The 69,572-nt window shown below is 39.3% G+C and overlaps 6 protein-coding genes and 2 long non-coding RNA genes across 21 annotated transcripts; 3 read left to right on the top strand and 5 right to left on the bottom strand.

Annotated features, from left to right (window-relative positions):
* The first annotated feature begins 14,364 nt into the window (after nt 1–14,364).
* LOC135623206 (uncharacterized) lies at nt 14,365–21,432 on the top strand. 3 transcript variants are annotated; one of them, XM_065125882.1, is made up of 4 exons: nt 14,365–14,432; nt 16,402–18,939; nt 19,420–19,473; nt 19,621–21,432. In XM_065125882.1, exons 2-4 carry the CDS (start codon nt 16,467–16,469, stop codon nt 19,674–19,676), a joined length of 2,583 nt encoding a protein of 860 aa, XP_064981954.1. In that variant the 5' UTR covers nt 14,365–14,432; nt 16,402–16,466; the 3' UTR covers nt 19,677–21,432. The 3 variants fall into 3 exon arrangements, with proteins under 3 accessions (XP_064981954.1, XP_064981953.1, XP_064981952.1); XM_065125881.1 differs by having other exon boundaries at nt 19,590–21,432; XM_065125880.1 differs by having other exon boundaries at nt 19,587–21,432.
* Nucleotides 21,433–21,580: 148 nt separating this feature from the next.
* On the bottom strand, nt 21,581–23,211 carry LOC103998179 (protein LURP-one-related 8). 2 transcript variants are annotated; one of them, XM_009419572.3, is made up of 2 exons: nt 22,867–23,211; nt 21,581–22,257 (listed from the first exon to the last, which is right to left on the bottom strand). In XM_009419572.3, exons 1-2 carry the CDS (start codon nt 23,125–23,127, stop codon nt 21,838–21,840), a joined length of 681 nt encoding a protein of 226 aa, XP_009417847.2. In that variant the 5' UTR covers nt 23,128–23,211; the 3' UTR covers nt 21,581–21,837. The 2 variants fall into 2 exon arrangements, with proteins under 2 accessions (XP_009417847.2, XP_009417848.2); XM_009419573.3 differs by having other exon boundaries at nt 21,581–22,239.
* A 13,248-nt stretch (nt 23,212–36,459) lies between these two features.
* On the bottom strand, nt 36,460–39,160 carry LOC103998252 (L-ascorbate oxidase homolog). The gene is made up of 3 exons (XM_009419675.3): nt 38,680–39,160; nt 37,179–38,276; nt 36,460–37,101 (listed from the first exon to the last, which is right to left on the bottom strand). Exons 1-3 carry the CDS (start codon nt 38,949–38,951, stop codon nt 36,804–36,806), a joined length of 1,668 nt encoding a protein of 555 aa, XP_009417950.2. The 5' UTR covers nt 38,952–39,160; the 3' UTR covers nt 36,460–36,803.
* Nucleotides 39,161–39,584: 424 nt separating this feature from the next.
* On the top strand, nt 39,585–48,060 carry LOC108951263 (uncharacterized). 4 transcript variants are annotated; one of them, XR_010491306.1, is made up of 4 exons: nt 39,585–39,797; nt 42,926–45,575; nt 45,827–47,002; nt 47,200–48,060. It is a non-coding gene; the product is annotated as an uncharacterized LOC108951263 (long non-coding RNA). The 4 variants fall into 4 exon arrangements; XR_010491308.1 differs by lacking the exon at nt 39,585–39,797 and having other exon boundaries at nt 45,174–45,575; nt 45,827–46,261; nt 46,505–47,002; XR_001975658.2 differs by lacking the exon at nt 39,585–39,797 and having other exon boundaries at nt 45,174–45,575; nt 45,827–46,261; nt 46,369–47,002.
* LOC135583916 (leucine-rich repeat receptor protein kinase HPCA1-like) lies at nt 41,125–46,804 on the bottom strand. Of its 3 annotated transcripts, none has more exons than XM_065125877.1 (19): nt 46,665–46,804; nt 46,101–46,224; nt 45,873–45,944; nt 45,486–45,560; nt 45,307–45,378; nt 45,019–45,180; nt 44,810–44,884; nt 44,649–44,720; nt 44,505–44,576; nt 44,352–44,420; nt 44,176–44,250; nt 44,009–44,080; nt 43,767–43,901; nt 43,213–43,682; nt 42,985–43,137; nt 42,599–42,738; nt 42,301–42,520; nt 41,991–42,226; nt 41,125–41,753 (listed from the first exon to the last, which is right to left on the bottom strand). In XM_065125877.1, the coding sequence occupies exons 1-19, from the start codon at nt 46,741–46,743 to the stop codon at nt 41,250–41,252; spliced, it is 2,877 nt and encodes a 958-aa protein (XP_064981949.1). In that variant the 5' UTR covers nt 46,744–46,804; the 3' UTR covers nt 41,125–41,249. The 3 variants fall into 3 exon arrangements, with proteins under 3 accessions (XP_064981949.1, XP_064981950.1, XP_018674031.2); XM_065125878.1 differs by having other exon boundaries at nt 42,985–43,047; XM_018818486.2 differs by lacking the exon at nt 44,810–44,884.
* Nucleotides 48,061–49,122: 1,062 nt separating the features above from the next.
* LOC103998181 (leucine-rich repeat receptor protein kinase HPCA1) lies at nt 49,123–54,055 on the bottom strand. Of its 3 annotated transcripts, none has more exons than XM_009419579.3 (20): nt 53,934–54,055; nt 53,753–53,855; nt 53,337–53,469; nt 53,198–53,269; nt 52,976–53,050; nt 52,824–52,895; nt 52,570–52,731; nt 52,409–52,483; nt 52,254–52,325; nt 52,108–52,179; nt 51,951–52,019; nt 51,798–51,872; nt 51,626–51,697; nt 51,389–51,523; nt 50,883–51,304; nt 50,662–50,793; nt 50,450–50,589; nt 50,159–50,378; nt 49,855–50,090; nt 49,123–49,743 (listed from the first exon to the last, which is right to left on the bottom strand). In XM_009419579.3, exons 2-20 carry the CDS (start codon nt 53,835–53,837, stop codon nt 49,288–49,290), a joined length of 2,775 nt encoding a protein of 924 aa, XP_009417854.2. In that variant the 5' UTR covers nt 53,838–53,855; nt 53,934–54,055; the 3' UTR covers nt 49,123–49,287. The 3 variants fall into 3 exon arrangements, with proteins under 3 accessions (XP_009417854.2, XP_064981947.1, XP_064981948.1); XM_065125875.1 differs by having other exon boundaries at nt 52,824–52,892; XM_065125876.1 differs by lacking the exons at nt 53,753–53,855; nt 53,934–54,055 and having other exon boundaries at nt 53,198–53,243; nt 53,337–53,465.
* Nucleotides 54,056–55,376: 1,321 nt separating this feature from the next.
* LOC135623204 (uncharacterized) lies at nt 55,377–58,529 on the bottom strand. Of its 4 annotated transcripts, none has more exons than XR_010491304.1 (4): nt 58,391–58,529; nt 56,936–57,047; nt 55,841–56,361; nt 55,377–55,540 (listed from the first exon to the last, which is right to left on the bottom strand). It is a non-coding gene; the product is annotated as an uncharacterized LOC135623204 (long non-coding RNA). The 4 variants fall into 4 exon arrangements; XR_010491305.1 differs by lacking the exon at nt 55,377–55,540 and having other exon boundaries at nt 55,551–56,064; nt 56,164–56,361; XR_010491303.1 differs by lacking the exon at nt 55,377–55,540 and having other exon boundaries at nt 55,552–56,057; nt 56,164–56,361.
* A 1,825-nt stretch (nt 58,530–60,354) lies between these two features.
* LOC135623203 (endoglucanase 9-like) lies at nt 60,355–64,055 on the top strand. The gene is made up of 6 exons (XM_065125874.1): nt 60,355–61,230; nt 61,362–61,669; nt 61,752–62,210; nt 62,912–63,047; nt 63,124–63,296; nt 63,374–64,055. The coding sequence occupies exons 1-6, from the start codon at nt 60,843–60,845 to the stop codon at nt 63,770–63,772; spliced, it is 1,863 nt and encodes a 620-aa protein (XP_064981946.1). The 5' UTR covers nt 60,355–60,842; the 3' UTR covers nt 63,773–64,055.
* Nucleotides 64,056–69,572: the final 5,517 nt, after the last annotated feature.

The raw sequence follows: 69,572 nt of genomic DNA, 5'->3' as shown, positions 1-69,572 counted from the left end.
GTTTTTAAATTATTGTAAGATTTCCGCTGCACTAATTCACCCCCCCCCCCCTCTTAGTGCTCTCGATCCTAACATAAGATTCATTACAATACAAATAAGGATAAGTGAGACTTGAATGAGTTAACTAATGTGTTCAAGAAGAATTAAGATTAAGATAGGAAAGTTCATATAATGTCGGGACTACTACTTAAGGAGTTGGTAATAAGAAAAGAAAATTGAAGCATCATCCATCCAAGAAATTTGTCATGTCTGAAAATATTAAACAAACTAATGAAAGAAAGCTTCTATAATAAAATATTTCTTTTATAGCAAGAAAAGATACGTGAACAAGGAATGCATTAAGCACAAAACTTGGTTTGAAAATAAAGGTATAAACTCGACCTTTGTATGTTTCGAATTAAACATTACATAAGTTTCTTCTAATACTTGGTAGATTGGTTTTAGTGCTTTAACTTATGTTATCAATAATATGTAGGGATTTCTTTTAATACAGAAACCAAAAGAACATGAAAGATTCATCATTATAGGAAATCGTCTCAAAGTGAAAGTGATGTCAGTTGGGACTTACCGTCTATGCCTAAAGATGGGTCATTTGATGGATCTTATTGACATATGTTATATTCTTACTATTTCTAGAAATTTAGTTTCTCTATCTAGAATTAATGAGTTAGGATAGTATCTTTCTTTTGGTAATGCTAAACTCAGTATATTTTATGATTCAATAAAAATTGGTTCTAAAATTTTATGTGATGGTTTATATAAAATTAATTTAAATCTTGAGTTTGCAAAGATATTATTGACCCTGTAATTTAATACTAGTCATAGGTGCCTTGCAAGCCAATCACGTGAGTGATGACACGTGTTATATAACATGCACTCTTTTTATTTATTATATTATTTGATATTTTATCACTTTATATTGCTTATTGCATGAATATATTATGATGTCAATAGATCTATACAATGAGAATCAGATCGTGATATATTCACGATAATAAAACCAATTCGCCTTTAAACACAAACCCTAAATAATCCCGATCATAGGTTATTCAAGAGGGACATCGAGATAACATGACAGACTGGTGTACTATATACTCGTCCATATGATGAAGCCAGGTAGTCTCATAGCTACTCATGTTAGGATATTAGGGATATAATGTAAATGCTCATTGGATAATGAGTTTACTGATTGATCCGCTCATGGAATGTTGGATGATTGATGATGCCTCATTGTTAGACAGTGATTTTGCCATCCCAATAATATATTTGGTCCTTAGACTTGAGACACCAAGGATATCTTATATGAGTACTCCACCTTTTGATACCATATTTGTAGGCCTAAAAGTTCTAGATCTAGCACAACCAATTATCGGGAGTGGCAACTAATCTTACAAAGACTATTGAATGTCTATAAAGGATCATACACTCTCGGTGTCATAAGAGGAATATCTCATATGTTCTTGCTCAGATAAATCCCTGGGTAGGATCATTCAGATTGAGAGAGAAAGATTCTTCGAGAGAATCTGATTAGAACAAGACTCGAGTAGAAACTATATGGGCTTAATAGTACCATACTCGGTGTACGGTCTCTATAGAATTAGATGGATGAGAGACTATATATATATGATAACTGAGGATAGATAGGTCCAATGGATTGAATTCCCCTATATCATTTAGGGACTACAGCGTAGTGGCCTAGTACGTTCGTAGTCGATGAGTCGAGTAAATTATTATGAAGATAATAATTCACTGAGCCAGAAGGAGTTCTGACAGGTATGACTCATGACCAACTCAATATTGGGCTTAAAGAGTCACACATATAGATAAGTGTTATGATGAGTAGAGATTCATATATGAGATATCTGTTAGAGCCCTTATCTTATTGGATATCCAATAAGCTCCTGAATTATTAGATCATATGGGTGAAATCCAATAAGAGCTAATAAGAGATTGTTGAATCTCGGATTTTGATGATGAAGTCAATTGTCATTTGTTGTCTAATCTATGTGTTGAGATAAGTGTGCAGGATTAACTACAATGAAAGTTAGACAAGCAGCAGGAGTTGCGCCGGAGTCAAGTTTATGATCACGTTGGGAGTTCGAGAGTTCGACGGAAGTTCGGACGGTCGTCGGAGGTTCTGCGGGAACAAATCCGAGAAGTCCAGAAGCTTGCCAAGCGAAGCTCGTCGGAACTCACCAAGTGGATCGTCGCAAGTCCAAGAGTTTGCCGGAAGTCCGCAGGAGCATCACCGAGGGTTCATCGGATGATCGATGGAAGTTCGCTGGAAACTCGCCGAAAGAAGCGAGTGACGCACCGAAGCAAAGCTGCAGAAATTGTCTTAGATTTAATCGTAGTTAGCATGTTGATTAAGTTGGAAATGGGAGGTGATCCCATTAGCTTAATCTTGGGGCAATTGGGCCCTTGAAAAACCGAAAGTAGGCCGAATGGAGCTACCCATTCGGACCCTGATTGCACCAGGAGGTGCAACCGCCCAAGCCAGGAGGTGGCACCGCCTGGGCTAAGTCTCCCAGCGAGACTGGGCGGTGCAACCGCCCTAGCTAGGAGGTGGCACCGCTTGAGCTCAGTCTTCGAGTAAGACTGGGCGGTGCAACCTCCCCTGACAAAGAGGTAGCACCGCCTGAGCTCAGTCTTCGAGCAAGACTGGGCGGTGCAACCTCCCCTGACAGAGAGGTAGCACCGCCTGAGCTCGGTCTTCGAGCTCTGGCAAAGAGGTGCAACCGCCTCAGTCAGGAGGTGGCACCGCCTGGGGCTCAGTCTCCGAGCCAGACTCAAGCGGTGCAACCGCCCCTAATAGAGAGGTGCAACCGCCTGGGCTCAGTCTTCGAGCTCTGCCAGGCGGTGCAACCGCTCCAGTCAGGAGGTGCAACCGCTCCAGTCAGGTGGTGCAACTGCCTGATCCCGGAATTCCGGGATTTGATCGTTTTGAGCTCCAAATTTGAATTGGGTTGGGGCCTATAAATACCCCACCCATTCAGCACTGAAGAGATACAGACCTACACCGAATTCTAGATCTTTTTTGTAATTCTAAGAGCTCAAATTTGTGTTAAGTCCAAAAGTTCTCCTCTTTCTGTTCTTCAAGTCTTGAGTTGTAAAGAGAGGAGAGAAAGGTTCTGTAAGGGTTGTCTCCTGAGCCCATCAAAAGGAGTGAAACTGTAAAAGGGCAGTTGGCCTTTGCCTATTGAAGGAAGGCCTCTAGTTGACGTCAGTGACCTCGTCGGTGGAGGAAGCCAAAAGTGGAGTAGGTCAAGGCTGACCGAACCACTCTAATTCTCTGGTTTGCTTTTGTTTTGAGCACTTTATCATTACTGCAAACCTCCTACATAGCTACTGCTCTCTACGCTTTTACGAACAAGTTTCTAAGTTTTGATCTTTCCGAATCTGCATTCAGACGTAAATCGGTGTTTTCGTACGATCTTTACATTGCAGTTTACGTTTACATTTTGATTCTATTTATAACTGCAAACTGTCTTCTGCGATTTTACGAATGAGTTTCTAAGTTCAGATCTTTTCAAACTGTGTTTAGACGTAAAACTGTGTTTTAGACGTAAACTACTTTTAAACGTAAAACTACGTTTAGACGTAAAACTGCGTTTAGACGCAAACTGCGTTTAGACGTAAAACTGCGTTTTAGACGTAAACTGAGTTTAGACGTAAACTGAGTTTAGACGTAAACTGAGTTTAGACGCAAACTACGTTTAGACGTAAAACTGCGTTTAGACGCAAACTGCATTTAGACGCAAATTGCGTTTAGACGTAAACTGTGTTTAGACGTAAACTGTGCTCAATCTTAAGTAATATTAGAATCGGCTTTTACATCGAAATTGTTTTTATCGAACGAACGCAGCTTTCGTTTTTAATCGCTGAAAGATTTCCGCTGCACTAATTCACCCCCCCCCCCCCCCCCCCCCCTCTTAGTGCTCTTGATCCTAACAATTGGTATCAGAGCCCGGTTAACTCTCAAACGGATTAAAACCCAAGAGAGATGGCTTACGACGGAAACCAAGAGGGCCATTCCATTACACGTCCACCCATGTTTAATAGGACGGACTACACCTATTGGAAGACCCGAATGAGGATCTTTCTTATTTAAGATCTTATTTCTATGGACGTTGAACTCTGGAATCTTGTCGAGAATGGTTTTTCAAAGTCTTCTCTTCCAATGATCGATTGGAACGATTCGGAGAAGAAGGCTTTCGCTCTTAATGCAAAGGCTATGAATGCCTTATTTTGCGCACTTGATAAAAACGAGTTTAATCGTGTTTCGATTTGTGAAACTGCATTTGATATTTGGCACACACTCGAAGTGACTCATGAAGGCACAAGTAGAGTGAAAGAGTCAAAAATCAATCTTTTGTTACACTCTTTCGAACTTTTTCGGATGAAACCGAGTGAGACTATTGGCGACATGTTTACCCGTTTCACGGATGTTGTCAACGGTCTAAAAGGACTCGGAAAAGGTTTTTCGGATTTTGAGCTCGTAAATAAGATTCTAAGATCCCTTCCTAAGAGTTGGGATCCTAAAGTCACTGCTATTCAAGAGGCAAAAGATCTAAACAACTTCCCTCTTGAAGAACTAATTGGGTCATTAATGACCTACGAGATGACTTGCAAAGCTCATGAAGAGCAAGAAGACATCCTTCCAAAGAACAGGAAGGATATGGCACTTAGAACTTTGGAAGATCACTTGAAAGAAAACTCAAGTGATGAGGACTGTGATGATGACTTGGCACTTCTTACAAAAAAATTTAAAAAATTCATTAAAAGAAACAAGTTTAAGAATGACACTAAAAGTAAACTTGAACCTAAGAAAGACCAAATTATTTGCTATGAGTGCAAAAAGTCGGGACACTACAAGAGTGATTGTCCCCAAGCCAAAAAGAGAACAACAAAAAAGAAGGCGCTCAAAGCAACATGGGATGATTCAAGCGCGTCTGAAGAAGAGGAGTCCAACACCGAGCAAGTTGCTCATTACGCCTTAATGGCCACCAGAGAGGAGGTAACAAATTTATTAGATGCTGATTTATCTTTCGATGAATTATTAAATGCCTTCCATGACTTATTTGATGAATGCAAGATTATCAATAGAAAATACAAATTGCTGAAAAAGGAGCATGATAGTCTTACCTGTGATTTTGATAAGTTAAAAATTGAATATCATGATAGTTTAAATTCATGTATCAAATGTCATGATCTAGAAACTCTCCAAAAGGAAAACGTACTACTTAAGGACACCTTGAAGAAATTCGAGGTTGGTAGCAAGTCATTGAACATGATCCTTACGAACAAGGGTCACATTCAAAAAAGAAGTGGAATTGGATTTGTGAGAAGTCCTCACCTAAATCCAACCACCTTTATAAAAGGCCCCATCTTACATATTCAACACCAAGCAAAATGTAACTTTTGTTGCAAATTTGGACACAAGACACATTGTTGTCCATTCAAGAAAATAAGTCCAAACAAATTGATTTGGGTTCCTAAAGGAACCATAATAAATTCTATGCAACATGATAGACAATTTCGATCTATTTGTGAGGGACCCAAAAGCAAATGGGTACCTAAAAATCATCCCTTCCTATAAAAACATTAAAATTTTAGGCTGGAGCAAGAAATAATATTCTGCTCCTTGACTCTCGATAGTCATAACCCAAGAGTCAAAAAGGAACTCGCAACGCTTAAATAACAAGTGGAAGTTATGAAATCACAAATGCGATTTGGATACAACCTTATTTGACTTTTCAGAATTAGAATCATATGATTCCCAAATTCACATATCCCCTTGATCTTCGAACCCATCAATTTTATCATCTACGAATCAATTCTTGTATCATGAAGAAACTAAATATGTTATGAACTTAAAGGGGATACCAAACAAACTATCAACATGTGTACGACATGAGGAGTACGCATGTTAAAAGATCTATCTTGATCGTACAAGAGCTTCTTCCTTAAAATAAAAACTCATACGAAATCACGTAAGAAACATAAATTGCTCTGAATGAAAAACTCTCCTCAAAGCAAAGGCTCCCTGATCAAATCATGTTAAGTGCTCATTGGGTGCAGGCGGTGGCACCTCTCCAGCTGGCGGTGGCACCTCCAGCTACCACGGGTTGCCAGCGGTTGCACCGCTCCAGCCAGAGGTGCAACCGCCCGCAACTCTGCCTTTTTAACCCACGCTAGGGCCGGCGGTGGAACCGACCCCAACTCACTCCCATTCCCTCCTCTACTCTTCCAAGTCTCCTCCATTCTCATTTCACTCCTCCAAGCTTCCCAAATACCTCCGATTTCGGAGCAAAAACATCAAAAATCCTTCCCTCTCCTGAAGATCTCATTAAGGTACTCTCTAAGAAGCCCTTAAACTCTGTTTCTTGATTCATTTACTTTTGCTCATCACTATTATTCTAAACAGCAGTAGTTATGGGATCTAGAAGATCCTCAAGGGACAAAGGAAAGAGAAGATTAGTAGAAGACTTTGATTCCACCCTTTTCGATTCAAAATACCATGCTGAAAAATTTTCCTCCTTCAAACTTAGAAGTATCAATAAGGGAAAATACGTAGATCTGAATGAACTAAGAGACTTAGAGACTATCCAATGGTTTGCAAACCTAGATCTACTTCCTATCTTACAAATTAATGAACCCATCTATCCAAGACTAGTAAGATTGTTTTACAACAACATACTAGTAGATGAAGAAGAAAGGATGTCCACCTATCTCTTAGGACAACATATTTCAATTATGGATAGATTCATTTGCGACATGATAGGCATTCCCATGAAAAGTAGAGGACTTTACTTTAGAGGATCATGGGATGATGAAAATATTGGAACAACATATGTTGAAGCCCTACAAACAATTTTTGCCAATCCAAACTTAGAATTTGTTCCTAAAAGTTGTGAACATTTACTGCCTCTAAACACTAAGGTACTTCATCACATCCTAATTAGCTTCATTCTTCCTAAACAATATCATCATGATGAAATAAGCCAATTAGAATTAGGAACTATGTATATGATCATGAAAGGAAATGACATCTGTCTTGGTTATCTTATCCAACAAAACATGTTGGAACTATCTAAGAAAGACATGATGCTCCCATATGGTGATATAATAACTAGAATAATGAAAGCCTATGACATTCTAATACCACCAGAAGAAGAAGTAATGAAAGTAGATAGATTTAGCATAATAAACAAAAATCTACTTCACCGACTAAGATGTAATTATAGAAACGGTAACTGGGTTAGAATGCCAAGAAGAACTGATCCCCCTCAACCTGAACCAGAACCGGAAACACCTATATTTAGGGGTACCCAATCTCCTCCGATCTGTCCCTTTGAGGAAATACATCCAATTGAGCAAACTCATACATCATCCGTCGAAGACATTGGGATTCGGATGGACCTATTCGAACATAGACAAGAACGGATTGAACAACGACAAGATCAAATCCTATCTGAGCTGCAGCAAATTCATAGCCAATTTGACTCCTTGTTTAGGCACTTCAATTTTCCACCTCATGAATGAACTTGTATGAATGGTTGTTGTTGTTGTAAACTCCTTATGTTACTCACCATAATGTGCTTTGTCATGATCTCTGATATGGTTGTATACATCTATCATGGTAAACTTATGTTTTGTGCCCTGTGATTGAAAGGTTATCTCGGATTTTTATGGTATAATTTTTTAAGTGATATGGAATGTTGTGCTAAAAGTTTTGAATACCTTGTAATTTCATAAGAAGAGAATTAGGAATGTTGATGTGTCCGAATACTTAAACTAATTCAAATTATTTTTCGGACTTTATTGAATGATCAACTCACTTGATTACCATTACATAACATGTGTTGAAATGTTTTGTCTTCATGATAATATCTTGTCCGAATGCATCTCATTATTCGAATGCTATAAAACAGATTTTCTCGTACACTTTCATGAAAAATAAGTTTCTGAAATAGATTTGATGAAGTGATTCCTGTGTATGTATTCCATCTTGCAATATCTTTACGTATACAATGGATTATAACAAAAAGGGGAAGAAGTATTCAAAGCAAAATTACTCTATAAGCTTGCTAATATTATTTTCCTGGTATCACAATTACCATGCTTTTTATTGATGACAAAGGGGGAGAAATATATGAATTGATAAACACTGCCATGATTATGCCTATGTCATACTTGCATCACAGAGAAATACTTGAGTGATGCTATAAACACTGCTATGATTATGCCATCCTTGCATCACCAAAAGATATATGAACATGTGCTATAGTTTGCATTATGCCTTGAGTTGACATCTTACCATGTGAAAAAAATGCAAAACTTGCTAGAATATTTGAAGTGTGTACATCATGTAATAATGCTTCACAGCTTTATATGATAATGTTCAACTGCATGATGAATAGTTACAAACACAATCATACAAACTTGATGATGTATGTCAAGCCTTCACATCATCCTTGAAGAGATACATCATGATAGGTATCATGATGGGAGTATTGATAAGTTTAACTGATCTAACTTATCAATACGTCACTTGAATTCTTAGGTCTTGAACTCAAGGTTGACTTATCTCAACTATGGCATATAGACAGGGGGAGTTAAGGATAACTCCATTATCAATTGATTGTCATCATCAAAAAGGGGGAGATTGTTGAATCTCGGATTTTGATGATGAAGTCAATTGTCATTTGTTGTCTAATCTATGTGTTGAGATAAGTGTGCAGGATTAACTATGATAAAAGTTAGACAAGCAGCAGGAGTTGCGCCGAAGTCAAGTTTATGATCACGTTGGGAGTTCGAGAGTTCGACGGAAGTTCGGATGGTCGTCGGAGGTTCTGCGGGAACAAATCCGAGAAGTCCAGAAGCTTGCCAAGCGAAGCTCATTGGAACTCGCCAAGTGGATCGTCGCAAGTCCAAGAGTTTGCCGGAAGTCCGTAGGAGCATCACCGAGGGTTCATCGGATGATCAACAGAAGTTCGTCGGAAACTCGCCGGAAGAAGCGAGTGACGCACCGAAGCAAAGCTGCAGAAATTGTCTTAGATTTAATCATAGTTAGCACGTTGATTAAGTTGGAAATGGGAGGTGATCCCATTAGCTTAATCTTGGGGCAATTGGGCCCCTGAAAAACTGAAATTGGGCCGAATGGAGCTACCCATTCGAACCCTGATTGCACCAGGAGGTGCAACCGCCCAGCCAGGAGGTGGCACCGCCTGAGCTCAGTCTTCGAGCAAGACTGGGTGGTGCAACCTCCCCTAACAGAGAGGTAGCACCGCCTGAGCTCAGTCTTCGAGCAAGACTGGGCGGTGTAACCTCCCCTGATAGAGAGGTAGCACCGCCTGAGCTCGGTCTTCGAGCTCTGGCAGAGAGGTGCAACCGCCTCAGTCAGGAGGTGGCACCGCTTGGGGCTTAGTCTCCGAGCCAGACTCAGGCGGTGCAACCGCCCCTGACAGAGAGGTGCAACCGCCTGGGCTCAGTCTTCGAGCTCTGCCAGGCGGTGCAACCGCTCCAGTCAGGAGGTGCAATCGCCTGATCCCGGAATTCCGGGATTTGATCGTTTTGAGCTCCAAATTTGAACTGGGTTGGGGCCTATAAATACCCCACCCATTCAGCACTGAAGAGATATAGACCTACACCGAATTCTAGATCTTTTCTGTGATTCTAAGAGCTCAAATTTGTGTTAAGTCCAAAAGTTCTCCTCTTTCTATTCTTCAAGTCTTGAGTTGTAAAGAGAGGAGAGAAAGGTTCTGTAAGGGTTGTCTCCTGAGCCCGTCAAAAGGAGTGAAACTGTAAAAGGGCAGTTGGCCTTCGCCTATTGAAGGAAGGCCTCTAGTTGACGTCGGTGACCTCGTCGGTGGAGGAAGCCAAAAGTGGAGTAGGTCAAGGCTGACCGAACCACTCTAAATCTCTGGTTTGCTTTTGTTTTGAGCACTTTATCATTACTGCAAACCTCCTACATAGCTACTGCTCTCTACGTTTTTACGAACAAGTTTCTAAGTTCTGATCTTTCCGAATTTGCATTCAGACGTAAATCGATGTTTTCGTACGATCTTTACATTGCAGTTTACGTTTACATTTTGATTCTATTTATAACTGCAAACTGTCTTCTGCGATTTTATGAACGAGTTTCTAAGTTCAGATCTTTTCAAACTGTGTTTAGACGTAAAACTGTGTTTTAGACGTAAACTACTTTTAAACGTAAAACTACGTTTAGACGTAAAACTACGTTTAGACGCAAACTGCGTTTAGACGTAAAACTGCATTTTAGACGTAAACTGAGTTTAGACATAAACTGAGTTTAGACGCAAACTACGTTTAGACGTAAAACTGCGTTTAGACGCAAATTGCATTTAGACGCAAATTGCGTTTAGACGTAAACTGTGTTTAGACGTAAACTGCGCTCAATCTTAAGTAATATTAGAATCGGCTTTTACATCGAAATCATTTTTATCGAACGAACGCAGCTTTCGTTTTTAATTGCTGAAAGATTTCCGCTGCACTAATTCACCCCCCCCCCCCCCCCCCCCCCCCCTCTTAGTGCTCTCGATCCTAACAGAGATTACTGGGTAGAGACCCACTAATCTAAGAGACTTGGATATTTGAATGGATATCCAATACCAAATGTGACAAGATTCATTATGGTTAAGTTAATATGGAGCCTCTATAAATAAGAGAAAACCAAATGGTCATATTTACATATAGAAATTCATGTTCTCCAATAAAAATTAGATAAAATGACCTAATCAAGTTTATTGTCAAAGAGTCCCCGATAGTCGTATTTACATATAGCATATAATCCATTGGTCTAAGTTGAATGCGCAAGTGATAAGTAAAATATTACGAAACAAACATAGATTGGAACCATGGTTAAACAAAAATTTTATATTCTATCAAAAACAGAAACAATACCTTCGACCATTGATTCAGAAGCTTTAGAATCATATTCAGTAGTAATATACACTCTGTCGGGCTGATGATTTAGGAGGTAGTGGCTCTTTCTTCTTGTTCAAAGGGTAGTCTTGATTGAGTTAATTATACTTTTAATGAAGTTCAGTCAAGTTAAGACAAGTATCTCAAAGAGTGACAAAAATACTATAAGAACTTCACTTATATATACTTAGAAGTGGTGCCACTTCGATCGAGAGTTGGAGTTTCTCTCATAAAAGTTCATGAACTTGGATGAGCCTAAGGCTATATTAGGGCTGAGCAATAATTTATGAGGAATATAAGGATATTATATTTATGTATATGATGTCACTAGTGTTATCATTAGGAATAACAAATTCAAAACTTTTATGCTATTTGGGATTTCGACTTAACTTTGTGATACTTATACTAAGGTAATATTCAAATAGAAAGATATATTACTTTATTCATTAATACTATTTAATCAATTTGAGAAAATTTTAAATTTAAACAAGTGGGGATTGTTATAAATTGCTTAAATTAAAAAAAAAGATTTCTTTTCGAAAGATTTATTTGAAAATGTGATTTCCATTATAGTTATTTTGATAATTATTTTTGTGTCTTTTATGAAAATATATATAAATAAGTATTTGAGAATAAATTATGAATATATCTCTTTCATATTCTTTTTTTTTTCTCGATAACTCTCCAAGTGATTGAATTAGACATTCTCTAATTCTTCTTTGAAGATTTTTTTATTGTTTACTTAATACATATTTTCTAAATATTTTTCATATCCATTGATACTATTTGTATCAAACCCAAAGTAATTTTGTTGAGAAGATGATGTATATATTTCCTATAATATTCTTCATCTTGTGTTTATTATTTGTTTTCATCCTCTTCTTTGTTATATTTTCCAACGTTAACATATAAATCTGTTTACTTCAAAGGAAAGTGAAAGGCTGTTCTTATTCTGATCCATAAAGGCAGGAAATACTTTATGATCGAAACATTCTCTAGTGAGTATAAGTATGTGTAGGATAAATAAAAGGAAGCAAATAAATAAGTGACAGAAAAAGTAAACCTCTTATTTGGACAAAGAAAAAGAAACGACGGCACCTTTCCTCAAGTCTTGTCCTAGTTTCTCTGCTAATCTTCTAAAATAATCAAAGACTATGGTTGTCTCTCCTCTTTCCTCTTCCAGCCAATTCTCTCGATCCTAAAAAATATTGTCAACAAGCTGTGGGCTTTTTGTTCTTATAGCCTATGCTCATATCCAATTATCTCAATTGTACATAGTTTTATCAATACATACAGCCTAGTTGCAAAAATTTGTTCGAAAAGGAATAATGATAAAATATTTGGTGTCGCAATAGTGTTGTTCAGCTGGATGACCAGAGTTTGAGCTGCAAAAACAATTTCTTCACTTACTGGGATAAAATTGCATACGTTAACCTTTCTCGAGCTTGGCATTGAGAGGAGCTTTGTACACTATATATATATATATAGCTTATAGTTTCTTGGGCTTATAGTGTTAGTATTTGATAAACAAGAAACCAACGAAACAAGACACCTTTTGAGTCTATTCTCGTACTTGACTAGTATGAATTTTAGCAAACATCAGCAGCCTACTGAGCTATCACTAAATTGTCATTGCTGTTCCAATCGGTGTGTGGCTTGTCCTTGCCAACACCAGGTATCAATATCAACTCTATTTTATTTGTTTGTCACTTGTCCTTGCCAACACTAAGAATCCACATCCACTTTTAAACAGAGGACAGTTGACTAATGAATAGAATCCGGTTGTGACCTGAGATTTATCATCAACTCCCTCAAATTTTGCTTATTATGATGACAATTGCTGCATGAGTATATAGCAAACCATTCTCTTGATAAACATATAATTGTTGACAGATGATAAGATCATTTGAAAGAATAAAATCGTGCAGTCGTTTAGTCTCACATTAATTGAGGAGCATGAGAACAAACGGATCGTTCCTCCGTCGGATCTTTTTTTCATACCCTCAAAAGTGTTTTTTAAAGTTCATGAGTCTCGAAAAAATAAAATAGTGTGATAGGAGAACCTACCACATCATTAATCGACTAATCAAATAGTCCATTATCAGATTGGTGCTAGAAGGAGAGCCCAAGACCTATACCTCGATCGAGCAAACTTGCTCATGAGCCATGTATCTTGGCTATGAGCCCGTAGGGGTGCTAGGAGGGCCCAAAACTTTCACTTTGGGTATAAGTCTTTGGCTCCCGATAAGACCATTTAGCTCTATATTAGTTAAAGAGTATATGAACTAAGTGCTATAATTTCATAAAGTCTCTCTTATCTTCAAACGTGCTTTTTAAAGCTCACAAGCAATCATGCGGGCATACCCATTACCCAAAGCAAATAATTTCTCATGAGCCTACAGGCCACACTAATAGTTGGCTGACCAAATTGGGCCCTTATCATCGAGCACCATCTTTTCTTCGATGAGATTGTCACATTCTCACCAAAATTAAAAAATTAACCTTATTTCATCAAAAAAAAAATGATTTATGGTCCAGGTACACCCACAACCTAAAGTAGACAATTCTTTCTTCAGGAGCGCACTAATAACCAATCGCCCAAATTATCCCTTATCAGATTGGTGTTATAGGGAGGGCCCAAGACCTGCACCTTGGTTATGAGTCATTGACTCCCATACGGAAAGAGCACTAATAAAACCATTTGGTCCAACATTAGTTAAGGAATATGAGAATCAATAGCTCATAAGTTCGTCGGATCTTCCTTATCCTTAAAGGTGCCTTTTAGAGCTCATGAAAGAGTAAAACCATATCGAAACACCTATTGTACCTATCGTTCAAAACATATAATTTCTCATGAATTTACGAGCCATGACCAAAATGGCCCCTTATCACCGGGCATCATTTTTTCTTGGATGAGATTTTCACATCCTCACCAAAGTTCAAAATTTGATCTTATTTGTATAAAAAAAAATTTCAAATTTTCATGATTTATGGTAGTTATCTTTCTCTATAGTTCTATGCATTGCACATGTTTTTTTTTCTCAAAAAACAAAATCTAATATTAATATTACATTGGATTCAATTTTTTCTCAAAAAAAATTCTAATTGGTCAATATTTTCTCCTTCGTTCTACCTGGTGGCCCGGTGGTCCCACGCAAGATGGCAGGTTTCTCGTGGAGTCCTTAACACTGTTCTTATTGTTTCAGAACAATCATGTGTCATTTTTATACAAACAGCTAGCGGCCACCGGTACGGGATACCCTCCGTAACGGTCGCTTTCGCGTGACGGCGACGTGTCGGTGAACACAATAATTCCCGTTATACAATGGTGAGAAAACAGCGTTTCTAATGTTAGTGGCACTTCTGTAAATATTGGCAATTTGATTTGTACAAATGTCGCGCTCGTAGTGCCTTTGGGGCTCCCTCGACCTCACTCCGTCACAGAAAGCGACCGGCGAGGGGGGGGGTTTCTCCGGTAGGATCTGGTAATCTGGGATCGTGTGGTTTCTTTCTCGCTCTTGTTGGAGTGCGCTTTGATGGATGTGATTGCATTTTGATCGGTATTCGGATTCGTTTTCGGCCAAAGATTCCATCTTGGTCCTTGCTCTTGGCAGAATTCGGCAATGTGTTCTGCAATTAGGGCTTTGCTTTTGTCTTATATGATATTTTCATTGGAGATGTAGTTTATTAGTTTAGATAGTGCGGCGTTTCGGTTGTGCATGCGTTGGCGTTGATGGGCTTGAATTAAACATTTGTGCAGTTTAAAGTTGCTTGAGCTTGAATCGGTTCCTTTTGCAATGAAAGAACTTATGCTATACAGATATCTTTTGGTCGTGCATGCTTGAGCTGGAATCAAGTTTCTTGTTCGTGAATCAGATATATTTCATTTTTCTTCTCTTGTCTGGAAGTTTATGTACTTGAGGTGATCGATGATCCCATGCACTTGGAAGTTCAGCGCATCCGATGACTTATTTGGCTTGATGAAAAACGTTGACTTCTTTTTCTAATCTGAAGCAGTTCTGCTTTTTGTAGATGGTGGGTTTAGTATATTGCTTCTTGTGTAGTATCGGGAGTGTCTCAATTAGTTTAGGGTGCATTTGTTTGATTAAATACTTCCTTGAGAAGTGTGCTTGCTGTGATATTTTGGCAGAAAACAAGAAACTTTCTTACACTGCTTTGTTTTCTTTTTTTTCATACTGCAAAGACATTATTTTTGACATATACAAGAAAAGATTATTGCAGAGACGAGAATGATGTGATAGATGTGTAGAATTTGCAGGAAAGATTTTTTTTTTATTTCGTGAATAATTATGTGTGTGACTTTGACTGAGAATAAAATGAGAAAAAATTGTTTAAGATGATATGCACATATGTTAATAAGACTTGTAGATTGTAGTATGAGTAGAGACACATGGAGGTCTATGAAAAATTTACGAAAAGCTGTAAATAAAGATTTAAATATTGTTAATTTAACTAAGGATATTAATTTTTATAGAGTTCAGTGGTAGCAAAAGATCCATATGTAGACGCCGTATAGTTGGTGGAATACAACAGTTTATTGTTGTTGCAAAGAGATTACCTTATTTATTTTCCAAATCCTGCTGACTTCTAACCAAAAATGTTTTGTTTCTCTTTTCTCATTCTTTCTCTTTTTAGAAATTTTGTGGCCCAGTTGATGACCATATGGCTTGGATATCTCAGTCTTATGGGGCTCAATGAATATCTCATTTGACATCTCAGTTGGAAATGCAAAATTAATGAGCCCCTTCTCATCGTAACAACCGATTAGCTGCTCCATTTGCTTCTCAATATGTGTGTAAATGGTAATGCCTTTGGTTGATCCTGTTAACAACCTTCTTGCTTTGCAAACAATTTTTTTTCCTAATGTTAAGGACTGTAATAATGTGGATAAAGATTAAAGAAATCTGTCTGCTGTCTCTCTTCTTTCCTTCTCATCACCTTTTCCTACTTCCATAGAACAATCCTTTTTTTCCTTGTTTTCTCCCTCTGTTTTCAAACTCTGAATACTGAACAGCCATTCTGCTTGCTGTTTCCAACCTGCAATCTGCCTAGATGGTTGTCTAGGCTGCTTACATCTGAATTTTTTGATAAGTAATAATCTATTCTGCTATCAAATACAGGAGGTACATCAGAGTTCTTCTATGGGCACTTAAGCTCTTGCTGGTCTTGTCTACTATGTGCATTCTTTTAAGAAATTTACCATAAGTTGATGACATCAGCATTTTGTATTCCTTTGATGTTTGCATCTATGTTTTTTAATCTGGTAGATTCAAGAAGCACTAGTTCTGCAAGTTCAAGTCTTTGGTTCCTTTTTTTCTATGAATTATCAATGTGTTCTGGACTTCATACATAATTCCTGTTCCATTTGCAACTTAATTATTTTTTTTTTGTCACTCTGGATTTTTAATCATCCCGTTTGTTTCCCGAGTCCAGGGATTCTGTCAAAGTACCTATCGTAGATCCCAGAAGGCCAACTGGTTGAATGGTCATTTGAAAAAATGATCTTAGATGATACAAGGAACACCTCCGAGGACATTACAGAGGAGGTATATTCCTTAAGTCCAGAGTTCAGTGAAGCAAAATCTGAGAACCTTTTAATCTCCCCAGTCAAAATTGCACAAGATGAGTGGCAGAGCTCAACAGAAAGTGAGAACTCCACTGAGTGTAGTGATGAAGATCAGACTTTTACTGAAAGAAGCCAACCTGTTATAAGAACTGTCACTGCTAGAAGGTCTTCTTCTCCTATGCGACGAATACAAATAGGAAGGCCTGGGTCTCGGAGGTCTACTGCACCGACCATTAAAAGCCTCAATTACTTTCCCGCTAGGGAAAGAATTACATCCATCAGAGATTCTGATGATAACAACAGTGGAGATGAAGAACCAGACAAGCCAGCAAAGAAGCCTGAGAATATAATGATTAGGATGAGCATCCAAGAGGCGATTTGCCTTTTTGAAAGCAAACAGAAAGATCAAATTCTCGATATTCAGAAAAGGGGAACTTCAGGTGAAGTCTCTCTGAGTACCAATAGAACTGTACTAAGAAGATGGAGTGCTGGTATGGGCGATTCTCTGACTCCTCAGGAAAATGCTTCTCAGTCCATATCTCAGAGCAACCACACCAATTTGGTTCCTGAGGCAGGAAATAACAAATTGGCTGATGTGAAGGTTGAGTCTGATATTCCTCCATGCAGTTTGGATGCAATTGGATCGGATACTGCTCGGGTCTTTACGTCAACAAAGATGGAGATGATGATTACCCCATCAAAGGATAGTACTGCTGAGTTGGTAACATCCAAAGCTGAAGAAATTGATGATATACCAGCTACATCAGCTGAGGAGAGCAGGCAGAAAGAACCTATGCTCAATCAAATGTCAATGAAAATGATGGAGAGCAGTCCTGCCAAATACCAAGGTCCTAAGGCTGGTTCTGGTGGATCTCTGTCTAGCTTGAGTGAGCAGACATGTGGTTTCTACAGTCAATATAAGGAGAAAAGGGATAAGAAAATTCGAGCAGAAAATGCCAAGAAACATTCAGAAATTCAAGCACAACTTAAAGTGTTACAGGAAACCCTGAAACCAAGCAAAGCAGACACAGCCTTGAAATATGGAGTCACTACCAAAAAGCTTGACTGGTCCAGCAATTCTCGACAACCCCGAAGAAATTCATCTCCACCAGTGTTACACAAGAAAGAAGTTTCAAAAACAGCATCATTAAAAATGGCTTCACCAAAATCATCACCATTGCCAACTACACGTCGTTCATGGTCATCAGGACCATTGCAAAAAGCAAGTGGAGCTCAACCAGTTAGTAGTTCTCCTAGAGTGTCTACCGCTAATACAACCCTGCGCCACTGGAAGTCCCAGCCTACTTCTACAACTCCACCCAGCCCCATACCTGAAAGGTCATTGCATCAACCTAAAGGTAAGCGCGAAGCCAAAACCGATGTTAAGACAACTGTTAGAAGTGAAGGAGCAATGAAGCAGAAAACAGCTACAATCACCAACAAAACTGTGAAAAAAAAAGTTCCATCAGCTTCTGTAGATGCTTCTGGTTCGCTGATGGCAAAGACAGGTTTCAACAATAAGGTCACGAAGAAGAATAGTGTTGTTCCTTTGGAGGCCAAACCCTTCTTGAAGAAAGGCACTGGGTTTGAGGCCAGTGTTAGCCATGTAATAACCAAGTTTAGAGTTACTCAGTCTGTTGCTTCATCAAACAGAAGTGACATTACTATTCAAGCCGAAGAAGAGGAGCCTACACTGGAGACAACTGAATCAACTGCCAAGGTGCTGGAGGTTGATCTTGCTGAACAAGCAAATTATGTTGATACGAATTCAGTTACTTCACTGGATAACAATTTAAATATTGAAAACACAGAAAATGTAAATCAAAGTTTAGCTGAGGTGGATAACAGCCCCAAAAGCTCTGTAGAGCTTGTTGTTTCTGAGATTCAACCTGATGAGGATATGGGCATCTCATCAGCTGCATGGGTGGAAGTAGAACATCAGGAAGTTTCCACTGCATATGACACTGGCCTGTCCAAAGCCAAGGTCTCCACTGCACATGAACCGACTCTTCTGTCAAGTCCTCATTTCCGACATCCATTCAATCAAATGCTTCAAGCTGATGGTACTGAACCAGTTATTATTGAATGGGGGAATGCTGAGAACCCTCCTGCATTGATCTATCACAGAGTTGCTCGCAAGGGATTGAAGAGGCTTTTGATGTTTGCCCGTAAGAGTAAGGGAGAGGCGGACGTGACTGGTTTGGCGAGCCCATCAGTATTCTCAGGAGAGGATAACACGGAAGATTCCAAAGCTGTGAATAAAAAGAATTGGGATGCATCGAGAAAAACTGCTCTCCATGCCAAGGGCTATAGTCAGCAGAAAACCATGCTTGGTGAAAGTTGTTGTGATGGAAATTTAAGCAAGGCGACAGTGGATTATCATGGAGTTTATGATGTCTTGCCAGGTACAAAAATGATAACATACTCTTGATTCTCATGATACTCATGTTCCTTTTATTTGCCCTTCCCAGAGTTCAACACATGTTGTTTATTTAAATTGGCATATTGACTTATTCCTCAAGATGTTAAAAAAAAAAGAACAAATTGAAGTGTGCAGCACGAAAGCATAGTGAACTACTGGTCAGTAGTACAACCTATATATTTCTATTTTAAAAAAAGGTACCTAGAATATGTAGCTTTATAAATGATTATGGAAGCAACTAGTAAGCAAATATTTACCCTATTTTGCTATGAAGCATGTGTCTGATCAGTCTGGTGAGTTGGTAGGCAGCCAAAACTTAGAAACTTGGTTATGTTGACTGAATTAAGATAGCCTAATGAATTATCCCAATTGAAGTGCATTCATGTAGTACTGTGCTATTTTGCCTTTACTTGTGCTTTGTGGATTCTTGTGCTGCTCAACTAAACTCTAGCAGTATCTCCAGGTTCTGACAAATTTCAGGAAGGTCATGTTTCATCAACAGCTACATCAACAAAAGGTAATTGTCAATGCAACAAATCTCCGTTACTTTTGTTGATGGTCGATTTATAAGTCCCGCATATTCCTTCTATCACACACTCTTCCCTATATTTGTTCCATCTCTACTTTCAGCAGCTAGGTCATTCTTCTCTCTCTCAACATTTAGGAGCAGCAGATCATATGAGACAAGGCCTTGATAGTTTGCAGAATGACAAGTCATAGTGCTGGTAAGTGGTAAGTTCCTTCCACTAGTGCCTGTAAGTGACTTGCCTTGACCAGGTATAGAGAGTCCAGCACTGATTTGTGGTATGTATGGTTCTCCACTTGTTCTTTTCCAGTTGTGTGTATTTCCTTTTTGCCTTTTTGTGGGTATTTCATATAAGGCGAGCATTGACATGATATATAATCGATGTGACTGGTGTAGTGGCATGCTGCAATTAAATCTTTCTTGTATATCTGGATATTTGATGCTTTTCTTTTTACACTGCATGTTCTTTCTCTCTTTTGTGGCTCTCCAGGTACATAATATGATGACTGCATGAACAATGTTCATCAGAGAATTAACTTGATTTCATGTAAGGCGAACATTGACAAGTTCGATATTGATGTAACAAATGTGATGATATCTCTGTCTTGTGCATCTTGATGTTTAATGCTTTGTTTTCGTCTACTCTTTTTGTGGTTCTTCGGACATCTAATATCATGACCATATGAACAATTTTCAGTAGATTAACTTGATATATATGAGCTGAGGATTGTTGCTATCAGAATTGATGTTGACAATGAAACCTATTCTTGCATATGTGATGTTTAATGCTCTTTTTTCTTCAATTACTATTCTTTTGGTGGGTTCTTCGGGTATGTAATGTCATGACCATATGAACAATTCTCATCATCGTACTACATGTAATGACATACTGCAACGGAGTCTATCTTGTACATCTAGATATGATTCTTATGAGGTGAGCATTAAAATTACATAATTGATTTGAACAATCAATCTTGTATATTTAACTCCGAGCATATTGATACGAACAGATTTGGCCTGACTAATGTAGTAATAAAATGCTGCGATGGACTCTATCTTCTAATTTAGATGTTTTATCAGATAAGTGAAATTAATTTACTGTCATGTTCTTTGAGTTCTTAACAATCTACTATGAGAAGTCCTTTTTCATATTTAGACTGGAGAAGTTATTGCATTAGTCAACTTCAAATAATTATGGTGACAATAGTCATTTGCTGGTGCCAAAATAAGACGTATATCACCTATAATATCCTTTGCTAGTATATGTGGCATTATCTATTTTTGTTCTTTCTTGTAGGATTAATGCCAATTGTGGAGATGGTTTACAGATTTCTCATCTCCCACTAGACTTGTATATATACACATGAACACATGCACTTTGTTATAATTTCTTAAATTAGCTTGTTTGCTTTAAATATATTGCTTCTATGTGAGTTAGGCTAATTATTCTGATGGTTGACTATTTATCCTTATGGTTTAAATTAGTGAAATTTCCTATAATTATTCTGTTGTTGGGACACGAGGTCATAACACATAATCTATTATAGGTTTATGTATAAATTATAGATTATTTTTTTTGAATTTATTAATTGATGTTGATGGTATACTTTTAGTTTATGTTTTTTGTAAATTAATGAGCATGACAATTTCTTCTATCACCAAATCATATTTTGTCAATTATGAATTCAAATTAATCAAATTATGCTTATACTTCAGAATTTAACCATCACGTTGAATTTATTAATTGATGTTGATAGTATATTATTAATCTATGTTTATGTTTTTGTGTTTTTTCTTTTCTTTTTCAAAGGATCAGTAGTTGACATCTTTGTATGCTGACCTGTATGAACAACAGAAACAAAGCACTGGTCATTATTTGTCTATTAGATCTGCAAACCAATAGACAATTTGGGTTCGGCTGGCATTCTAATCATCTTATATTAAGACCTTTTTGACCTACATAACTAAAGTTTAATGATAACAACAACGACAACAACAACAAGATTGTAAAGTTCCATAAAGTTCCAGATAGTTAAGATAAAGTTACATAGATCTTTTGTCGTCATTGAATAATTTATATACTTAAATATTACTGTCAAGAGATAACAAAGCATATCATATTTCAATTTTGTTTGCTTTGAATGAAAACTACAACTGTTTTTGAGGTGTACCCACCAAAATCTCAAACATGCTTCCATGCATCATCAGCTCTTGAGGAAGCACAAAAAAGAGATATATCTTCTTCTTCTTCTTCTCTCGTTGTTTTTGGTCATCTTGTCACATTGTTGTTCCAATATATAGCACAAATAAATTCCCATGAGATGGATGGATGGATGGATGCCCCGGAGACAACTCTCACAACCTCATAAAAACACAGGCTTCTCCGAGAAGTGACCGTCTGGATCCAAACATCTGTTCAAGGAGTATCACCATGGCCATCGCAAACGCTGCATCGAGCTCTGGCTCCACGATAAGGCGGAAGACGTCAAGGCCAAGGGCGATGCCTTGGGCAGACTCCTTCTTCTTGATCTCCGCCAGCTGCCTTCGCCTGTCGTCGTAGACCACACAGCATCGCCGCGAGTAGGAGCCCTCGACGTCGTATACGAGGCGCGACTTGGAGCCGGAGGTGCATGGAGCCGTCACTCGTGCCAGCGCCTTGGTGGAGTGGAGGAGGACCTTGTGCTTCTTGACTGCAAACCGTGGATTGACGGCCTCCTCACGATCATAGACCAGCCACTGGTCTCCTAGGCTCAGCTTCTGCATCATGAACACCCGCTAAAAGAGTTGACTTCAGCATACCAACAAGCTCATGATACTTGAGCATCAGCTCTGTTAGCTTTTGTTCAGGAAAACACAACTGCAGTGTGTTCTGTGGAAATAAAAGGTGTTTGGTGGATAATATTCCACCGTGATCGTTGCATCCTCTCATTTTAGAACAATCTCACGAACATTTTCTCATTATAATAACGAATAATTGCAATCTCACAGCCAACAAAATCATTTTAGTTCCAAGAAGCTCAAAAAAAGTCTCTTGCTTGAAGTAGAATTAGTTGCTACAACAGAGATTTGGGGCTCCTCTTATTCCGTTCTCTCTTCCAATTTTTCTTTTATAAAGATCAAAACATTACCAATAGGAATCCCATTTAATGCAAAGAGGGAACTAAAAAATTGAGAAATAACATTAAAACTAGGCTAATGTTAGAAGCTTTTTGATCAAAAATCATATTTTGAGCCCCAAAGTTCCAATTTTGTGTCCCGCGAAAAGAACAAGACCCATAAATATTGGCTAGATTGCAATTAGGGTCAAATCCAACAAGGAAGAAACGGCTAGAAATGCTCCATGGAGAGAAAACCCCGTTTAGATCGATCGAGTGGTTTCGGTACCTTTTTCCGGATGGTGAGCAGCGGCTTCCCAGCGGCGTCCATGAGAACGATCTCGTCGCTGCTCCCCGAGGAGTAGTTGTCGACTCGGAACACCAGGTTCCCCTTGGAGTCGAACACCGTGAACCCGTTCCCGTTAAAGAGCAGCGACTTCCGCCACACCGTCAGCGCCGTCGCCTCCGCGGCCCTCGCTCGGCCGTCGCAGGAAGCCTCGGCCGTGGGCGACTCCGCCGCCGCCGCGGCGTTGGGGTGAACCTTCGGCATCTCCACCGGAGCCCCCTCCCCCCTCCGGTAGCCGGATCGGAGACGGAGACGGAGACGGAGACGGAGTCGGGGAAGAAGGACGACGAGCTCGACTTGGGCCGAACCAGCGGTCGGTATTTATAACTCACGGTTACGCGTCGGCACGTGACAGGAGGGCGACGATGACGTCGGCGGGTGTCTTCGTGACATTGAACTTAATTAAGGGAGGGATTAAAATAATAACAGTCGAAAGCGTAGTACTAATTGATGGGTTTGGAAAGCCACGTGGCAGCAGTAAAGCAACTGGTCCGCCGGTGTTCCAATCGACCAACTGAAAGGTCGAACTGAACCGAATCGATTCGGTTCAAACCCATTCATTAATAGTTAGTGGCATAAATGATTTCGATGGAGGATATTTAAATTAATCAATTTAAAACCGATTGATTCTCAATCGATTTCGATTTATTTTAAACCTATTTTTATTTTAATCAAACTAATTTCGACACCTATTCTCGATTTAATTCTTTATTACTTTTTAGGCAAAGAGTCAAACTAGCAACGATTACAAATGAAATTATCAGCATTCATTTGAATTAAGAACATAAATAAGTAGATCTTAGCTTGGTTTAAATGATTAAGCTATTAAATAATCTTATTTGGTATTATTTTCACCCTACAACCATTCACAATAATTATAGGAACTATGGTCTGCAGTACCGGACCATACCGCCCGATAGGCTTCCGGTACGTGGACCGCCTGTTACCGATCCGACACTGTAACAACAATGTACACTGTAGCAGTGCTATAGTGCTCGGCACGTCTGGGTGTACCGCTCGGTATATCGTACCGTACCGATATCGAGCCCAGGTCGAAACTCGAGTACGGTACAATATTGCGGACCTTGATAGGAACATCCTTATTGACCTACTTGGATTCTAATCGTTTATGTTGAACTCCTACTACTAATAATTTCTTTTTAATGTCTCATCAAAGAAACCTAATCGCTTATGTTGAACTCCTACTACTAATAATTTCTTTTTAATGTCTCATCAAAGAAGCCACGATCCCCACAATTTGGTGCTTGATTACGTATGAGGCACATTAATCTAAATGTTCCTGGGGTGAGGAATCCCATTCATTCATTATAAATAAAATATAAGGGTAAAAGTTAGACGATGACTTTGCTGCTGTTTTTTAGGTATGATTTCTTAGTTATTGTTTGATATCAGAATGAAATAATATATAAGCTATCACCATCTTCTTAAACAGTGTTTTCTTAGAAGAAATAAAGGACAAAACACCAACTTGAGAATTTTTACTAACTAGAATTGGTGCACTTTGATAAGAATATATTCTTGATATAGTCATCATCATAATTTGCTTGGAATAATGAAACCTCTCCACAAGTTTGAATACAAAATGCAACACTATCTTTCCTTCTTTTTTTTTTTGTCTTGTCATATAAAATCTCCTCCAGCCATTTTCTTTCATTGATTTGTCACCATTAACTTTCCACTCATTTGCCAATATGATGATGTCAAACCAAGTTGACACAACCCTTGAAAAGAACTGCTAACCTTGGTTTACTGCTGTGGGAATCAAGACCACCACCACCATTAGGAGGCAAATAACATGGTGGAAAACTTGACAAATATATACTTCCATGATCCTAGAGCTTCTCTCATATATTATCATATATAATTAGGACATGAAAGAAGAAAGACAAACCCTATCATGACACTATATGTTGCCCAGTCAAGATTAATACTATATCAGGATATTGTTGCATTGATTAGCAGAATATAATTGTATGTAAGACTTTGTTCTAATCAGAAACAGTAATGATCAAGCTGGTGTGCACAACTGTTGTTCAAAAGAATTTAATTTGCTCGCTTGTTTTTTTTTTTTGTTGTTGATGGTAAGATGACTTAATCTACATAATTACCTGATAATTTTAATGGATCAGTACTGTTTCGATTGTACCTTGCTGATATAATAGTGCATGATTCCTTAGGATGACAATATAATAACCACACAAAACTTTGATATCTTCCTTTGATGCTTTGTATTGACTCCAGACATTAATCCATTATTAAGTCTTTAAGTCTCATTCATGATGTGAATCTGACAGCTAAAAGAACTCATTTACAAGCTTATCTTTTTCAAGCAAAGCCATCATAAAATACATATTAGCCGAAACAGAAAGTCCACTTAGTGGGCTGAGCACAGCAAGGAAAAAGCCAAAGCTTCGACAAAGAACGCTTACCACACAAATATGCTTAAAATAACTATATGTCGAATTCGATATGATGAAATAATTGAATTTATATTAACTTATTAAATTTGAATCATTTTAGGAGTAGTATGCTTATCGAGCACTCGTAAATCAATCCAATTTTTTACTCGATTAAATCACACTATTATAATCTCCACAACAACTTAATGCTCGATGTTCTCATGAATGAATGACTAACATAACTCGAGATCAAATTCATTGTATGATGGCCTAGTCCGATGGTCAACGGCCAATATCGAATCGGCTTTAATGCCCAGCCGTATAATCCGACTGAGTGTTCATTTCATCTGGTGGAGGAGGAACTCATAAGCCAATTATTTGTTGTAGTTCTCTAGGCCGGTGATCTTTCATTGGGTTTTTCGGTGGTTTTTTGGATCATTGTCCCTTTCTTTTGAAGAGCTTTCATCTGTAGGTGTGCCATAGAGAAGACAGGGAATCAGTCGCTCCACTAGGGTAGAGATCTATAGCGAAATTGGCAGAAGACAAATGCATGCAAAGAAGACAAATGCAGGCAACTCCACGGATGATTGAAAGGCAGCATGCACGTCTCGAGTTTGATTTGTGTCTGATTTCATTGGATTTATTTTTGATGAGAGTTCAGGGAGAGGTCAGAGCGGGGAAGTTAACGAATAAATAACACGTTAAACAGTAAGAGTTTCGTGTGAGTTCGTGTCTCGTGAGGATAATTAGTTCTTTTTCTTGAGTTATAGAGCGGAAAGCAACTTGTGTTCATGTAAGTTTGTGTCTCGCGGGGGGATCATTAGTTCGTTCTCTAATCGAGTTGGTTCAGGCTTTAGATTTGCAAGTCAATCTAAATCATTATCCACACGAGATTCAATCAAGATTAAGAGTTTCGGTATGATATGATGCAAGACAAAAGGAATACTGTGGCCGACGAACGAACAATATCCAAAGTAATAATACCATTGCAATCCTCAAGCTACAGGACTCATTGGAGGAATGGGGGAGAGCAGGCAGATAAGTCGACGGTTGCAGATAATAATATTGAAAGGCTGAAGATATACATCAGAGAAGAAGAACAGGATTCCAGCTTTGGCAGAAGAAACAAAAACAAAACACGAAGAAGAGCCAAACCCTAGCTTGATCTTGGTGTCAAGATGCCATTGGCTGAGCCACTTCACAGGTCCTCGTTGCGTTGTCCGGAATCTTCAGATAAGGAATATCGCGTAATATAATTGTTTGGATAGGCTAAACAAAGGGGGAAGAAGATGAAGTGACAGGCGGTTGGGGTGGCGGTGGTGGGGAGATGTCTACGCGTGCTCCATCTCCGCCAACTCGGTCGAATTCCTTCTTGCGGTGTGTAATGGTCTTGTCAACAAAAGACACTCGGCATTTATCTATTTATGTATTTGACTTATAACATAAATCAAATTTCTTGAAGGATGAGATTATTTGAAGGATAAAGTTTTACGGATGCAAATAAATCTTTGGAAATTTGATTTTGATTGTTGTATGGAGGAAGATGACAAAAAAAAATCTCAAAGTGCTCTTCAAATTTTTGTCTTATAAGTTTAGGGGGATTGAGAGAATAATAGTTTAGGGCTCATATTTATTCAAGAAAGAATCATTTTTAAAATTTTTATTTATTTTCCCAATTCGTAAAGCTTTTGTTGATTCTTTTTCTTATTGATTCTTCGTATTATTATTATTATTATTATTATTATTATTATTATTATTATTATTATTATTATTATTATTATTATTATTATTGCATCGAGATACTTTACCTCATATGTTTAAGATATAATTCTTCAAAATAAAGAACACTTGGTATTATCTTACAAAGAGGATGTATAAGAGGCACTAGGTTTAAACATGATATGATTAAAAAAAATTAAATATATTTTTAAATTTTTATCTTAATCTTGTATCATTATTTTATTTGGTTTGTGTTTTGTTGATTCTTCATATTTTCTTACTAACTTTAGTATTTCGATCTCTACACTTTCAAAATTTATATTGGAATCTTTATACTTATGAAAATAAAATATTAAATTTTGTTTCTCCTCGCACCATCGATTCTATTATTAGAAATATCACATATGCTCAGCGGTAAACTATATGATATTTTCGTTAATAGAATCGATAACGTTAGGAAAAACAAGATGGAATATTTTACTTTCATAAGTATAGAAATCTTAATGTAACTTTTAAAAATATAAAAATTACATAAGATAATATAATATAATTAGTCCATCTTCCGAACAATGTGTCTTTTGATGAAGTTTATCCTTTTATAAGGATACTAATAACAACAACAAAAAGACCTGTAGTTGATGTTAAAGGTAACATTTAGTCTCATTGATTAAGGCATAAACTTATAATATTGTGATGGGCTGAATGCCCTCGATGAGGAATGCATAAATGCTGTTGTGACGTAGATTACGTGGTAATCTACTCATCCTCCTACGTGATACTTCTTGTGCATGCATGGGGTCAATATACATCACAATAAGTGTTCTTTAAATGTCGTCATGCACAAGAGTTGGTAGTACGGATGCCTATAAACTTCTCCTAACATGACAACAAATGATTCATAAACATACTCAGAGTGTGCCCATATTTTTATAGTACAAAATATTAATTGATTATTCCTAACCTAAGAAACTGATGATGTACTCCTACTACTCATTGAGTTCTGGATAAACCGTAAAACCAATTCAACTTGCATCGAGAGGCTTCAAAGATCTGCATATGAACACTACTTTCTGACAGCTCCTCTTTCCTTGCCTTTGCAGACACTCCACAGCAACGACTGCCCCACTCACAGAACTCGGAAGAACTCTCTACATTGCCACCATATATGTCATCACACATCTTTGTCGACTTCCTTGACCTCAAATCTCTGCAACACTAGCTACCCATTTCTTACTTGCATCAAGCCTCGAGAAAGAAGCTAATCGATCACCTACTTCCGAGAGCCTAAATCTTCATCATGCCTTCAAAGCTCAATCTGAATGCAACTGTGTTAGCACTGATAAGCAGATAAGATTTCCTCAAGGCAATTGAGGAAATCTCTCAGCAGTTGAGAAAAATCCTCCATGCTGAATGTGTATAACCTCCCTACTGAGTGTGTATAAATGGCTGTCAAGAACTCACTATCAAAATGTATTAGACAATTATATCTTATACATTTCATAGTTTCTTCTACAATTTCTATCTTTCTATCTTCTTCGCTTAATTTCTATCATGGTATCAGAGCAGTTTGCCTAGAGCAAGCCCTCTTCTCCGGAGTCCAACCATCCCTCTCGTGGCGACGCCTCCGCCCCTCAGCCGTAGCCATTCGCTGCAGCCTACTGCAGCACTTGCGGCTGCTAATATCAGATCCTAAAGGAAGCACAGTCACGGCCTTTGTTTCTACCGTCGGCTGCTACTCCCTTGCCAACCGAAGTCTTCCGCTGAAAACTCCGCTGCTCTTCCGGCCACCAAACTCCAATACTGCATTACCGCAACTATCTCCAACCTTGCAGATTTCTCCAGCATCGCTGCAGAAATCGCTGCAAGCTGCAAAGATTTCTTCCACATCGCTGCCTTTCTTGCTGCAGATTACTCGCCCATCACTGCAGTTCATCACGCTGCAGCCTTCTCTGCAGTTCATCGCGCTGCAGCCTACTCTGCAGCGCATCGATCTGCTTTTCTCCTCCTCCCTTCCTCCTATATATTTACATCTTCTATAAAGATCACTTGACCCGCCACAAAATATCTGAGATGTCTTCATTTACCTCTTCCGATATTCCTGTCCCTATTTCTGCAGGGACTCTGAGCACTTCTCAAAGTCTTATCACCATCAATGCTGCAGCACTCATTCCCTTCAAATTATCCAAAGGTGGCAACTACGCATCTTGGCGGGCACAACTTTCTAATCTTTTATTTGGCTATGATCTCTTAGGTTACATTGATGGCTCTCTCCAGTGTCCACCTGAAATGATCAACATCCCAAGCGAACCCAATCCAGTGCCAAATCCAGCCCACCAACTATGGTTACGTCAAGATCGCCTCATCCTCCAAGTTATTCTCTTCCTACCTTGAAAATCAATAGCACTATTAATCATTGTGATACTTGTCTTTGCAATAAAAGTCATAAACTGCCTTTTGGGACAACCTCCATTTCTTGCTCTAAACCGTTTGAAATCATTTATACCGACGTGTGGGGCCCTGCCCCAATTCCTTCTTTTGACAAGTTTCATTTTTATGTCATTTTTGTAGATTATTTTACTAAGTACACATGGTTATATCCTCTCCATCATAAGTCTGATGTTTCTACTGTATTTACCAACTTTCAAAAGTTGGTCGAGAATTTTTTTCAATCTTCCATTAAAACAGTTTACTCTGATGGTGGAGGCGAATATCAAGCCCTCACATCCTGTCTCTCTGCTTGTGGTATACAACACCTCAAGTCACCCCCACATACTCCCCAATTGGTTGGTTCTGCCGAACGCAAACATCGGCATATCGTTGAAACTGGTCTCTCCCTTCTACATCAAGCATCCATGCCACCATCTTTTTGGTCAGTAGCTTTTCAAACTGCAGTTTATCTCATTAATCGTATGCTCACTCTAGTCTTACAATACCAGTCACCATTTGAAAAATTATTCCACAAACTTCCAAACCTTCATAAACTTAGAGTTTTTGGCTGTTTATATTATCCATGGCTCCGTCCCTATGCGTCACATAAGCTAACACCACGATCTAAGCCTTGCACTTTTATAGGCTACTCTCTTGAACATAATGCTTTTCGATGCTATGAACCCCAAACTAAAAAGGTCTTTATATCACGTCATGTTATCTTTGAGGAGTCTGTCTTTTCTTTTCAAAATAATCCTACCATGCAAACTACTCCGATAAACATACATCATTGGAATATCCCTCCGATCTCATCACACGAACCTCCAATGACACCGTCCAGTCCTTACTCTCAAGATTCACATACTACTATTACTCCAGTTCAACAGCTTCTCACTCCCTCTATTCCTCCACTCCCTTCCTCACAAGTTTCTCCTATTAATGAAGTCATACCCTCGGCAACATTGCCACTGGCTTTACCTTCTCCTAGATCTAGTGACATTGTTGTGCCGACGGTTGACCCGGTCCATGACAGTGACTCGCCCTCGGCTATACCACCAACACAATCTACCACTTCCACCCCCCTAGACATCCAATGACAACACGCTCCAAAAGTGGTATTTTCAAACCACGTCAAGTCCTTGACTTACATGCTATAACAAATTCCTCCACTGAGGCCAGTGAACCCACTACAATCACTCAAGCTCAAAAATCTTCTCACTGGCGTAAAGCCATGTGTGACGAATATGATGCTCTCCTCCATAACTCTACATGGACCTTAGTACCCTTTCATCACACACAAAATATCATCGGGTGTAAATGGGTCTTTCGAATTAAGCGGAACCCAGACGGATCCATTGCCAGATACAAAGCACGTCTAGTCGCCAAAGGGTTTCATCAACGACCTGGTGTCGACTTCACATAGACATTTAGTCCCGTTGTTAAACCCACAACAATCCGTCTTATCCTGAGTTTGGCTATCTCAAAGGGCTGGCACATACGACAATTGGATATTAACAATGCCTTTTTACAGGGGTCACTTACTGAAGATGTCTTTATGCAACAACCTCCTGGTTTTGTTCATCCTCAATATCCGAGGCATGTCTGCAAACTTCAAAAAGCTATTTATGGACTTCGTCAAGCTCCAAGGGCTTGGTATAACGAGCTTGGCTCGTTTTTGACTTCAATTGGCTTCATCAATTCAAAGTCTGATACCTCGTTATTCATTTGCCAGCACAATGGAAGCATAATATATCTTTTAGTATATGTGGATGATATTATTGTCACAGGAAATGATCCTTTGAAGACTCAGGCATTTCTAAAGCACTTGGCCGATCGATTCTCCCTCAAAGATCTAGGAACTTTAAGCTACTTTCTGGGAGTGGAAGCAACATTTACATCTTCAGGTCTCTTCCTATCACAAAGAAAGTATATTCAAGATTTATTATCAAAGGCAAACATGCAGGATGCGAAAGAGGTTACAACTCCTCTCTCTACCAGTGAATCACTTCAATTATGTGATGGAAGTCCTGCTACAGATTCGACTCAGTATCGACAAGTCCTTGGCTCCTTACAGTACTTGGCTCTCACCCGTCCAGATATTTCATTTGCCGTCAATAAGTTATCGCAATTCATGCATCGACCATCTACTACGCAATGGTCTGCGGTCAAACGAATTTTGCGGTATCTTAAAGGGACTCTTAATTATGGCATTTTTTTTCGTAAAAATACTTCACTCCATCTCCATGCCTTTGCTGATGTTGATTGGGCAGGGAACTTTGATGATAGAACATCTACGTCCGGATACATTGTCTTCCTTGGAGCTACTCCAATCAGTTGGAGTTCTAAAAAACAAAAGACGGTTGCACGATCTACAACTGAAGCTGAATACCATGCCGTCGCCACCGCCGCTGCTGAACTCAATTGGGTCACAAATTTGCTCAAGGAACTCAACGTCAACTCCACGGTTATTCCTACGATATATTGTGATAATATTGGAGCTACTTATTTATGTGTCAATCCAGTGTTCCATTCCCGCATGAAACACATAGCCATCGACTTCCATTTTGTGCGAGATCAAGTTGCCAGACATCAACTCCGAGTTTCTCATGTACATACAGCAGATCAACTAGCCGACTCACTCACAAAGCCTCTCGCCCGTAAACTATTTTCATCTCATCGGTCCAAGATCGGCATCCTTGATGGAAGCTCAATCTTGCGGGGGCATGATAAGCAGATAAGATTTCCTCGAGACAGTTGAGGAAATCTCTCAGCAGTTCAGAAAAATCCTCCATGCTGAATGTGTATAACCTCCCTACTGAGTGTGTATAAATGGCTGTCAAGAACTCACTATCAAAATGTATTAGACAATTATATCTTATACATTTCATAATTTCTTCTACAATTTCTATCTTTCTATCTTCTTCGCTTAATTTCTATCAAGCACCGCCAAGACTCTATAAAGATGGACTGTATATATAAAGAAGCTAAACAGCTAGTAAGAGCCATCCAACGATTGAAGGGGGTCAACCCAGACAACGTCAACATCCTAACCCTACCATGAACCGTGCTTGCACATGGCGGAGTACCAAACCAATGCACTTGACCTTAGACAACATCCATCCAATGCTTCCTGCGACGACTTCTCCTCCGGTGATCATTCCTTTCACAGTAAAATTAAATGTGTTCTACCTGCAAGCACAGATAACATCATCCATCGTGTTACATACGTAAAATGAATGTACCGATCTCGATGTAATCCTGCAAACTGGTGTCTTACGTATTAGTAGTACATTGTAGGTCAAGTTTGTCTGGCATCTGGTATACGTAAGTTAGATGGTCCTGTGCGTGACATAGTGTAACCCCTTTAGAGGTTCTTCCACTTGCTGCATGGGGAATTAAAGATGGAAGAGTTGATCGAGACTGTTACTTATCTGATCCAAAGGGCATCTTGAAGAACTGGAGTAGTGATGTGGAAGATGATGACAAGGTTTCAAATAAGATGGGGCAGTTTGGTGGGGGACTGCATGCATACTTCTTTGACATGCAGCTTATGTGGACTTCAGACAGCAGTGATCAGAAGATAAAGTTCTCAATGATTCTTCTTTCTTCCTATCCTGATTCTGATGGATGGAGAGAGGCAGGTCCTCAATGATTAGGTTTATGTATCTTTTTCCTTCTGTTGAACCATGTATGATATTAGAATATCCAATAATTTGAGAGGATAACATGCTTCAGATGATGTTACGCCGGGATACTACTGCCTACGTTCAAAGGCTAACATAAATCTACTGATACCAGCTACTCAAGCTGATGTGATAAGCAAGACTAGTGTTACACTCTCTGATGATTCATCAAAGAAAAGTGACAGTACCATTATTCAAGCTGAAGAACAACTGAATCAACTTGGGGTTGATGCAGAATTTAGTTCACTGAATGGCATCTCAAATCTTGAGAACACAGACTATGTCGATCAAAGTTTGGTTGAGGTGGATAGCAGCCTCAAAGAACACTCTGCATCTGTGTCTCCACTGCATGAGAATACTAAGAACCTCCTTTATTGAGCTATGAGAAAGATGCTCTCAAGGGATTGAGGAGGGTTGTGGAGTTTGAGAGTAAGGGAGAGGTTCTTCCACTTGGTGGATGGGGAATGAAAGATGGCAGAGTCGATAGAGACACTGTTGCTTGTTCGATCCAAAAGGCATCTTGGAAGAACCGGAGTATGATGACAAGGTTTCAAATGAAATGGGGAAGTCTGGTGTGGACTACATGCTTTTGTGACATGTATGTTGCGGAAGTAATTGAAGGAATCGCGGCGTTTTCAAGGTATTACAACTCATGTGGTCTTCACACGGATGTGATCAGAAAATAAAGTTGTAAGAGGTTTATGGGCCAATAGAGAGAAGTTTTTTCTTGGATGATCAAGTCTCTTTTTTTCTTCTTTTTTCTAATGAACCATTCATAATATAAGAATATGCAATCATTTGCTAGAATATAATGAGTTAGATACCATGCATATTTAGAAAAATGATAATGATGGAGAGATATATTGGAAATGAGTCAGACTAATCATCAGATTATCATATATTGAGTTAGATATCAATTCAATTCAAAATATTAAACTATTAGACTCAAATATAATATTATGTGTTAGACTTAAATATATATCATCTGAAATTTTTTATATTTATCAATATAAGACTATCCTCTTAGCCCTTTTTTTATGTTTCTTTCCTTATGTGAATATCTTCTAACATTCTTCTCTTATTCTTGTGTAAGTGGTGTCATCAATTTTATTCATAATCATAGCTTAGTCGATGGCACACAATCTTGAATCTGATTACTAAGTTCATTATGGCTCAAATATATTTTGCTCGTTCTCTCTCTCTCTCTCTCTCCTATTTTTAATCATCCCCATCTCTTTTTTTTAGAATTATTATAATTATTCTTAACCAAATCTCATACATCAAGTAATCATTCTCAACCAGATTCTATATATCGAATGAAAGAAACATGATTCTCATCTTCACAAACATTGAAAATTGAAACACTTTTCCAAATCTTATTCCTTATAATTTGAGTCTTTAAAAATAATCAAGAGTGCACTTTGGAGTATAAGTCAAACTAGAAAGAATCGAACATTAAATTAACTCAATAACTTAATCGATTAGATTATGAGCTAGAAGCAAATATATATCATTCAACTCTTTTAATATTTATCAATGGCACTATTCTCTTAGTTATCCTTTTTAGTCTTACCTCACACATGAATATTTTTTAACATTGATCCATTATTTATGAATCTTTATACGTTGGGCAAGAGTTTTACATATTATGTTTTATCCGTGCACTATTCATGAATCTTTTATATGTCAATAAGTTAAACTTATGTGATTTTAGTTAAATAATAATAATAATCAATATTAAATTAGTTTAAATTGGCATTAACCTTAACTATCAACTTAATTTAATCATACAGAGTATGTTTGAACAAAACATTGAAACAATTTGACATATTTGAGATGATAAAAGTTCTTAAATTTTATATTTACTCTTAAATTTAAATATATAATTTTAATATTTTTATAATATTTATATTTATTTTTGATTTGGTGGATATCAACGATGTCTAGATCAATCTAATTCAATTTAGGCTTGCATGCATAAATTATCTGATATGACTAGAGGAAAGGTTAGAATGTTTGCTCCATAGGTGAAGAAGGTTCGAATACAAGTTTTGTGACCAACTTGCATAAAGATTGATTTTAGTCGGTTTTCCGAGTGACAATATTCAAGATAGTGACGAAATATAATGAAAATTTTCTAGTAAAATAGTAATTGATCTTGATTACGATGATTAGATTACCACTTATAGTGGGTTTAATTGGAGAAAATATTTTGTAATATGGGTGGAATATCACTAGTTCTACGATTTCAGGATATTTTTTCGGACTAATGTCCACATAGTCCCATTGCTAGAATATCACTCGTTCTACGATTTCAAGATATTTTTTCGGACTAATGTCCACATAGTCCCGTTGCTAACTATGTTAACATATGTCGAATCATGATTAGGATGAATATCTGACCTATCAATTTATTATAATAAAATAATAATAATAATAATAATAATAATAATAAAAGATATATTATCTAGTTATAGAGTCCTTGAATAGACTTCTAATTTTAAAAAAAAAACTAATATAACATATTGTAACCCTGATAAAAACACAGTCATCAAAGTATTAATTTGTTCCAATCCCCATCAATAATAATTAATACTTTTTTCATAAGTTTGAAGGTTTTGTAACTGTATTCTAAATTTGTATTAGAGTTTGAGTGATTCTAAACGAAAATTAAGAAATTTTTAAGACAAAAAAATTATTATTGACTCCAAAATTTTGATCTATATATTTTGAGAAAACCTGCTATGGTTGTGTTCAATTATTATTGAACAATGACAATAGAAAATGATGATGTATCATCCATCACTTTATTGTTATGCTTAATTATTTTGTCTCTCTAGTTGATACTAGTAGGCACTGGCAGACCGGTCTTTGGTGGACCAAATCCATGGCCCAAACCTTTGTGTTCTAAACAATGTGGGCTCAATAATGGCATTATATATATATATATATATATATATATATATATATATATATATATATATATATATAATTTGAGTTTTCTTATAAATGGAGGAATATGATATGGTTCACTAATTAACTACTATAATTAATTAGTCCGGAGATAACCTAAGGCTGTCATAAATTATGCTTGGAGATTAATGCATCTCAAAGAACTTAGGTTAAGTCGTTGGTAAACTCTTCTATAAATAACATGACTCTCTTTATCTGTTTGTAATGTGAGTCAATACTTGGGTGCTACATTTACAATTAGAATAATAGGAACCATACATAAATAATCATTTGTTATTAATTAAGATATTAAATGTATTATTGTACAAGTAATTGGTCTAAGATTTGATTGATATGTGAACATCTTCTTAAGAAAATTATCTTTTTATTTTTAATAAAAAATATAAAACATGAACCTTAAGTAAATAATAATTTAGACCAATAAGATTGGTGAAATGCTGCAATAGCATTATCACAAACAGCCTTAAGGCACAGAAAAACCAAAAAAAATAAAATAAAATAAAATAAAATAAAATAAAATAAAATTAAAAAAATGCCCTTTGTGTTGCTCCTTCCCTTCTTGGCCTTCCTATGTGTACCATTTCGAGCTATCCTCTTCCCAACTTCCTTCTCCATGGACTTGAGAGGAACTTAGCATGCATAGACTGGCACAGGCGGCTCAAATGTAGGACGGCGGCCTCGGGAGATTGACGACGTCGCCACAGATCAGCGCCTTTTCCGGCATGTTGTACTCGTCCCTCAAGGACCTCGCCGGCGACAACACGCTGATGTAGAGCTGCTGCCCCAAGTAACGCCTCTCCCAGAGCTCCGACCGCAGGTTCCACATGCCGGCGTTGTCGAACGTCAGCATGATCGCCGACCACGACCGCTGGTACACCTGGATCGTGTGCCGGCTCACCGTGTCGAGAAGGTTGTAGGTTTTCCGGCTCTGCGGCGTCCACTTCCCGTGTCCCATTCTGCAACAACAGCATCAGTTGTGTCTGTGTGTTTGTTTGTGTGTGTTGGGTGGCGCAAGTACTGATCTGTAGCTCACCCGACGGGGAAGAAGGAGTAGCCGTCTAAATGGTAGGCTTGCATGCTCCGCTCGGGGTTCTCGAAGATGATCTCGATGAAGTTCCGGAAGGTGGCGTTCATGACGTTGGGCGCAATCTTGATGGGGGCGGTGGAGGCGGGCGGGTCGTCGCCGATGATGTTGTACTTGAACACCTTGTCGGCGATGCCGAAGTACTCGGCGAGCTTGAGCGGCGTGGCAGTGTCCTGGTGCGACACGGCGTTGAGCGCGTAGCGCCGCTTCCCGTTGACGTGCCCCACCGAGTTGACGAGCTTGATAGTGCGAGTGATGTCGATGCTGCCGTAGTGGTAGGAGCCCTGCGGGTTGGGGCGGGCGGCACTGGCGGTGAGGTTCCACCGGAAGGACCGCCACTGGTTGAACGACCAGGCCCAGCCGACGGGCGCCGCGGGAAGGTCCTGCGACGGCGGAGTGTTGGAGCCGGCGTACCGGATCAGGCCGGACGCCGTCAGCGTGTACTTGGTGAAGCGGGAGGAGGCGACCATGTAGTAGTCCTTGGGCGCCTGGGTAGCCTCGACTAGCGCAGAGAGGCACTGCCCGACGTGGATGTCGAGGGATTCGTACACGTTCTGCATGGTGTGGGAGCCGTCCATCTCGACGAGCTTCATGGAGTGGGACTGCATGCGGAAGTTGAGCGTCACCTTCATGCCGACGTTGCAGATGCGGTAGCGGTAGGTCTTGCCGGCCTCCATGGTGAAGAGCGGGGGATCGTCCTTGCCGGAGCGGCCGTTGATGAGGACGCCAGCGGGGCGACCGATGGTGCGGCCGGAGTCGAGGAGCTTGGCGAGGATCTTGTGGCTCTTGGTGTACCAGTCGCCGATGAGGACGGTGTAGTCGTCGGCGGGGTCAGCGAAGGGGACGGGGATGAGGAGGCGGCTATTGACGCGGAGGCCGCCGAAGCCGCCGGCGGCCCGATGCATGCCCAGGCTGGGGAAGTAGACGAAGCTGCCGATCTGGTCCTTCACCTGGAAGTGGTAGGTGTAGTTTTGACCCGGCGGGATGGGGCAGTTGCTGCCCGCCGTGCCGTCCTGCCACGAGTTCTTCCTCTGCTGGATCCCATTCCTGCCATGCATATATAGGATACAACTGAGAAGAAGAAGAAGAATACCTCACCGACAAAGAAGTAGATATACGTCACATAATCCTTGGATTAGTCACAGTGGCAAATTTTATTATATGATGTTAGAGCAGTACTTCACACACAAACACAAAACAAAAAGAACAATTCATGCATCAACACAAAATAAATGCTATCAACCCTCCTCAGTGGTTACAATTTTTTCTCCTTTATGATACAAGATGAGGAATATGATGTTGTTCTCTTGTTCCAATATCAACAATATAAGATGTACTATAAGCAATATACTATTGCATCAGAATAACAGTATATAGTAGTTTACAGTACCTGTATTCTCCGACCTATGCACATACAAATCAAAGCATGAAAAGGAAGTAGGGGACGAACCAGGTGAAGAGGAAGGGCTCATCCAGGTTGTTGAAGACGTTGACGACGATGTTGTTGTTGGTGGTGGAGTTGATGTTGGGGCCGGGGAACTCTCCGTTGATGAGAATGGCCTGCTGAGGGATGCCCAGGGGGGAGATGGTGCCGTAGGTGACTTTCCACGTGAAGTAGATGTAGGGATCCTCGGCGCCGACGGCCGTGAGGCCGAGGAACGCGATGAACACCAGGAGCGGCGCCAGCAGCAGAGCCTCCCCCTCCTCCCTTCCTCTCCTCATGCTTCGAGAGAGCAGCGACGACAACCAATTCCGAGTCCTTCGTGGACGATCTGGTGGAGAAGATAACTCGTCTTCGGAACTCCGATGGAAGCCTCGGCGAGGGTGGGATTTATAGAGGCAGCAGCTGAGCGAAGGGCTTCCTGCGAACGCCCGTTCAACGGCTTAGTCTCCTTCACTCGTTCTCCGCGCTTGCCGTGTGGGAGAGGAGGAGGAGCGCGACAAGGGCGGGGAGAGATGGATTAGTGTCTTTCTTTAGGCATCGGTGGATCCGTGTTCTCACCGTGTCTGTACGAGAGAGAGAGAAGAGAGATAAGACGGTTACTGCTGGGTTCGAAATAAAGAGAGTTACAATTGGATAATTAATGAGTTATATGAAGTGCTCAAATCACCGAGTAAATAGATATAAATAATACTTGATTATTTTAGCACTTAACATAAGATTAGTTATCCACTGTAATATTAATTAAACAGACATAAATAATAATCTTTATTACGATATTCAGATTAGTGTAGTATTTCGCAAGCAATACGTCTCGATGTACGACGTTATATGATGTTATGAGAATATATATATATATATATATATATATATCTTTATTACGATATATATATATACTTAAAAATCATAAACGAATGACTTCTACGGGGAGTTGGGCCGTTGGCGAAGACGACGACCCAAAGACCGCCGTCGCAGCCGGCGGACTGCGAAGGAGGGCAAGCATTCGCCGGTCTCCGAGGAGCCTGACGCCCTCCGCCGAGTGAAACGACCAGCCTCGAACTGGAGCCCATGCCCTTATCATCGACGCCCTCCTCACCCAATCCCTTATCTTCTTCTGCTGCTGCTTGGTGTGCTTTAAATTTTATGTTGTTTGTGTTACTTTCACTAAAATGGCATCTTTCATGATGGTAGCTTCTACCTCTTTTTGTTAGAATATGTGGTCCTTTTATAATTGAATAAGATATATAATAGAATAACTAATTGGGTTCCGTTCAGATATTACGATTCCTCAGAGATATTACGATCCCTCAGAGATATTACGATCCCTCTCTGTTGAGGGATTTATTATTCTCCTCTCCCCAAAACCCTCTCCCCAAATCCAAATCCATCATCTCCCCAAATCCATCAATCTGTGTGGTCCTGTGAAAGGATAGGAAGAGAGGAGAAAGGGCACTTCTCAGATTGCGTGCGATTGGATCCATCAATCTGTGTGGTCCTGTGAAAGGATAGGAAGAGAGGAGAAAGGGCACTTCTTCAGATTGCGTGCGATTGGATTAAAGACCGTCGGATTAAAGACGGTGCTTGCAGTTATTTTGGATTAAAGACGGTGCTAAGCTTAGCAGATCAACGGGATTTCTGAACATATGACATCAGAAGGTATGCATCGTATAATTAGATCTATGCATTGATTTCAATCCTGGCATATAGGTTATTTCCGTATTATTGACATAGCATAATTACATATCTTTATGCTTTCAATTGGTATCAGAGCATTGAAAACATAAATATCTGTAATTATGCTATGTCAATAATGCGGAAATAACCTATATGCCAGGATTGAAATCAATGCATAGATCTAATTATACGATACGTACCTTTTGATGTCATATGTTCAGAAATCCCGTTGATCTGCTAAGCACCGTCTTTAATCCAAAATATAGGTTATTTCCGCATTATTGACATAGCATAATTACAGATCTTTATGCTTTCACTTTTACCTGCTAACCCTTAGAACATTGCAAGAGTGTGCTTGTTGGGTGGTTAGTATGTTGTGCTCTACTATCTATATATGCATCTTCTTTGTCAAGCACACACTCGTGTTTCTATTTGTGAATTGACATTTAGCGACGTCGAGTCCTTTCTTTTCTCACGATCGTCACTGTTTTTGTTTTTGTCTTTCGTCCATCTTGAATTCCTTATCTTTTATGTTATTTATGCTTTTCCTTATACCGCCTCAATTTTCCTCTTTTGAGGTTGCAATTGCTATAGTTGGTGGAAATCTTGGGAAACTTCATTGGAGAATTTGTTGAAATTACCGAAATGAATCATCAACTTTTTTTGAACTAGTAAATCTTTTCTTGTTCGTAGCCAAGATATAGATAAAGAAGAGAACTTGCTATTCAGGCTCACGTATTCAAGCAAATATAGGGCAATGAAGCAAGAGAACACAGTCCGTGGTGTAAGTCTTTCATCACCTGAGAAATTTGCTTTCGATGATATTTCAACAATCCTACATTTCTTCAGAGAATATATACTGTCCAAATACAAAAGTATAAGATAATTGAAACACCGATCCTTTGTTATTTGGGCTCGGGTTTTGCTGAGAACGAGTATCCACCACTGTATTCGAAGGCATTACTGTTAACATCCTTTCTAGAAAGAGAAATGTAAGGATGGTGAGGAACACCTTTTGCAGTTCCAAAATCTGTAGCAGATGAAGATGCTGAATGTGAGTTTGTACTTAGATCATCAGCATGCAACATCATCTCGATTTCCTTCACGATATCGCTCATTGTTGGGCGGTCTCCAGCTGATTCTTCTAAACACCTCAAGGCCAACTCTGTGAACTTCTTGAAAGCTATGAGATGGATTGAATTCTGAATTACAGGATCCATTAACTCCTTTAAACCATATAGTTCCTCATCATTTGCATTTATTGTCATCTTCACCTCACGAACAATGTACTTCCCCTTCTCAATTGGTTGCCTAGCAGTTATGAGCTCTAGCATCACCACTCCAAAGCTATAGACATCGCTTTTGTCTGTGAGCTGCTGTGTCATGTAGTATTCAGGATCAAGATAGCCCTGTAAAGATGAGCACAAGCTTTTATATAACAGTAGTGTTATGCTTCATGATATCTTGGAACTATAATCAGTGAATATTTTTTGCAGAGTAGATGAGTTACAGTCTCAAATTAAGAAATTGCTTTTTTATGACCAACTAAATTTTACTAGTAGTGATTCTCTAGGAAGTCATGATAAAAGAATATATGCTGGTGCATGGAAGCAATTCTCAGGCAGGTGGATAGAATAACTACTAACCAATGTTCCTTTTACTTGAGTTGAAACATGTCCCTTTTCATTGTCTGATGCTAACTTTGAGAGGCCAAAATCTGCAACTTTTGCATTTAAATTTTCATCCAGTAGGATGTTACTTGACTTAACATCCCTGTGAATAATTGGAGGATCAGCAAGTTCATGAAGATAAGCTAATCCTCTTGCTGAACCCAGTGCAATTCGAAGTCTCCTCCTCCAGTCTAGTAGTACCCCATTCTTTCCTGAGGTTGATGTTGTAGCAAGAAGGTTATAACAGAAAGAGCAGAGGGAATTTTTGGGGTATGGTTGAACATACCCGAGAGGCTTTCTCTTAGTGTTCCATTTGGTACAAATTCATATACCAGCATCTGCTCCCCTTGATCAAAGCAAAAACCTACTAGCCCTACCAAGTTTTTGTGATGAACCCTGGACAGCAACTCAATCTCTGTCTTGAATTCAAGTCCACCTTGCATTGATCCTTGCTGTGCTCTCTTGATTGCAACCGCTTGTCCTCCCGGAAGCATTCCTCTGTAGACCTGAGTAGATAGGTAAAAATGTCATCTGCATATGTCCTGTAATTAGAGAAGTTTGACATAGGATAGCCAATATGTTACCTTTCCATACCCTCCAGATCCAATTTCATTAGATACTGCAAAGTTATTGGTGCATTGTTTCAGTTCATCATAAGAAAACCATCGTGCTCCCTTCAGTTGTGGCGCATCACCACTTTCATCACCACTGCGTGCCCATGATGCTGAAATTACAAGATGAGTTGTAAATGATAGATGCTTTCCTGGTACTTTTCTTGGATGCAGACTGAAGCACTACCGACAGTCTCGGTTTAGCTAGTTTATTCAGTTATATTATATTTCTTGTATGTTTGTCTTAGAATCTAGCATGTATTCCTAGCCATGTATCAAAACTGATGATGGCACTTTCAGCATCCCCTTGTATCTGCAGAGTGCTTTTTATTTTGACAACTGGAATAAGGAACACTTACCAAAAGGTCTGCTTAGTTGAATGGCCCTTTGAGCATGTTTCCTTTGTCTCAAGGCATAGATTACTACAAGAAGAAGTCCAATAATCAGAAGGGCACAACCAACTGCTATTCCAATGATCAAGCCAATACTCAGTGCTGATTTTACTTCAGTGCCTAGAAATGACTTCTTTGGGTTAGTCTAGGCGATGATCTTGAATTATATATGTACACAAAGGATTGAGAGGTCACCTGGGAAAGGATATGGGGATGCAATGAAGTAGTAAGGTCCAAAAATTGGTGGAGGCTTGTAAGTTTGATTGCTCAAATCAAACCCAATCTGCAAAATTTCAGACCTGTTGAAGTACATTCCGCTGGGTGGGAAAAGTTTAACTTGGACCTGCAGATAAGAGTCACTGTTTATGAAGGGATTCTGAAGAAACACTGATCCAGGAGGAAGGCCAAGTTTTGTCCACAGGCTGCTTTCCAGTGATTGGAACAGTGTGTTGTTTGTCACATCTCGGAAACGAGGTGCCCTGAAGAACATCACTCCCTCAAATGGGTAGGCACAGCTGCAACTCTGAGGGCTGAGACTCTGGTCTTGGGGACACAAGTTTGCTACACAATTGGCGAGGCTGGTTGAGTAAGGTACTGCTGGCTTTTGTTGAAGACTACAAAAGTTCGTATTGGAGAGAGAATTGCACACAGGATTTCCTACGAGTCTGCAGTCAGTGATGGATTTAGGAAATGTTGCATAAACAGGTATGGTGAATGAAATGCACTGTAACTAAAATGACAAATATCACATTAGAGTTTTATTGTAGTTGGCTGTCAGTTTGACTCCGGTAAGATGATTATTTTTGAAATTCACAATTTGTAATTGCTGGCTGATGCTATCACCCATGTCAAGGGTACCATTGAATTCATTGTCATCAAGTATCCTGTGAAAAGTTGACAATAATAGTTATGTCAGACTGAGTGAGAATTTCCTTTTCTTTTTTGTATGGATTCCTTCTTTCTCTGGTTCATGATTTTTCATGACACTTACACTTGCTGTAATTGAGGAAAGCCGAACAGCTTTTGTGGTACTTCTCCATAAAGTCCTCCAGATTCTATCACACTGGATAACAGGCAGCAAGGAAGCTTTGGTGAAATTGCAAACTTGTTGACTAAATTACTTGCTTCATAGCGACAATGGGTACCCATTGAACTTACAGAGCTGTCAGAGATTGTAGCTCCGAGAACCAAGCGGGGCTCTCTGAGGGATCAAATGTGTTATTGCTTAAATCTCTGAAGATCATGTCAATGTCTTGCCATTTACAGCTTGTTCAGGTAATAAAACAAAAGTAGATTTGCAAGAAAGCATTTGCAGAAGTTGGATGAGCTCTTACACATAGTTGAGGTTATCTATCCCAGTCAGATTTGGCATTGGACCAGTTAACTTGTTATTTGCTAGGTTTCTGAAAGAGATGAAAGCAGGGAGTAGGTGCAACTATTTTATAAGAGTGCTGCATGTGAAGACTACACGATATGATGTATCTTACAGTTCGTTGATGCGCGTGAGATTGTTAATATTGGAAGGAACTGTGCCACCTAGAGCATTCCTGTCCAATCGACTGTCAAAAAACGAAGAAATTAGTTACTGAAGCAGAGCATTGAAAATTTTTGTCTGGTTGGTGGGCACTTACAGAACCTCAAGTGTTTGAACTAGTCCTATGGAAGCTGGAATTTCTCCAGTAAATTTGTTCCCATCGAAAAGCCTGCCCGTGTAGAATGATCAGGAGTCATGGTAGAAGTGGAGTTACCAGATTTAGCAGAAGTAATGCAAGATGGGAAAACAGCAGCTTACACATGTAGCAATGTCATGTCAGAACTAAAAAGATATTCAGGGATGGAACCTGATAATTGATTCTTATTGAAGTGGCTGTTCAGTGCAGGATGCAGACGAATCATTCATTAGAAAGCAAATAATACAAAATTTCATCTGTCAATTCATTTAATCTGCAATACTAAATCTAATTTTGACTTATTTTTGTACTTTTTAGAAATATGACTTACAAATGCTTTGTGTGGACAAGCTGGTCCAAGCCTGGTGATGTTTTGGTAGAGATTGGAAGAGACCCACTCAACTGATTGTCTGCAACATCAAACCAGTAAAGATTGGAAAGCTTACCCAGGGAAGCTGGGATGCTACCAGTGAACTGGTTTGAGTTAAGAGCCCTGGTGAGAAGATAAAACTATCAGTGGTGAGAATTCAGATGCTTGATGGATGTGTTAAATATTTTAGCTTGAAGACTCTGCGTTCTAAAGGTGAACTGATTTGTGATTATTGAAATCAATCCTTACAAATATGAGAGGTTTACTAGAGATCCTAGTTCATCTGGGATGTTCCCACTGAAGCTGCACCCTGCCAAGATCCTGCCAAGTGGTGCATAATGTAGAGCAGTTCAGAAGCATTACATGATGAATACCTGAGAATCTTTTGAAGCAAATGGGTGATTGTCGCGACAAGACTTCTGCCTTACAGGGTGGTAATCTTCCTCAGGTTCGCAATATTTGGAGGGAGTGGACCACCAAGCTCACTATTATAGGATAGATCCCTGCAAAAGCTATTTGTAAGTTCCTTCTTTATATTTCTCAGATGATATCTTGCTGCTTTAGTTTGTAAATCATAACTTTGACTGTTATATCAGTATGTGCTTAGTAAATGTGGACTCTAATAGATAATGAATTTTTTTGGTTAATAACATAGTACAGATGCTGTTTAGATCCTTAATGGAATGCATGCTTGATCTAGTAGATGCTTGATTGAAGAGGCCAATTATGAATTGTTATGAACGCTTACTGGTTATCTACCTGGAATCAGGCAAACTGCTCAAAGAACCAATACTTGAGTTTGAAAGTGAACTTACAAGGTCTTCAGTTCACCAAGCTGCCCGATGTCACCACTCAGTGTACCTTTGATGCCCATGGTTGACAGTCTCCTGAAATATGCAGAAGTCAAGTAGAGAATTAAGATAACAAAAACCAAAAAACAAGTTCAAAGAGGGGTTCTTTAGTGCTCATGTTTGACAGTCTCCTGAAATCATGTGGAGAATTGTGATAATTGAAACAAAAGATTGTTCAGAAGAGAGGCTTACAGGACTGTCACTCTGGAATTGCTGCAACCTATTCCTTCCCATGGTGTTCCACAAGGATCATCCGACTTTCCCCAGTTTGGAGGTGTGTTCTGCCACTGACTCATCAATGAACGCAGAGCAGCAGCTGAAAGTCGTAGCAGAATAGCTTCTTAAGTCAAAAGGTACAAACATAAGACATCTGCTAAGCATACAAGAAATCTTTAATCAGATCCAATAGTCAAGTGTCTGATCCTTGCTGAGAATTGTTCCTTGAATTTTCTGTTAGAAGCTCTATAAGTATTTGTGACCAAGAACTATTGGAGCATGCAAAATACTACATGCAATGGGGAGTTTTTCCGGCTCACTAGAAACGTGAAGTTGGAATTTTTTTTTTGGTGAGTTGAGAAGATCCTTTGTTCTTGCAGACAGGTTTGCGAAACAGAATAGCAATAACAAAGCTCAGCACTCTCAGGGGAACACTAAAACTACTACAGATGTTGGCCCAAGAAGAATGGATCTCCCTCTTCTCTGCATTCTGTTTTCCTGATACTAGAAAGAGGAGAGATAAACACAAGGAGTACATACCATCTTGGGGATTTGTGCTTCCTGAACTGGATCCTAAACTGACAAGGAAAACAGATAGGGTGAAGATGAGGGTTCCCATCTCAGTCTGGCCTAGTATAGATGAAACTCCACCTCTCGCCAGACACAGTGATCAGCTCAGCCTGGTATTAGAAGCCATATTTTCTTGAAGTTAGTCTGCACAGGAGCCAACAACTGACTTGCCTGCCATGATTCTCCTCATCATAAGATCTTGAAGCTGGCAAAAGATCCTTTTGCCAAAAGCTGTGCCTTCTCTTCAAAGTCAGTCAACCTTGGATGACCTCGTGAAACCATTGATTCCAGAATGTCCATTGCAAGAGGTAAGATGGCATTCTTTTGGCTTCAAGTGGTGTTAATGGAAAGAGTTGTTGTGTGGTTTGTGGACCCTCGCCATGCCTTCTCTTCTACTCTTCTTAGCACTCAGTTATGTTCCCACCAACTTTCTGAACTCACTAGTTATAACCATGCATGTGTATTGTGTATGATCTAAAAAGTGAGATGGTTTCATTCTTTGCAGGTAAGCAACTTATCATGTGCAAAACACAATCATTTGTTGGATGTAGAGGAGGACGAGCTCAATTGTCACAGCATTATCGGGGCCCTAGTTGGTGTTCTTTTTGACAACCGTAAGGACTCAGTCACTGGCAACCTTGGCGGATGGTAGAACTCATAATTATCATTTTGTGCATTTTGTTCTTTCCATATAACTCGTAATTATCATTAGGCAATCTCAGCTACGAGGACATCACACAATCAGCTGTGATGATGAGAGAGGCTACTCTTAGGCATAATCTTGGCTCAAATATAACCAGGAGACATAAACTCCCCTGGTCTTCTAAGAGAGGCAACAAGGCTCAAGCTTTGCTTCTACTCAGGCTGACTGATAGCAGTGGAAGTAACCTGAAGTTGCAGTTGTCACATATCCCAAGTCTTGGATGGGCAAGGATGCTTCTGCTGTTAGATTGCATGAACAGAGACAAAGCCAACCACAGTGGAGGGCGCTTGAGAAAGGAAGGGGTACAATTTTGAAATCTCAAACTCAGACAAAGAAAAAGAGGATCAAACAAAACACAGTCATATGAAAGACCATTAGTGGAAAGTAATTAGGATGTCAAAAACAAGATAACACTTGTGATAGTATATATATATATATTCTTTTCTTTGAATTTGGGACTTTGCTTTGAGTTTAATTTAAGATTTTTATATTTAGATATTAAAGATTAACTAACTTTAAAGAGAAGACACTACCGAGAATGGTGCTTTAGCTTAGAATGTAAAGAATGTATCATTGATTTGTACGGTCAACACTAAAGATTTGGATTGGTGACATTATGACAAACTTCTTGTACAAGTCTACTAACGAGATATTATGTTTGTATGGGGGTGTTCAGCAATTGGTAGAGAGAGAAGTGCATCTTTTGTGGTGTTTAAGCAGCAAAAGTAGGAGTAATACAATTCTTGAACATGGTTCTGCAGAGGAGCTGTTTCCCTTGCATGGCCCCCACACAGCTCAGTGGTGGCCCTCTCAACCTCATCAGCTTTGGGAGAGGAGATGAATGTGGGCATGTCTGCTGCACACTGCCCCCTTGAATTCAATACTGGTATGATGTTGCCATGAATCCAAATGCATGAAGGTATCATTGTATGAAATTGATGTAAAGATAAGGCTCAACAATTCATTCAATTGCCTCAATAAATAACTCAATTTAAAGTCATGTATTTGTTCTCTAAATTTAAGACTAGCTATTTTTGTATCTATCTTGCTTATAGTTATTGTCTATCAATTGACAATCATTCGAGTGTTAAAAAGTAGGAAGAAATTTTAGTTGACATCACTAAACTTTACCATTTGTGTGCTGTCAAAGCTTTTATCAGTTAAGTTAGTTAACATTTTCGAAAAAAATAATATATATATTTAGTTTAAACTTATTTCTAGCAGTCATTGTTGCAAGTGGGTTTATCTAAAATTTTTTGACGCTCTATCATAATTTGTAGGGGAAGTTTGCTATTTTGAAACTCAATTAGGACTGAAATAAAATTTCAACAACCGCTCTGTAGTCATATTCATAGTTAAATTTAAAAACATTTAATTCATATTTATAAATTTTTAAAAAAATTTGTATATCTATTTCTATTTTGCTTGTGTCATTAATATCCTAAAATAAAAAAAATAAAGTAAAAAAAGGTTTAGCCATTACAAATGCAATTTGTATCCAAGTATGAGTGAATTGAATCAGATGATGAGGTGATGAATAGGTGAAGCCTCACTTGGATTGAAACCTTACCTAATTTATATGAAAAGAAATATATATATATATATATATATATATATATATATATATATATATATATATATATATCACAAAAATGATATAAAGTATATAATAATCATTGAACATTAACACACATAAAAACACTAAATATAATAATAAAATGATAGTAATATAATATGATATATTATTAACATATAATTGAAGGCATAAGATACATAATAATCATAGAATGTTAACGTATATAATGACATTATAATATAAATCACAAGAAGAGTTTGTTAACGTCCGTACCATTTACAACCACTGGTCTCTTAAACATCCAAAAACCATAATTAAGAGAGCAAGTATTGGCTACTTCGACTGGAAAACATGTGCTCGCCGCTCATATCCGTGCTCACGAGAATCTCATCATGAGGATGCACAGAAATTGAGGTTGAGTCAGAGTTCGGCTCGTCTTTCCCCAACATTATCTCAATTTCCTTCACGATGTCGTTCATCGTCGGGCGATGGACGGACGACTCTTCGAGGCACTGCAAAGCCAACTCTGTGAACCTTCGGAATCCATCAAGGTTTCTTGTGTTCAGTAACGATGGGTCGATCATGTTCTTCAGGCCGTAGTATTCGTTATCGTCCTCGTCGACTGCCATCTTCGCTTCCCGAACGATGTATTTGCCCTTCGCTATCGGTGGCATCGCAGTTATCAGCTCCAGCATTACGACTCCAAGACTGTACACGTCGCTCTTTGCAGTGAATTGTTGGGTCATGAAGTACTCGGGATCAAGATAGCCCTGCAATGATCATCACAAAGAAGAAGAAGAAGAAGAAGAAGAGACAGAGTCGTTAAGTACATGTACTTGTTGACGTTGATGAAAATTCAGAACAAATTAGTGTAAGAGTACCGGTGTGCCCTTGACATCGAGCGAGAAATGGCCTTCTTCGCTGTCCAAAACGAAGGTGGAGAGGCCAAAATCTGATACTTTAGCCGTCAAGTGATCATCCAAAAGGATGTTGGTGGCCTTCACATCCCTATGGATTATGGGCGGATTGGCGTGTTCATGGAGATAAGCCAACCCTCTCGCTGAATCCAACGCGATCTTCAGTCTCCTCCTCCAGTCCAATGCCACACTCCTCCTCCCTGCATTCATCGGTGAGTAGAAGACGATGCCATGAGCAGGAAGAGCTCCGTTGAGAGCGCGTGCGTACCTGAGAGGCAGTCCCTCAAGGTCCCATTGGTGATGTACTCGTAGACCAGCATCCGCTCCCCCTTGTCGAAGCAGAAGCCGACGAGGTCCACCAGGTTCCTGTGATGCACCCTGGAGAGCAGCTCGATCTCCGTCTTGAACTCTTCTCCTCCTTGCGTGGAGCCCTTCGTCGACCTCTTGATGGCAACCATCTGCCCGTCCGGAAGCAGTCCTCTGTAGACCTGCGCACGGGCAATACGACAAACGGTTGGAGTGCTGCATCCAGTGAATCTGATGTTGCGGACGTCCTTACCTTGCCGTATCCCCCTGATCCGATTTCGTTGGCTTTCGAGAAGCCATCCGTGCATTTCCTTAGTTCGTCGAAGGAGAAGAATCTCGCTCCCTTCGGCTGCGGCGCACCGCCAGCTTCCTTGCCACCTGATCCCCAGGATGCTGATACAAGGAGAAGAGACCGTCAGCAAACGTCTCACAGGAGGAATGAAGTGTTCTCATGGAGTAGATTACCGAAAGGATTGCTTCGGCCGAAGGCTCGTTTAGCTCGTTTCTTCTGCCACAGTGCGTAGGTTCCAAGCCCAGCAATGATGAACACCGCAGCAGCACTTCCAACTGCTACTCCAACGATCCACCCTCGTGTCCCTGAGAGTCAAGACAACAACAACAACAACAACAACATCAACAAACGGATCGCTAAGTTTCCTACAAGACTAAGAATTCAGATCAGATACCTCCGTTTCTGAATTCGTATCGGTTAGGATTGAAATAGCATGGTCCATACTTTTCTGGAATCAAGAGGCTTTGGGTATTTAGATCTAACCAGAGCAATATGTCCTGCCTGGTGAAGGACTCTGCAGTTGGATGGCATAAGTCAAGCTGCACTCGGAGATAAGCATTGTCATCGAAGTTGGAATCGCGAATAACGAATGTAACTGGAGTCCCTTCAAGTTTTTCTGTAACCCTCTTCTTCAGAGCTTCAAGATTATTATCGCTTATGTAGCCAAAGAAAGGTGCTCTGCAAATGATTGGCCCTTCGTATGGCTGCAGGCAGGGGACACTGTTGGAGGCATTGGATTGTGCGTCTTGCACCTGACCTTGGCAGTATTGTGTGTGTTTTAGCTGAACATTGCTGCAAACTGGATTCCCCTCGAGTCTGCATCAGGTTTGGAACAGGTAAATACCAGATTAGCAAGGGGCTTGAGAATGGAAGATTTAACTTCTAATTTTCGATACCCACATTAGAGTATCATTGTAGTAGGAAGAGAGGGTGACCGAGGTAAGAAGATTATTCTGAAAACTCAGGGTCTTTAGTTCCTGAGTGATGTTGCTGCTCATATTGAGGGTACCACTGAATGCATTATTGCTGAGCCTCCTGCCAAATAATCAGGACAAAGAAGAAGTTGCAACAAGATGATTATTCGGCTGGATTCTCAAAAGATTGATCTATCTATCTATCTTGTCGCAAAATTCTTACACTTCCTGCAGCTTAGACAGGCTAAACAGATCTTGTGGCACTTCCCCATGCAATCCTCCAGACTCTATGATTCTGATACCACCAAGCAAGAGTCAGTCTTTTGGTTGAAACTTCTATTTGATAAATGAATCACACAATTCAAGAATTTAAAGTGGGCGCCTGTTGAACTCACAGTGTTGTGAGATTATGTAAATCCGAGAACCAGTTTGGAGCTTCTGAAGGATCAAAGGAATTGTTGCTCAAGTCCCTGCAAATGACATCATCCATGCATGGGTCATCAAGTTCTACTTCTTGCTACATGCATTACTAGGTACGCGATTCTTACAGATAGTTGAGTACATGCATTCCTGTTAGATTTGGCATCGGTCCACTTAGATTGTTGTTTGCTAAGTTTCTGAAAGTGATGAACAATAGCAAATAAAGTGGAATTAACCATGATGATGACCAAGTGTTTAGTACTACTGGTTTCATCAACCACTTACAGTACATCAAGGTTCGTAAGGTTGTTGATGCTTGATGGAACTGATCCACTTAGAGAATTATTATCCAGACGACTGATAAAGAGTAAGTAATGTCAGATACAAATGAATCTAAAATAAACAGGTTAATGTGGTTAGCAAACACTCACAGGACTTTTAGTGATTGAACAAGTCCTATCGACTCTGGAATTCCCCCAATGAGATTGTTGTTGTCAAGGAGTCTGAACACAGACGATTGTTAGGAAGCAGAAGACACTTAGTGCTAATACAAAAGCAAGAAGATATCAGTGACGTTGCTGCTTACATATGTATGACCTTCATATTGGAGCTGAACAGATTGCTTGGGATCGAGTCTGATAAATGATTCTTGTTCAAATGGCTGTTAAACACATAGTAGAGAAGTTGATTATTAGTATTAATATGTTCATCTGTATGCAGAATTCATTTAGGATTGAAGAGTCTCACAAGTGTTGAGTGTTGACGAGCTGATCTAATCCTGAACCCTCACTTGCTGAAGTTGGGAGAGTTCCAGTTAGTTGATTGTCTGCCAGATCCAGATAGTCAAGGTTGGAGAGGCTACCAAGAGAAGCAGGAATTCTGCCACTGAACTGGTTTGAATTCAGAGCTCTGGTGCGTTCATCAAAGAGAGAAGAGTTAAAGAGTCTAATGCCATGAACAATTCATATGTCATAGAAAGATTGGTGCTTTGAGATCATTACAAGATTTTGAGCTGCGAAAGATTGCCTATCTCATTTGGGATGGTACCATTGAATCCACAATCAAGTAACCTCCTATTAGATCATGAAGAGAACATCAAGTTATGTTGATTACATGATTGCTTTACATGTGTCGAGCTATTTTGATGCCTTACAAGGTATGGAGCTGCTTCAACATCCCAATGCTTGATGGAATAGTACCACGAAGATTTTGGTTGTGGGAGAGATCCCTGCATTTACACATGTTGAGATCAAAGTTCATTCTGGTTGAGATTATAATGTGTGACTCTATATATCTTCAGATTATTATGTGTAAGAAACCTGGACATATATCATGATTGATGAATATTCTGCTGAGTTATAAATAAACTACTTACAGAACTTCCAGATTGGCGAGGTTCCCTATTTCACTGCTTAAAGTACCTTCAAGCCCCATGGTGAATAGCTTTCTGTAAGCAACAGAATTAATCTTGGGAACAATTCAAAGCACTCAGTTGTCTCAAGGGAACAACTCACATTTCCGTCACCCGCGAATTGCTGCAGTTTACTCCTTCCCATGGCTCGCCAGATTCACCGCAGGGGTCGCCGGCATTCCTCCAGCTGGGAGGTGTGTTCTTCCATTGGCTAGATAGAGACTTGAGAGCAGACACTGTAAGTTTTGTCGATCTTATTAGCCTTTACATGCAGATTACTACATGAACTGCATCATCCTTTCTACTAATCTTCTAGTTTAAATGATCAAAAAAAAAAAAAAAAAAAACTCTACTCTTTCATAGACAAAGCGTGAAACATTGATTGATCTTCCTTGACTACGGTGCAAGCCAATGAAGACTATCATCACAATAAATATGACAAACATGAACACCAAGCAAAATATAGTGAGGCAAGAAACTAATTCAGATTGCAGTTTCAAGTAAGAAAGGAGGAATTACCATCTGCTGGATCTGTTTTACTTGAGCCTTGATGAAGACCAGCAATGATGATGAACAGAAGAAGGAACCCCTTCATCAGCAGCATGGTTAACACAGGAGATGACTGCCAACATGCCATAATTCTGATTGATCACGGTTGAATTCCAGGAATCACTAAGAGGGTTTGTGCCAGAACTCATACCTTCTTCTGAAGCTTATTAGTTGAGGATTAAGGAGATGATGATCTTTGCTCTTCCTTCAGTTTGATGGGCGAGGAGGAGAGGAGATGACCTATATAAACAATGCAATGAAGAATGATAAAAATAGTAACCTTATGACAATTCTACCACTTAGAATTGGTAACCAAGGTCAATTTTCTTTTGTCTGACCAGTCTACAAGGATAAAGAGTTTTGAAACAGGATGCTGATCGTTGTTCTTCCTCGAGCTTAGTTGGTGAGAAGGGTTCACAAATATGCAACTTAGAATTGGAGACCAAGACAAGCTGCTCACGTCTGACTAGGCTACGAGGATATCATTAGTTTTCTTAGTTCAGAAGCTTTTATGGTTTGACATTTCTATGGTTGTTCAACTCGTGCATCTTTTTTGGACTAGAGCTTTATAAGATACCTGGGAACCACATCCGTGCAAGGAGATTGTGGTATGACCAGGAACAATACACGGTGACATGAAGCTTTCTAAGGAGTGGAGGTAAAGCTTCCAGGAAGCAACCTGGTAGTTTGATCAAGCTTGAAATCTTGACTTGGCGTGAAGTACGGACCAACTGGTATGTACTGATTTGAGAAATATGGTCCAATATCATCCGTATCTAATATTTTAATATTTTATTTATTTTTAGTATATTGATATCATAGCCTTATGGTAGATTACCAAAATTAATAGCGCATCATTGATCATGACTATGAACTGCACTATGCTTTATCTAAAGATTTCATTCATCAGATGGTGAAGTGCATCGATTTGCCAGTTGATACGCCTGAAAGCATTTTAATGCTGCATGCAAGTTGGAGTGGTAACTTCATGGATCTGTGACTGAATTTTTGTTGCAGGTATTGTGGGAGTCGACATCGTTTGTGCCTGCACAAGATATGAACATGCACCGTCACATCAATGAGACGGAGAACCGTATGTGGGTTTCAGATGATCCATTTCTTGTTCGAGATGGTGTCATTGCGTACCGCATATCTGCCACGCACTTCGGATGAACAGGTCAGAAACGATAAGTTTAAAGCAGGATTAAGTCGACGATGATGGGATGGAGGAGTCAGGGATCCTCAATAACTGGCCAGCTTTAAGTATCTGCTGAGGTCATGATTCTCAAAGTCAAACGGTAATAGTCAGAGATTTTAATTGAAATGATGTAATCCATGTACAGAGAAACAATGACTATTCCTTGCACGATATTGAATGCAGATAGCTGCAGCATTAATTAGAATGACTTTTCTGCAAATACTGTCAATGTTTTACGCCCCCCTGCAAGAGTGCGACCACTCGTAAGAAATTATCTGTTTTAAATAAATCTACACAATTTTATCTTTTCGAGATAAGCCGCATACGAGAATAAGGATAATAGTAGAGGCTTATAAGTATTTGGTTCCTTTAGTGAAAATGATTGAGATAAACTTTGTGTTCAGTCCAAATTCTACGATATCATACGGATTTGCTTCGCAACTTCATGGATTTAGCTTACAAATCTGTGCATCTCAAAAGTCAGACCTGCAAACCTCCTGAAAGCATCACTTTTTCACAGTCGATTTGTTCGTCCAGAAATAATCATAATCAAGATCACCCTGTGAAATTTGACACCAAGATAACAAGTTATCAAAATGCCCAAGTAACAAATTGCCATGTAAAATAGTTGATGAGATTGGAACTAGTTTCTTGTACAAACAATTACAAAGAAAAAAGCAATTGACAAAATAGCATCTCCCAAAAATGTTTAAGGAGCCGAATCATGCGTGATGATGACCGGCAGTGAGTACTAATTTTGTCACCAACTTTTTGAGAGACTATAATCCGCAACTTTTGCATTTAAATCATATTGGCCAACTTGATATCCCTGTAAATTACCGGAGGATTAGCATATTTACCTCGAGACTTTGCTATCTGATGAGGACAATAATGGCGATAAGACTCGGGTTGACGTCAGCTGCCCCAGATGACGCCTCGCGCCTCTGTTAACCTGACAGCACCTGGTCAACACGGATCGAAATGCCGACTGAGGCACATTAACATCCTGCTCAGGTTCGGTCCTTCACGCTACGCCAACGTCGATGTCAGACATTATCAGGAGTACGATCCTGCTCCCTGCAAGCTGGCACATCAGACAACGATAACCTTCACTATAAAAACCCTCGCGCTCCGAGGAAAAGGAGGAGGAGACAACAAAAACCCCCTATGACTATTCACTAACTTGATCGTCGGAGGGGTCGGGCCGAGCTCTTCCGACCCGACCTGTGTGTAGGCACGAAGGCGGAGTGCCTCTCCCGGACGCCCAAAAGGGGAGCCTCCACCCGGAAAAGACGGCAGACCCGTCCCCGATTGCGCCTAGCGAAGTCAGTCACCCCAATGGCCTCCCGGGTTCCCCAGGAAGATCCCCGCTCATTCGGACCTGAACCAAGCCGCGTCAGTCCCGAGACCACGGCTTAAAGGTGTTGACACAAACACTATAAAGCATCAAAGTCTTTACCCTTAGTAAGTATATTATCAGCATATCAACGTTGTAAGTGTAAAAATTTATCGTATTAGATTTGTAACCCTCATTTGGTGAGTGAAAATAAACTAATTTCGTTTGAGTCAGATGTCATATAGGAATTATGAAACTGAAAATAATAAAAAAATAATTTTCATTTTTGCAAGTATCGATGAAGTTAAATAATTATAGTATCTTTTGTTCTAAGCTAAAAGAGAGATCTCTATCTTTCTATCCTGCTTGCGTGCCTGTTTGACTCAAGGACAGATGCATCTATAATTTGTCCTTTCCCAAATGACATCAAAGGTCAAGCAAGTAAATCACACAAACTTACATGAAAAGGCCTCAAGATTTCTTTTTATAGTATTCCCTCCAAGGTTTAGATGACTAAGAAAAAAATCTATGCTGAACACGAAACAATCTATTAAGCATCAACATCTTATATGCAGTTGCCTGAAATCCTAATAAACTTCTGACAAAGTTTAGGGAGTACCTGTTCAAAGGAGTGTCCCAAAAACTTCATCCTGACAACCTTTTTAAAGCATAGAAGCCAGAGGTCCGATGTCATCGTCACAGAAGCAAGTAGCTTCGTCTCCAAAAAAATTCTGTAGGGAAGCAATTGGAAGGATTATAAACAGTCATATGGTTAACAAATACAGAATCAGATAAAATATTTCTAAGGGGAAAAAAGACAGTTTCCATTCAACATGCAGTGGGGCTTATTAATTATCTTAGCTGCAAGCTAGGAAACTCAAAATCCAAGGTGTATGTAACATTCTTAACTCCATCTGACTGGCCATTAGATCCTGTGACAATGATGATTAGTGTTCTTCCGATCAATTCATTGAACAATTGATTTAATGATATTACACAAGGTTAGAAGCATCCACAATGCAACGAAAGTCAGGACAAGTCTAAACATCTCAAAAGGACCAAAGCTAGACTTGGAAGCAATGACTTGTACAGCCTTTAAGGAAAGTTCAATGATGGAAACTGTTGGATGGTTGGCAAGCTCGAGGCTCTCTTGTCTTCTATAGAGTTCACTGTATACGTCTCTATCAATACTCTGTAGCAAAGCATTTATGATTTCATTTTTTATGAAGGAAAAGAAAGTAACTCACTTGCAAACAAAATGCAATCATGGAAAGCTGGTCAAGCAAAGTACCATTTTTTCATAAGCAATTCATGGTTTTCCGAAAAATCGAGTGAGACAAGATTAGCCGATAAAGACATTGGTTCGATGGTGGTCTGACAAATTTTACATCTGAAAGAAACATGGTCATTTACCAAAGATTGTATTCAAGCCGTAATTCGATTTTTTTTTTTGGTTTTTTGCATTTGTTAGGGGTGTGATGATTCCAGTTCGGACAATCAAAATATGAGTTAACAACGTTCTATTCGATATTGACTTGCTCTAAGTATTTTTATTTCACTACTTTATCAAGCATTTAACTATTTGATAGCAATAGTTGCTTTAGATCAAAGGTCTAGGATTCAATTCTAAAGCCTGCTACAAGAGGTGAAATTGTTGCTGGAAACAACGATCTTTCCACTTCGTGATCCCCTCCTCCTCATCCGAATAGTTTATTGAAGTGTCCCTTTATGAAACTAAACTAAACATCTTGCCCCCCCCCCCCCCCAATCGAACAAGAAAAATATGCACCACAATTGCCGAGGAATCTTTGTCACAGAAGACGATATAAAGATAAATGATTCCAACAACAAGGAAAGAAGAATGCCATTATTCCACTAGACACAGAGGTATGTTAATTAAAGCGGGAGAACAAGCGCCGCAACAGAGAGATCTCAATCGTTCCGACTAGCCAACGCATCATAAAGCACAAGACCAAGAAGCCCTAACTCGGCCATACTTCTCCAGATTCGCCCAAAAATTCGATCCAAAGAACACAAATGGCGGCGGCAAGAAGAGAGATCAACACATGCGTACCTGCCGACACCGCGAAGGAGACGACCTGTCGCCGGGTCTTCGTCTGGAAATCTCTCGGAAGTGATGGCCCGAAAGGCGTCGATCGGATATATTTGTTATCCGCAGGATACAGGCTGCAAAGCGGCGTTGATCGGTTCGATCCGACTGTAGTGGTAGCGGGATCCACATTTTGCAAGGAACAGGCATTCATTCAAGTTTGTCTGTAGTGGAGACGAGGAGGCCTGCGGATCGGCTGATGGTTCCGAGCAGGATACAGTCTGAACAGGGTATCGTATGATAAGTTAGTGAGTGGGATCCACAGGTTTGGACCAAACTGCTACAGTAGAGTTGAGCTATATTTTTTGTTACGAACAGGATACAGGCTAAAGAGCCGTGTTGATCATCTCGACCCTGGGGGATCGACAGTTTGTAAGGAACAGGGTAATCCGCTCATAATGAATGATGGGTCGATGAGTGGGACCCAAGTAATGGCCAATGGTTTGTTAAGATAGAATGTCTGCTGAGGAGCGGCGGGGTGAGTTACGGGAAGGGACTTGTCACGTGATACGTCGGTCTTTTTTGGCTGCCCTCTTCGCTTCAACCGGCAGCAGCCGGTGGGCCCCGGTAACCCAAACACCGCCGCACCAACCGAGAAGAAGAATCTCTCACGTGCCAACGCGTACGTCGCACGTGACTCACAAAATTTAATGAGAAACATATATATAGTCCCTCAATAATTTTGCATCCAATTATTGAGCCTTGTATGCGTGTTTTTTGTGGAAAATTTCATTTATTTGGTTAGAAATTATTAGTGAGTCATCTCTCTACTAAATGTAAGCTTACATACTTGAGATTGTGTAAGCACATGAATGAATGTTTCTTGTGTGACCGTGAATGATAATATGTGGGATATGCATAAATAGAAATTATACTTAAAATTTAAATATAAATATCAATGATATGTTGGTTAATGACTAAGCAAGGAAGATAGATGATCCAACCAATTAAGGTGCTATGATCCTTAGAGTCTTAATTTTATACTCTTTTTTTTTATTGATTATGATGATTTTTAAGAAAAAAATCTTCTACTATCAATATACTTAAGAGTCAGAGGAGACTTGTATAAGAAATTATCAAATCATAGTGAGATGACTTCCTCGTAATGATGATTAGATTAAACTTAATACTAATGAATAATTGTACATAAATATAAAGAAGGGAGAGTTGGATTTTACCTTAGGAATGGTGAGACTACTTATTTATTTACAAGATACAAATTCTTAAGAGGATGGAGAATGCTACTACGATAAACTTTAAGATTGTCAAAGAGGACATCCAATATGTCTCATCGAAACAAATTACTAAACTGATACTGTGCTTAAGATTCTAGAGAGAAAAATCAGATATGCATGAAAGCTGATCAATATCACTAGAGATGTTTTGCATTTAATGCAAAATTTATTTGAATATTCTATCATGCGTGCATGTATTTAGAGGAAAAAATAAATATATCAACTGACTAACTAATTTTGCTAGATGTAATAAGGTTATTAATCAATCTTTGGAAGCATTATTAGCTAGATGGCCTATGTTCTCTACTATCTTTCAAACAGTAAGGTATTGATTATAAGAAAATTTTAACCTAATAAAAGTATTTCTTTTTTTAGAAACAAATTACATCCAATTAAAGATATTCTAGAAAATATAATCTATGATAATGATAGATTCTTCTTGGATGTTTAAATTAATGATTTGAAAAAAAAAGACTAAAAAGTCATTTCATCTACTTCATATAATAGTCCAAGAGGTTATGCACACAAGTGCGCGCGCGCACATATATATATATATATATAATGAAAAATTATGCATATAATTTGACCTTAAATAATATTTCTTTACTCGAATTTGGAGGCTACACGGCTTTTGGGCTCGTACAGATTTCAATGAGCCTTTGCAACGCCCGTGGGAGTATCCGATGTGTGGCCGATGGCCAGTACGCGTCTGCGGTGGGGGAACAGCATTCAATGTTGTCGTTCCACGACATGCCCTCCCCAGCGTGTCCGCCATCTCCTTCCTCTTCTCACGCCGCCATCTCCACAGACCACTGTTCCCAGCTGGCGAACTCTGGAGTCGGACCCCAGCGCCATCCTGGCGTCACGAGAAGAGACAGAGAAGGTTTTACTCGCTTCCCCTTTCCTCCTACTGCTCTCGCTTCTCCCATCCGATCACGTAACCGGCACCAGCTGTTGGCTTTGCCCACCGTCCCCATCGCTGCCTGACTGTGAAGCGAAAGAGACCTTTGTAACGGCGCCCTGCCTTTTTAGCTCGTTTTTGCGTTGCTTCTGTTCTTCGTCACCTCACCGGAGTAGAGCTTGTGGTGGTCTCGGCCGGGAAGGAGAAAAGGTGGGGAGGGAGTAGAGAAAGGTCTCATTTTTAGAGGAGGGAGAACGGCGACAGAGGAAACAGTGGAAGGATGAGTATGTACGGGCGGGATCCCTGGGGCGGGCCGCTGGAGATCCACGCGGACTCCGCCACCGATGACGATCGGAGCCGCAACCTGGATTTGGATCGTGCGGCGCTGTCGATGACGTCCCGGCAGCTGGACGAGACCCAGCAGAGCTGGCTGCTCGCCGGGCCGGGGGACCAGGGAAAGAAGAAGAAGTACGTGGACCTGGGCTGCCTCATCGTTAGCCGCAAGCTCTTCCTGTGGTCCCTGGGCGCCGTCGTCGCCGCGGCTGCGCTCGCTGGGCTGATTACCCTCATCGTGAAAACCGTCCCCCGCCACCATCGCCCTCGGCCGCCGCCGGACAACTACACCCTCGCCCTCCACAAGGCCCTTATGTTCTTCAACGCCCAGCGATGTGAGTCACCCTCGCCTTCTTCCTCAATGCGAGCAAAGATCTCGTCGAAAGATCTGATTTTGATGGGGTTTTGATGGAAAGACGAGATTTTGATGAGATCTCTGGAGCCCTTTTTTTCCTTCCTTTTGCAGCCGGGCCGATCCCCAAGCACAACAACGTGTCCTGGAGGGGGAATTCCGGGATGAAGGATGGCATATCCGATCCGTCCTACGGGAAGAGCCTTGTCGGGGGATTCTATGACGCCGGCGACGCCATCAAGTTCAACTTCCCCGCCTCCTTCGCCATGACCATGCTCAGCTGGAGCGTGATCGAGTACAGCGCCAAGTATGACGCCGCCGGAGAGCTCGCCCATGTCAAGGAGATCATCAAGTGGGGTGTCGATTACCTTCTCAAGACCTTCAATTCCTCAGCCGATACGATCGATAGGATCGCCACGCAGGTATATCAAACGAATCCTAAAACTAGAAGCTGAAACATACAGATTAGTGGTACCAAGCTTGTGTTCTTGAGATGCACGGCAGGTCGGGCAAGGTGCCACTTCAGGTGGAGCAAACCCAAATGACCACTACTGTTGGACGAGACCAGAGGACATCGACTACCCTCGGCCGGTCTATGAGTGCCACAGTTGCTCGGATCTTGCGGCAGAGATGGCTGCAGCATTGGCTGCAGCTTCCATCGTGTTCAAGGACAACAAGGCCTACTCCCAGAAGCTTGTCCATGGCGCGGCCACGCTCTGGAAGTTTTCAAGGAACCAGAGGGGGCGGTACAGCGAGGGCGGATCCGTTGCCTCCATATTCTACAATTCGACCAGTTACTGGGATGAGTTTGTGTGGGGTGGAGCATGGATGTACCTTGCAACGGGCAATGCCTCCTACCTCCAGTTATCTACTCATCCCAAGCTCGCGAAACATGCTGGTGCTTTTTGGGGCGGTCCAGATTATGGAGTTCTAAGCTGGGATAACAAACTCACTGGTGCTCAAGTGAGTGACACTTACGCTGTTTATGCTTCTTCATGGAGAATTTGATATTGCTTTTGTGAATTCTTCATCTGTTTAGGACACTGTATGAAGATTACTGAGTAAGTTTTCTCTGCTTAATATAGATCTGTAGAGTCAACTTTAGCCTGCTGACATTATAATTAACCAATTAGATTAGTACTGGCACCGAATGCAAAAGAAATATCATTAGGACATATTGTTCTTAATGCAGATTTATTTGACCGTATAGTTATTTTCTTTTGCATGTCCCGGATAATTTTCTGATATATTTCATAAACTCATAAGTATCAGAGTAATGAAGGATCTAAGAGAAGTACATTTGATGGGAAACTATATGTATGTTTTGCCTTTCTAATCATATACTTCCTTTGATAGCGTTTTAGGCATTAAGACAACTATTTTTTAGGTGTAAAAATAAGCTGTATTGGTCTTCTTTCGCTACTAGAATTTTGTTTATGATGACTAAACTTCTTCATTGTGTTTGAGCTAGATTTGCCAGTAGCAAGGAAATGTAATCTAGAAGTAGGAGATGCATTCTATTTGACTGTCACTGTTGGTGATCACCTTCTGTTATATTTCAGCTGAGTTATATTTACATTCAATCAAACTGTACTTCAGAAATCAAATTCCTTTTATCATTGTACAGAATTCTCAGATGCATATCTTCACCCTTCTGCATCCAGGTACTTCTTAGTAGATTAAGGCTGTTCCTGAGTCCTGGGTACCCATATGAAGAAATGCTGAGAACTTTCCATAACCAGACCGGCATTGTCATGTGCTCATATCTACCTGTTTTTAACTCCTTCAATCGGACAAAAGGTTTGACATTTTTATTTTTTTGGTAAAGGTGTTATTGATCCTTTTAAGAGGTTCTCATCGATCATGTTTTCGACAGGTGGTCTGATTCAACTCAATCATGGAAGACCACAGCCCTTTCAGTATGTAGTCAATGTGGCTTTTCTTGCGTCAGTCTACAGCGACTATCTTGAAGCATCTGATACTCCAGGATGGTATTGTGGCCCTAATTTCTTCCCTGCTGGTGTTTTACGTGATTTCGCCAGGACTCAGGTTTGTTCTCTTATTATGCTGTACTTGTACCAAACAGCTTCTAGGATCAACTCTGATTAATTCTCTTCGTGTGCCAGATTGATTATATTTTAGGTAAAAATCCACAAAAGATGAGCTATGTCGTTGGATTTGGCAAACGTTATCCTAAGCATGTCCATCATCGGGGTGCATCGATTCCAAAGAATGGGGTGAAGTATAGCTGCAAAGGAGGATGGAAGTGGAGGGACACCAAAAAGCCAAACCCAAACACCATTTTTGGCGCAATGGTCGCCGGCCCTGATAGACAAGACGGGTTCAGGGATGTTCGAACGAACTACAACTACACCGAGCCAACACTGGCAGGCAATGCTGGATTAGTTGCTGCCCTGGTGTCTTTGTCTGGTGAGAGCACTGGAGTGGACAAGAACACTATGTTCTCTGCGGTTCCACCGATGTCTCCAACTCCCCCACCACCCCCAGCGCCATGGAGACCATGAGAGATCAGGCAATGATTCTTTTGCTTCAGGTTATTCATTCATCTCAGTTGTGAGATCTAACACGAAAAACCATGAAGAAGAGACTTGTGGACGCAACTTATAATGTGGACCTCAGTGTTGAAGCTTGATTCTTTTGTCATTGTGTCGTATGCAATGGTTGTATTGCATCAAGAACTTTCTGCAAGCAACATATAATCTAGAGCTCAACTCTCTGCTGCACCTTTAGGATGTATTATCGTATCAGTTTGTCTGGATCGATAAGAAATCTTTGTGTGTCCCTTAATCCATTGCTGACGAAGATTACTTGGTGGAATCGGTTTGGTTACATGCTTCATAAGATCTATTCAAAAATATATACATATTCAAAAATATATACATAAACACAAGCAAACGAATGATCTTTTAATGCTGAGACATATTACAGACTGACAGCATAAACTTAGCATAAATGAAACAATCTTTTATACAATTAAATAATTAGATCTCATAATTCTAATTATTAGGAGAGTTCCTGTTATCTCATAAGAAATTGTAGGATTTCTTTTACCTAATCAGAATCTAATTAGTAATATCATATATATATATATATATCTTATCTAATTATAATAATGGATCATAAAATCTATATCATATATATATATATATATATATATATATATATATATTATCCCTTAACCCATTGATAAGATATAAAAAGATATTCAAAATCAAAATAAACAAAACAAAATTTGTTTAAAAATAATTTTACCTAATTGAATTCTAAAGAATTTTGAAAAGTATTTTATATATGACCATGAATTTTAAAATAAATCAATAAGTCTAATAAACATAATAATATTATATTAAGTCCAATTATAAATGCGAGTAACGGTCGTACATCATCAATGTCATATTCCCTTATATGTACCATAACTTTGTTAGTCTTTCCTAATATAGTCCATAATGACTCTTGTAATTTATCTTATCAAGACAATCCTATTAGTATATTTAATTATAATATGTATAAACATAAATATAAATAAGATAGCAGAAACAAATAACTTTAATTAAGCAAGAAAAATATCAATAATAGCATTCACTTAATCATGTATCACCATATCTTTTATGACTTGCTTAATTAAGCAAGAAAAATATCAATAATAACTCACAAGCCTCATTTTAAGAACGTATTCTTTAAATATTTTACATTAGGTTGTCCATTGACACTTGTTATTTCTGGACTCTTTCTCTAATCACAAAGTATTTTATTTCGATGTACTTGTAATTACTAGAGTACTCACCATTCTTAGAGAAGAAAACTGTTGCGGTGTTATCACAAAATATCTTCAGTGGCCTGATAATTGAGTCAACCACACCAAATCCTAAAATTAAATGTCATAACCATAAAGCTTGATTTGTGGCCTCAAAGCATGTCACAAATTCAGCTTCCATTGTTGATGATGCAATAAGCGATTGCTTTGCACTTTTCCAAGAAATTGCCCTACCAACTAACATGAATACAAATCCTGAAGTGGATTTTATATTATTGAGGCAATTTGTAAAATCAGTATCTGAATATCCTATCACTTCAAGCTGATATGATCTCCTGTAGGTGAGCATATAATCTTTCGTCCCCTGCAGATATCTCATTACTTTCTTTGTAGCTTTCTAATGTTCCATTCTTGGGTTGTTTTGATATCTTCCCAACATTACAATTACAAAACTAATATATGATCTTGTACAGGTTTGAGTATATAATAGACTTCCAATTGCGCACATAAGGAATATTCTTCATTTAATTATTTTCTAAGTCATTTTTTGAGCACTGGTTTTGACTGAATTTTTCACCTCTAATAATAGATATATCATTGGCTGAGCAAAGCTGCATATTAAATCTCTCCAAGATACGATTAATATATCCTTTCTGAGATAATCATAATAATCCTTAAGATCTATCCTTGAATATCTCAATGTCAATAACATAGGCTGCCTCATTCATATCAACCATCTTAAAGTTCTTGTTGAGAAATATCTTGGTTTCGTGTAATAAACCAAGATCACTACCAGCAAGTAAAATATTATCCACATATAAGACCAATATAATAAACTTGCTCCCACTTACCTTCAGATATATACACTAATCAACAGTATTTTCCTTAAACCCGAAGGAAGTAATAGTATTATGAAACTCTATATACTATTGTCTAGAAGTTTATTTAAGGTCATAAATGGATTTCTTAAGTTTGTAAGCTCAACTTTCTTTTCCCTTTTTTATGAATCCTTTAGATTATTCCATATAGATATTCTCATCCATATCCTCAATCAGAAATGTTTTCACATCCATCTAATGCAACTTAAGATCATAATGATCTACTAATTCCATGATGATTCTCAATGAGTCATTTCTAGAAATTAGAGAAAAAGTCTCATTATAGTCGATGCATTATTTTTTAGAAAAATTTTTGGCCATAAGTCTGACTTTATATCGTTCGATATTGCCCGTTGAGACATTAAGGATGTCTTGTATGAGTACTCCACTATTTGATATCAGATCTATATGTTTGGAAGTTCTAAATCTAGTACAATTGGTTATTGGGAGTACCAGCCAACCTTACGAGGGCTACTGAGTGTCGATAGAGAATCACTACTCTCGGTATCATGAGAGAAATATCATGTGTGTTCTTACTCAAACAAATCCTTCGCCAAGATTATTCGGATTGAGAGAGAAAGAGTTTTTTTGGGAGAATTCGATTAGAGCGAGACTCGAGGAGAAAGTATATGCGCTTGACAACACCATACCTATTATATAGTCTCTGGGATATTAGATGGATGAGAGACTACATGTACATGGTAACTAAGGACAGATAAGTCCAAAGGATTGGATCCCCCTGTATCATATGGGGACTATAGCGTAGTGGCCTAATAGATCCGTAGTCGATGAGTCGTGTGAATTATTATGAAGATAATAATTCACTGAGCTAGAAGGAGTTCTGATAGGTATGACTCATAGCCAGCTCGATATTGGGCCTAGAGGGTCACACACATATAGTAGGTGTTGCGACGAGTAGAGGTTCAGATATGAGATATCCGTTGGAGCCCCTATTTTATTGAATATCCAATAAGCCCCTGAATCATGGGATCCAATGGATGAGATCCAATAAGAGCTAATAAGAGATTATTGGGTAGAGACCCACTAATCTAAGAGGTTTGGGTAATTGGATGAAGATCTAGTACCCAATAGGGTAGGATCCATTAGGGTTAACTAGGGGTCTCTATAAATAGGAGGGAACTAAAGGCCCATAGGTTGGGGCTTCTTGTTGGTCACCTCCTATTCTCCTCTCCCCTTCTCCTCCTTAGATAGTAAGCCTGGAGATTTGAGGAGTATTGTTGCAGTCTTGTTGTGTGGATCACCGCTAGAGAGGAGGATGCTTAACCTCCTTCATCCTCTCCGACAGATCTACAAGGATTCAGGGATATACGATATCCCTAGGTAATACAACTTTCTCATACATCGTTTCTATTTTATGGGTTTTGTGTATCAATCTTCGCACGACAACGAATACATATTGAGAAATGTAGGATTTTTACTTGATGTTGTTCCACTGTGCATATGATGTCACCTATAGATTTCCCAACACCTGTCTTATTCTGGGGATACGCCCTAGAGATTACAGCTTACCTTTTAAATAGAATTTTAACTAAGTCGGTGGTGTCTACTCCATATGAGATATGAAAAAGAAAGAAGCTTGATCTTAAGGTTGTTAAGATTTGGGGTTGCCCTACCCATGTCAAAAGATATAACCCCGACAAATTGGAATCCAAGATGGAATGGTACATATTCGTGGGATACCTCAAGAACACTAATGGGTATTACTTCTATCACCTCGTGGACCAAAAAGTCTTTGTAACCAAGATAGTAGTGTTATTTGAGAAGGAACACATTCTTGGTGGAGACAATGAGAGCATAATAGAGTTGAGCGAGTTTGGAGAACCTAGCTTAAGCATCATTCCATAGCTTGAGTCTATTCAAGTACTTAACACACAAGTTCCAAATTTACATAGATCCGGCAAAGTATCCCATCCTCTTGAGTGATATGTGAAATATATTATAGGAGAAGACTTTGAGGATATTGGTTCTCAAACCTAGGAGGAGGTTATTACGAGTATAGACTCTAGGAAGTGGCAAGAGATCATAAATTCTAAGATGGATTTCATACTCCAATAAGGTTTGGAACTTAGTTAATGCACCAAAGAGTATTGTACCCATTGGTTACAAGTGGATCTTCAAGAAGAAGATCAGAGTAGACGGAAAAGTAGAAACATATAAAGCAAGGCTAGTGGTTAAGGGGTATCGTCAAAGGCAATGTGTTGACTATGACGAATCCTTCTCACCTATAGTCATGCTAAAATCCATACGAATTCTATTAGCTATTGTAGTATACTTTAATTATAAGATCTGACAAATGGACGCGAAAATCGTGTTTCTCAATGGCAACCTCAATGAGGGGGTGTATATGATACATGCTAAGGGATTCGTATCCAAAGATAGTCCAGATAAAGTGTGATGGTTGCTTATACTCATCTATGGACTAAAGTAAGCTTCCTGAAGTTAGAACACAAGATTTGATGAGACGATTAGATCTTATGATTTCGTTAAGAACGAAGATGAGCCTTGTATATATAGAAAGGTGAGTGGGAGTACTATCACCTTTTTGGTGCTATACGTGGATGATATCCTGATCATTAATGATATAGGAATGCTCTACATAGTAAAACTTGGCTATATAGATACTTCTCCATGAAAAACTTAGGGAAAGTGATAAGACCCTAAAGTCTTATCGTAAAAGATGGAAGAGAAATGGATGATCACTTTGAGGGGATCAGCCTCCTTGATCACTTCGAGGGGATCAGCCTCCTAGGGTTTGTCAAAAGATTGAATAGTATTTTTTTATAGATAACTGAAAAGAAGCAATTACATCTCTATTTATAAAGTTCTGAATTTAATAGAATTAATAAATATGTAGAAAATAAAAGGAAAGCACATAAAATAAAAGGATCCTAAAAATTCTGCCTCCTTTAATTCAGCCTTGTCCTCAAGGCTAAGCAGCATCAAATTCTGGAAACTTCTCCTTTAGCGTGCTATAGGACTCCCAAGTGGCATCTTTCTTCGGTAAGTTGGCCCATCGCAGCAGCACTTCAGTTACAGGATATTTGTGGTACATTACATCTCGTCGATCAAGTATGGCTTGTGGTTGAGCTTAAATTTCCCTGGTGGTAGAAGTGTCCGACAAATGATGCTACACTATCGCATCTTCATCCAACTTCCTCTGAAGGCATGAAATATGAAATACTAGATGTATTTTAGAGCTAGCAGGCAAATCGAAGTGGTAGGCAATTGGTCCAATGCATTCTAATACCTTATAAGGCCCAAAAAATCGAGGAGACAACTTCATGGAAGATTGAACCTTCATGGAAGTTCACTTGTAGGGTTGAAGACGAAGGAAAACCCAACCACCCACAGTAAATTCTCGTTCACTTCGGTGTTTATTAGCTTGTTGTTTCATTCTTGCTTGTGCAGTTGTGAGGTTATCCTTTAAAAGCTGAATAATCTTGTTTCTATCCATCAATTCCTTATCCACTTAATCAACTTTAGAAAAATAAGGTATATATTTTGTAATTATAGGCGAGGGTTGACCATAAACTACTTCAAATAGAGTCATTTTAATAGAAGAATGGTAAGAGGTATTATACCACCACTCCGTCAGGGAAGCCATTTAATCCATTCCTTCAGCTTGTCACTAGTAAAGCATCAGAGGTAATT

The sequence above is a fragment of the Musa acuminata genome, chromosome BXJ2-9, assembly GCF_036884655.1.
Source record: "Musa acuminata AAA Group cultivar baxijiao chromosome BXJ2-9, Cavendish_Baxijiao_AAA, whole genome shotgun sequence".
NCBI lineage: Eukaryota > Viridiplantae > Streptophyta > Magnoliopsida > Zingiberales > Musaceae > Musa > Musa acuminata.
Note: the sequence above shows the minus strand (reverse complement) of the source record. Positions and strands in the feature narration are given on the sequence as shown.

Bases quoted from the DNA above. Each gene is read 5' to 3' on its own strand.
- LOC135623206 (XM_065125880.1), top strand. From the start codon at position 16,467: ATGATCTTAGATGATACAAGGAACACCTCCGAGGACATTACAGAGGAG. The intron at 18,940-19,419 runs GTACAAAAATGA...CAGTATCTCCAG, and splicing joins AGTTTATGATGTCTTGCCAG to GTTCTGACAAATTTCAGGAA. The intron at 19,474-19,586 runs GTAATTGTCAAT...CTCTACTTTCAG, and splicing joins AACAGCTACATCAACAAAAG to CAGCTAGGTCATTCTTCTCT.
- LOC103998179 (XM_009419572.3), bottom strand. From the start codon at position 23,127: ATGCCGAAGGTTCACCCCAACGCCGCGGCGGCGGCGGAGTCGCCCACG. The intron at 22,258-22,866 runs GTACCGAAACCA...CAACTCTTTTAG, and splicing joins TGCTCACCATCCGGAAAAAG to CGGGTGTTCATGATGCAGAA.
- LOC103998252 (XM_009419675.3), bottom strand. From the start codon at position 38,951: ATGAGGAGAGGAAGGGAGGAGGGGGAGGCTCTGCTGCTGGCGCCGCTC. The intron at 38,277-38,679 runs GTTCGTCCCCTA...TATGCATGGCAG, and splicing joins GAGCCCTTCCTCTTCACCTG to GAATGGGATCCAGCAGAGGA. The intron at 37,102-37,178 runs GTGAGCTACAGA...CTGTTGTTGCAG, and splicing joins TACTCCTTCTTCCCCGTCGG to AATGGGACACGGGAAGTGGA.
- LOC135583916 (XM_065125877.1), bottom strand. From the start codon at position 46,743: ATGGGAACCCTCATCTTCACCCTATCTGTTTTCCTTGTCAGTTTAGGA. The intron at 45,945-46,100 runs GTAAGCCTCTCT...TGCATATTTCAG, and splicing joins AATTCCAGAGTGACAGTCCT to GAGACTGTCAACCATGGGCA. The intron at 45,379-45,485 runs GTAAGGCAGAAG...ACCACTTGGCAG, and splicing joins CTGAGGAAGATTACCACCCT to GATCTTGGCAGGGTGCAGCT.
- LOC103998181 (XM_009419579.3), bottom strand. From the start codon at position 53,837: ATGCTGCTGATGAAGGGGTTCCTTCTTCTGTTCATCATCATTGCTGGT. The intron at 52,326-52,408 runs GTAAGCAGCAAC...GTCTGTGTTCAG, and splicing joins AATATGAAGGTCATACATAT to ACTCCTTGACAACAACAATC. The intron at 52,020-52,107 runs GTAAGTGGTTGA...CATCACTTTCAG, and splicing joins CTTACGAACCTTGATGTACT to AAACTTAGCAAACAACAATC.
- LOC135623203 (XM_065125874.1), top strand. From the start codon at position 60,843: ATGAGTATGTACGGGCGGGATCCCTGGGGCGGGCCGCTGGAGATCCAC. The intron at 62,211-62,911 runs GTGAGTGACACT...TTCTGCATCCAG, and splicing joins ACAAACTCACTGGTGCTCAA to GTACTTCTTAGTAGATTAAG. The intron at 63,048-63,123 runs GTTTGACATTTT...TGTTTTCGACAG, and splicing joins CTCCTTCAATCGGACAAAAG to GTGGTCTGATTCAACTCAAT.